Below are 72,089 nucleotides of genomic sequence, written 5' to 3'. Positions count from 1 at the left end.
ATAGAAGAATGACTTGTTTTTTCTTAAATTATTTTTAGTTTTTTTAAACTTCTTAAAGCCCTAACTTTGTGGCATGCCACATTGACAACTCTTTTTTTTTTCTTCTTTTGGGCTTGGGTAAAGCCAGGGACCGCCTTAAGCCCAAATCCGAGTTCTCTGCTAGTAAATCTGACTGACTTACTGCGACATTAATTAAAAGCTCGTGCAAGTCTTCATCTGCTTCTGCCTGCCTCCTACTCTGCTGCACCCACAGGTAGCAAGTGGCATTAAATGTTTTTTGAACTGTGTCGCGTTTGGCAACGCTCGAAAGTAAAATACGCGAGTAAATAAATAAAAAATGTTTGCCGCAGTTACTTTAGTCGCGTCAGTTGCGCACCGCAAATGAGATGCAAGGAAAAAAGATGCCGAATGGCGCTTGCCACATGCCACATGCCACATGCCGCATGCCGCATGCCTGCTAATTGCACATTGTTGCATTCAGACGTGGGTCCTGGCCCAGTTGGCGCCGCATCCTGGCGCAGCAGCATGTGTTAATATGCGGTTTTCGCCAAGTACCCAGCGCCAACTGGCAACCGCTTCAAGACGCAGCAGCAGCAGCGGTTGCAGCCGCAGCTAACGGCAAATAAAAATGTTTATTTACGCCGGGCAAATGTAAAGTTTTTTAATTTTGCATCGCTGGCAATGAAGCTAGTTGGTTTTGGCATTAAGCATTTGGCTAGGATCTCGACTGGCTCTGCTCCTGTGTTTCTCAGGCGTTGTCAGGCAGCTGGCGACTGTTTTTTAAATTCACACACGCAGCGTGCAGCGCCAGGCACGGGCGGGGTAGAGGCACGGCTAGAAGCACGGCACGCCACGCCAGACAGTTGCTGAATTAATTAGATGCCACGCACCGAGATGCGTAAAAAAAGCTCAGAAGAGCACAATGGTTGTCATGCGCATATAAATGGACAAATTTAATGGTAGAAAATGTTCGAAATTCCAAGCATCCTAAGAATTTTGATTTTCTATATAAATAATTTTCAAAATAAATATTAATAATAGAAAAATAATAGAAACTTAAGATCAATTAAAATAAAAATATTCCAGAATAAAAAGAGTTTGTGTTTAAAATTGGAATAAATCAATAGAAATCTCCTTAAATTTATTGATTACTGTTATAATTTATTGATAACTGTTATAATTGCGATATATTTGTATCGATTAACTGTATTTTGGTGTAGAAAAAACAGAGAAGGATCCTTAACTAGATTAGAATATATTCAAATTGACATCTGTTAGATAGAACCTAAAGTTATTGAAAACATCGGATTTAATCAATTGTTGGGACGCTTTCAAGCAAAATTTGTTATATCTGAGTATTCTTCATAAGATTTCTTTAAATTTTAACATCTATTTTAATCATAATTTCCACTTTGCATGCGTCTGTGTGTGTGAGGCTTAGATAAACAAAAACACAGTCGGCGACAGAGGCGCGCAGAACGATAGACAGTCAGACAGACAGACAGACGGGCAAAGCTGCAGGCAGGCGGAATGTGGAGAAGGGCTGGTGGCAGGGGCAGGGGGCAGGGGTAGGCGAGCAGTGAGCCATTATCACACATCACACATCTGCATGTGATATCCTCAAGGATATGCGACACGACACGTACCCGACTCTGATTGCTTCATGTGCGTTTGCTCGTCTTCTTCTTGTTCACTTCTTCTTTTTTGTTGTTCTTGTTAGCTTTTGCTGTGCATTCATTGTTTTGGCTTTTGTTGTGCTTGGGATTTACCGAAAATGTGAGGCATAGGGCGGAGAAAAGATGATATATGCCGCGACTCATTAACATATTATCACAACACATACACGACATGGCATATGTCATGAGTACCCGAGTACACTCGGAGAAAAAAGACCTCAATTAAATATATGTTAAGAGTGGGAACGTTTTACGTTCAATATGTGTATACAGGTTTTCTTCTCTTAACACAAAAATTAAATTTATTTAAGCAAAATATTTACTTTAAGTATGAAGTCCATTACTTCTGTCTCAAAGTTTCGCTCAGTGTAGCAAATCCGAATACATTATGCAACGCATTATGCCTAAGCTTTTGCACATTCGCCTCTAACCTACATCTTTCTTCTTCCTCTTTGCAGCTATCTAGCGTCTCGCAGCAGTTTTGAGGTGCGACACGTGACTTTTGGGGCTGAGCGCAGCTGTAGGTGTACGGGGCATGTTAAAGGACGCCGAGGAGCTGATAAAACGCTGCAAACTGACGTCGCTGCCGCTGGCGCTGCATATGAACGAGTTTGGCCGCCAGGTGGCGCCAGCGCCGCTTGCGTTGCCGCTGCTAGCAAAGCCACCAACAACGCCTCCGGGCATGGTCACGGGCACGAACGGAGCGGGCGCGGATCATCATCAGCATCATACGCATCATCAGATGCCAATGCCGCTGCCAATGCCGATGCCGGCGCCTTCGACGCACAGCCACGCCCATGCATCAATGCACACAACACCGCCCACAACGCCTCCCACGCCGCCAGCTCTGCCGCTGAACATGAGCCAATCGGCGACCACAACGGCAACCACTACGGCCACAGCAGCAGCCGCAGTGGCGGCCACAACGACGCACAGTCCACCTGCCACGCCCACAGCGGTTAGCGCCTCCCTGGCGGCCACACAGGATCATTATAGCCTGCGCTGGAACAACCATCAGAATCACATATTGCGCGCCTTCGACGCCCTGCTGCAGACCAAGACCCTGGTGGATGTGACCCTCGTCTGCGCGGAGACCTCAATACGGGCCCACAAAATGGTTCTGTCCGCCTGCTCGCCCTTCTTCCAGCGCGTCTTCGCCGAGACGCCCTGCAAGCACCCGGTGATCGTGCTGAAGGACTTTCGCGGCTGGGTCGTTCAGGCCATTGTGGACTTCATGTACCGCGGCGAGATCAGCGTGCCCCAGCAGCGCCTCCAGACTCTCATCCAGGCGGGCGAGTCGCTGCAGGTGCGCGGCCTTGTCGAGAGCTCCGTGCCGGAGCACACGCCCACGCCGGCTGCCTCGCCCGACGACTTCAACCTGCTGGACGCCTCCTCACTGCTCTCCTCCAGCTACGAGGACGAGTCGCCCTCGATGGTCAGGCCAGCATCTGGCAAGCTGATTATGCCCAGCCGGCTCTTTGGCAATCCGGCCAGCGCCATGGCGGCGCTTAGTCTGCGCCGCAAGCGGGAACAGGAGTGCGATCGGGAGCCGGAGAGCGATCAAGAGCTGGGTGGCAGTTCGCCCATGCCGCGACGCAAGCAGGCGCGTCCACGGCGACGCTCGGGCGATGTTCCACACGACTTTGCGCTCAACAAACCGGAGTCATCGGAGACGGCGGCGCTGCAAACTGTGATCAAACATGAGCTGCGGGAGGAGCAGGAGCAGGAGCCGGAACAGGAGCAGAGCGAGAAGCGTTCCACAGCGGACGAGGTCATTCCCATGGAGCAGGATGAGCAGCAGTCCCAGCAAACAAATGAGCCCGAAGATGAAGCCGAGCAGCGAGAGCCGGGCGGGCACAGGGAACCGCAGCAGGAGCGCGCGTTACCCCTCATTACGCCCGGCAGCAGCAATCATCAGGCAGAACAGGAGCTCGATGAGGAAGAGGACGAGGATCAGGAGCGGGAGCACGAGCACGAGCACGAGCGAGAGCAGGAGGAGCATGAGCACGAGCACGAGCACGTTCACGACCATGATCAAGATGCGGATGAGGACGAGGACGAGGAGCAGGACATCGAAGAGCTTATACACACGACCAACGAGCTGCGGCGACAGGCGGCAGTTGCCGCCGCCAATGCGGCTGCCATGTCGCCCTGTCCCAGCGACGGGCCCGAGGATCTGTGCACCACCAAAAAGGACAAGCAGGACACCAGCCATGCGCACTCCTCGGACGGCGAGAGCAACAACAACAACAACAACAATAACAGCAGCAAGCTGCAGGACAACAACCAACGCATCATGTTGTCCCTGAAGGACATCAGACAGCTGAACGCGAAGCCCAGCGCCACATCGACGCCCAGCCACACGCCCAACAGCAGCTGCGCGCCGGGCAACAATGGACTTTTATCCTTTCCGCCGCCAGGTATGCGTCCGCACGGCCTGCCCGATAGCCCGCCCTGCCACATGGAGGCGCTGGAGGCGCAAATGCACGCCGCGGCCGCTGCCGCCGTAGCCGCAGCAGGCGCCGGCGAGAATCCGTTTCATCACATGGAACACCAAATGGAAATGTCGCTGGCCGCGGCCGCCGCAGCGGCGGCCATGCACCAGCGTGATCCGCGCGATCTCCGGGAGAGCCGGGAGCAGGCGCTGCAGCGGGAGCACAATGCATTCGCCAGCAATCTTCTGGGGCCCATGGGACTGCCGCCCTTCGGTGGACACAACGGGGCGCCGGGTTCGGGCTGTCCGGGCCAGGCGCCGCACGAACGGCTCGAGGAGAGCATGAATCGGCTAAGCAAGGAGTTTGGTAAGGAGTTCGGCAAGGAGTTTGGCAAGGAGTTTGGCAAAGACTTTGGCAAGGACTTTTGCAAGGAGTTCGCGCCCACCTCGCCCATGAGCCTGCCTGGCCACTATAATCCACAGGACGGACAGCCGCATCCGCCGTCGCCGCTGCCCTTTCCCGGCATGTCCTCGGCGTTGACGCTAACGCCGCCGCACAGTAAGTAGAAAACGCGTTATCTTTGCGAGGTCACTGGGTTAGGCTTCACATCCTGCACATCCTGTTGCTGTCCTAAACAAATTTCGCTCCACCAAAGAGCTTGAAAAAAAAAACAAGCGGAAGTCCTAATAAACGCAGTCCCTGCAGGCAGCTCCCGTTTGCCCAGCTCCTCCTCCTCTGCCCCTGATTGGACTCCTTGACTCTGTGACTCCTTGGCGCACGTACGCTCAAGCGACTCCACTTTTAATAAGCTCGCATGTCCCTTGCCCCACAGCGTGGCAGCCACTCGGCATGCAACATGTGGCCACTGTCGTTGTCGATGTCTCTGTCTCTGTCTCTGTCCCTTCCTCTCTTCCTTCTCCCCTGCCTATCCCTGTCTCCGTTCCTGTCGCTTTGCCGGCGACATCAAAGTGGCACCGACTGCATAAGCATCCTTTTTGCTGAGCTCCTGCAGTCGTTGCCATGGCCAAAGCTGTCGCAAAGCCTTTAAACGCATTAGGGTCGCCCCCGAGTGGGTATTCACACTCTCCAACTGCTTTATTCGTATTTTTTGCGCTGTGTATAACTTAATGCGCTTTTATGGACATTTATGGAAAATATTCTGCACCAACAAGTTCCAAGGAAAGAATGCGGAAAAATCCAGATATGGGATTACATTGGGTTGACCAATATAAATAGAAGAGCTCATCTTTCAACAGTTTTCTTAGTTAAACTTCAATCGAAAACCTTCATCATTCTGCAAATAATACAATATATTGACAGCTTTCCCATGCATGTTCAACCATATCACTTGTAGATTCTCTCATGAAGTGGATAACTCCGTTTTCTGCTCAGTTTCACGCTTGTAATTCCTCCTTTCCCTACTTTTATTTAGCACATATAATTGCATATGACCCTTCTCTGCGGTTCTCGCAGTAGCTTAGCCTTTATCAACTGTAGAGTCGTTCGTAGAGGTAATTACCCCATTTGCTGTTCAACTTCAGTCTTATAAATTCTCCTTTCCCCTTTTTTTGTAGTCTATTTTCCTCACTTCCACATATATGTTCATACGACCTCTCTCTCTGCGATTCTCACACTAGTTGTGCCCAACATAACTGGAATTTCAAAGAATTTCTTCATATATTCACATTTAGATTGTTTTTGCCAAGTCACAAAGTTATGCGCTGCGGCTTAAAGCTATTACCCACTCATGCCCCTTGAAACCCCGCTAAACCACTTCCCCCATTCATTTTCATTCCTAATTAAGTCATAAACAATTTTTGCTAGTTGACAACTCATAAGATATATTGAAATGAACTGAAAACTGAAATGTGACAAACTGAGCTGCAAGTGCGCCTCTAATAATTTGACAGTTTAGTTATTGCAACCCCTCCCCCCTGCCCCCTTGCTATACCCCTGTCGGCAACTCAGCAACTTTGCCTACGACTAGGCGGCAGTTGGGCGCTGCATTTGCGGTTGGTGCAAAGTTGCAAAGTTGGAGTTGCAGTCGAAATAAATTCAATTGCGGTTTATATATGATTTTTTGTATATTTATGTCACCCGAGGCAGAAGGAGAGACACACACAACCAAAGGTGCAAAAGGGGGGTGCTGAGAAGGGGTTGCACGTTGCGTGCAGAGCGCTAGAAATTTATGTTGTGTCTTTGGCAACATGTGAAGCAATGTGTGTGTTTATGTGTGTGCTTGCAATTCTCTCAGTCGCTGCGAGTTCAAACTGTCGGCAGACGTTTAGTGAAATGACTTTTAAGTTGCCAAACAGCACACAGACAACTGCCACGCCTCCTCAACCCTACACACACACACACACAGGGTGTGTGTTGCACGTTGTGTTTGTGTTTAAAGTATGCCACACGGTGCTGCAGCGACTTAAACCTTTTGGCAAACAACTTTGGCAGCGTCGGCGGCATAAATAAAAATACAGAGTCCTGTGTGTCGAGACCTGAATCCTGATTCCTCGCAGTCCTCGTCATGCTTCTGCTCGTCCTCGTCGTCGCTTCCCTTTTCGTATAAAACTTTGCATATAAGTCGCGCGATATTCATATTAATAATATCCGTTTGGGGAGTCCAGCCCCCCTTTGGCCCCAGCGCCAAATGCAGACCTCAAACTCGGTCTCTGACAGGCGCGACGCGCACACAGGATATAAAATAAATTAAGGCACAAAAATACAAAAATATGAAAAATTGTACGAAAATACCGAGTCGCAGGAAGCGCAATACCTTTTAATGCGACAAAAATTTCAGCCAACATATCAGGGCAATGCAAAGCTATGATGGGAAGATGGTTGACTTAAGGGTAGGGGGGGGTGGGTTGTACATCATCCCAAACGAAGGGGGGTCATACGACCAGCTCGCTAACTACTGCATAAACAGGCTGCAGGCAATGAATGCCAGCCAAGGATACAAGAAAGAAGCCTCGACTTGGCAAAGAAATGCAAAAGGAAGTATTACACACAAAGCAAGTCGACTAAAATATTCTCTTACTTAAGAAGTATCTTATAATGAGAACGATATATTGTCAGCTAGAAAAAATGGAGTATAATAGAATAGAAAGAGAGAGTGAGAGAGAGAGAGAGAGAGAGAGAGAGAGAGAGAGAGAGAGAGAGTGTGAGAGAGAGAGAAAGAGAGAGAGATGTGTTGGTATCTATAAGGATCAGCGCCAACTCGAGCAGATTAAGGAGCAAAACCAAAGTCTTGAGAAAGTATAGATAAATCCAGGAATTTTCTGAATATATTTTAGATATACATACAGAGAGTTTCTTCCAATACTTTTATGAAGTTTTGAATCATTAGAGATATACAGCAAAAAGTCTTTTAATCAGTTTGTTCTTTGGATTCCTAAATGCACTCTCAAACAATCCCTTTTTGTAGTCATTACTTTGACAAGCGTCAACTCAACAAATGTATATTATTAATGTTTCATTTCATGAATCTCTTAGCTCTCAAATTTATATAAATGTTACATAACCCTTGACATAGTCCTTATACCCTTCATTGTTTACCCTACACTCACTCTCTCTGTGGGCAAACAGAAGCGTTGCAGACAGCCGCAGAAAAAGATTTACCAACGTTTTGCCGTATGAAGAATGTGATTTATTTTTTTGCGAGCCGCATTTCGGCGTGAAAATCATTGAACTAATAGCATGTGACGTGTATGCGCGTGTGTGTGTGTGTGTGTGTACAAGTCAGTGGCTGTCTTGTTCTAGAACCCTTGAGAAAAGACGTGAAAAGAAATCCGCACTAATTTCGCCAGGCAAAGCAGAGACTTGCTTTGATTCTAAGAAGGATAAGAGGAGGAGGTGGAGCATAGCGAAAGAAACGCATATTACGTATACGCAGCGTGTTGTAATGTCTTGAATACTCGAGCAGAGCGCGTCGCAAACAATGCGCGCTCGTTATTTGTGTCATTATGCAGCAGATACACAGTCTTTAGATACAGATACAAATATGTATATTTCCCCTACACGCCCTCATTTATTCATATGCGACTACAATGTGCGAGTATACGTGTGTGCGGGTGGGGGTGTGGCTGTGTGTTGTGTCTTGAGTTCGCATTCGCGTACTTATGAAATCATTCAGCACAATGTCAATGTTATGCGTTATCCCCCACTCACACACACACACACACACACACACACATAAATACACCCACCTGCTTTGGCTTTCTGTGCACATCCTTTAGATCCTTTTTCAGTGCCTTTCTCGTCGTCGCCGCCTCATCAGCGCTTCAATTGTTTCACTCATGTGAAGAAGTGCACTCGAAGCGTAAATTATTAATCGAATAATGACGTTCCATTGTTTACCATCCACATCCACTTCTGGAGCCCAGATGCACTCTCAATTGGCATAGTCTTGGGGTCTGCCCGTCTCGGAGGTACGTGTTCGTGTTCGTGTTTGTGTCTATTCCATTGTTAGTTGGGCATTCACTGAGCTGGAAAATGAGTCGCTTATGGAAACATTTGCAATTGCAATAAGTTTTATATAAAGGCAAATTGTAGGCAACTTATAAATAAGCAAGTTTTGCTCGTTTAATATTTCTTATAACAGATATCAAAGCTGATGAGCCAAAGACTTGAGCTTGATTTAAGTAACTCTTTGCTAACCTATCATCATTTCTTTTCTCTCTGCTCTACAGTGTTTGGCCTGGACTCGCCGCTTGGCCTATTTCCGCCCGGCATTGATCCTGGCAAACTCTACAATCCGCTAATGGAAATGAGCGATCCACGCGATATGCCCGGCGGTCCGCCGCCGTTTCTCAAAAAGAAAAGTAAGTAGCCATAAAAAAAAAGCCCCCTGCACATCTCGCGTAGTACGTGAAAAACAAACAGCTAATTAACCTCTGAGCGTTAACTTCGAACCCAATAAAAACAAAAGCAGAAGAAGAAAAATCATACAACGAGAAAGGTTGAAAATCCATTCAACATGATTGCCATGTCGATCACTTTGCAGTCGGTGCTGCCGTTGCCGGCGTCTCCCTGAAACCTTATACAATACCTTATACCTTATGCCGTTTCGTGCCTTACTTCACACCTGACTGATTGATCTCTCGCTGATGGTTTTTCTTTTTACTGTGTTCAGCCAAAAGTTGCTGCACTTTTGATCACGTCGCCGAGCTTGGGCAATAGCAACAAACACTTTAGTAGGTGTCTGGTCTTTAGCCTTAGATCGGCGATCGGTAAATATCAGTGGCCATAAAGTTAGACAAAAGATCAGCTGTAATCGCTGGGGTATATTAGTTATGGATCGCTATTAATATAGATCTGTTTGTGATCTGTAGGGAATATTAGCTAAAATTGCTGTGATCTTGTATAGTTTAAAGTGGACTCTAAAACTTATCCGATCCTTAGTTTAAGATTACCTAAATGAACCTAAGATCGATGATCAGCACATGTCAGTTTACCTTAAAGTAAAATACAATAATTGCTGATCATACTTAAGACCAATTAAAGTGATCTGATCAACACTTATGAAAGATCAGCTGTGATCAGTTGAGAATCGCGATCTAAGCCAAGATAAGTAAATATCAATGAAAGATCTTTATTAACTTAGAGCACATTCTTTGTATTTACAAGATCTTTTTGTAAGTGATCTATAAACCTTGATATTCTCAGAAAAAATCGACTGATCGCCGATCGCTGATCTCCCCCTTTGCCAGATTGAAACACACACCAAAAAAAAAAAAGCACACTGAATTGCAATGCGTGCTCATTTCCTTTTAGCATTCTACCCTCCATCCAGCCCTGCTCTTCACATTCAGCAGCACTCTTGATCAGTCGAGACGCGATCACTCGTGCGATCATGTGAGGCGGCAAATTTGTTTTTGTGGTTTTCCTGTGCAGCTCAACTGGGCTGGCACTTCGAAGCGTTGTTTGTTTCTTCAATGGATCAACATGTGCACCTATGCATATCGTAAACGTCGTTTTTTCTTACTCTCTCAACCTGTATAGCTCTTGATTGACAAATAGTCAGCTCCATAAACGCAGTCGTTTTTTTTTATTTCAAATGCAAGTGAAACCTCAGAAAGTTAATGAAGTTTTTCTGTGTGGGGAAATAATATATATCTATAATATATACAAAATGTGGTTCAGAAATCAATTATCTATTTCCTTGATTGTCATGTGATTGACAAATGAGTGCACAAAGAGCGAGAGAGGGAAAAGGGGGAAAAAGGAGTGAAAGGGGGCATTTGCTCGATGATTGTTAGCTTACGGTTTGAGCCATGTGAGCAACGCGTTTTGACAGCTCATTTGACAGTTGGCCTCGCGTTGATGGGTTAAGTGCTTGGCCAGCGCTTTTATGAATGAAAGATTGGCTCCGAGCTCAAGTGATCTCCGGAATGATCTCTTAAATGCAGCAGGCGCCAGGCTGCAGGGCTAAGTGAAATATAGAGGGATTTGTTGGGATTACAAACCTTTGGGCTTACGTGTTTGGAGTTCGGAGATACGAATGAATTTTGAATAATCTAAAAAGTTTGTCAATTTTGAACTAATGCGCTGGTTTGATTGAGATTTCGGGTTCGAACCGCTTCGGTTCTTGGCCAGTTTGAGCTTTGATTTTGATCTACTTGCTTTACATTTATAGCGATCTGTTGTAACTGTTGAAATCTGGCTGATCTTTCCACTTCATTTCGCACACACTTTCAACCCGATCACATTTAATTGCTTAATTTTCTCATCAATAGCCGCAGTTACAGCGAGTCGTGATCAGATGTTTGGCATGCCAAAAGCGAAATGCCACAACAAAGCTCGTATCTGAGCCGATCTTCGGGCAGCTCATCTCCGAGCCCGGAGACTCCTACGACTCATCCCGACCATGACAATCGCTGTTTAAATTACAACAATGTGAAACAGTAAATAAAACTGTGCTAAAAAGCGCAAATCTGGCGTATACCACGATATTCTTTATTGCGAATCTGGCAAACGGGTTTTGTTCAGCTCTCTTTCTTTTCTGTTTTTTTTTTTTGGCCAGCTTTGATAAGAATCAAGCACTTGGCTCAAACCGGCAACGTTGCATGGGCTATACCTCAGGCAGGGCGAGGGGGGGGGGGGGGGGGCTATCACATTTCTAGGGCCTGTGCATTCGTAGTATTCGTGTGGGTGTGATTAACTGATTTGTTCACATTCATTTGTTCATTTTTCGATTGTTTTTTTTTCTTTGCTTCTCTCAACTATCTCTCTCGCTCTCTCTCTGTCACTGTCTCTGCCCCTCTCCGCCGTCAGTTGTTTGTGTCTGAAAACGTGATTTGCGATTTGTAACAAATTCAAATTTCATTTTGTCGGTTGTGAGGTGGGGCGTGGCGGGGGTCAGAGACAAGCGGGTTGTCTGCAGACTGCAGAGGTACCTTATTAGAACCCAGCAATAACAACGTCAACAACAACAACAACTCGAGAGTCTCAACAATTGCATTTTTGCACTCGGATTCTGCCTCTTGTTCTTGTTGCAGTCAGTTCATCGGAATAAAAGGTCAGACCTACGTTTTGACCCTTGTGCAAATATAAATTGTGTCAACGGCAGAAATAACAAGCACAAAACAAATAACAATTGTGTTGTATAAGAAATTTTGCTTAAATGCGATTAGAACTAATAAGCTGGCTCTACTAAGCGCAAGGGTCCAAGTACTTCAGGCTTAGAGTGTACACAATTAAAGTTTTTACTTAAATAGAAAATAATTTAATGTTTGAATATAAAGATAATATTCAAGTTTATTTTTTGAACGTTTTTTAATTCTTGTGAATATTTCGGAGCTTGGGCAGCTTGAGGTCAAGTTATTTTCAGCTTTCTATTATTCACCTTCGACAACATGAAGTTCTTAACTTTTAAATATTATCGAAAGGTTCTTCATGAGATAATTTACTTATTGAAGATCTAAACCGAGCAAAGATTATTAATAATAAATCACAAATAAATTTTAAACCTTTATTCAAGACCTCGTGATTTTTTGCAGCGTTTAACGTGGAGTTCTTAACTTAAGATTTAAGTATCCTCAACCTTGGAATAATTATATATAAGAAAAACATGCATATAATTTCTTTTAATATTCAAATAATTTTTGCTTAGTTTTTCACTTTTAAACATTCCCTGGAAACATCTATCTACAATATTCATGGATATCAATTTATTTAAAAGCCTCGGTCTTAATACTTTTTGTCTAAAATGCTCTCATGTCATAAATATCGAGCCACATTTATTTCATTTCATTTAAAGAAAATCTAGCTATCGGCCACATTCGGCAAGAAAATTTCATATTATCAGGCAAAAGGCAAAAGAAAAGCTGCAATAAACTGTAAATTATCGCAGACTGCAAATTTGGCCACATATAAGTGCGACTGGGCCAAGAGCAGAGATTCGACATGGTCGCCCCCAAGAGCTTTATCCAGCACGTTGTTGTCTCCAACTCAAAGTTGTTGTTGTTGTTGTCGATTGGCTGATCGGGCCAGCTGAACCTGTGGCTGCAACTCTCTCGTTGTGGGGCTGGTCGATATCTTTGGATCTAAATTGAGTTTTAGCGGCGCATGTGACGAGGCTCCATGCTCGTAATTTGCATATGGAAGGTCGGGCGAGGCACTGGCTCGAGCTCAGGCTTTTGGGTATGGGAACCACCACAGCGTTCGCTTTTTGTAGGTGCCACATGCAACAACAACAACTGCAGCAACAACCAGAAAGATTGCTCTACAGAGTGTGCACGACTAAGACATATCCTAAGCCCTATACAAAAAATGTATTTTTATATAAATGTGTGTTTAATGTGCGATTATAGCACAACTTTGAGGACTAAGAGATGGAATTTAGTGATTTGGAAAAAAGTGTTCAGCTATGGGCAGAATAGCGTCAGGTTTTCGAAAAGTGAAATAATCCTGCAAAAACATGCCAAATTTAGTGTCTATATCTTTAATTCTTTGAGATAAGCTCAAAAACCTTAACCTGATAATCGATATTTATCGATTTCGAGCAACTGCAGCGACTTCTCGCACTTAGAGTCTCTGAGAACAAATCGGATATAGCTAACATAGACATAAGAACTTTGATGGGGCTTCAGTGTTCATTATACCCCTTTTGGGCACTGTAAATGCGTACAGGGTATAGCAACAGGCACAACAGGGTGTGTATGAGCTGTAGGCAACTGCAGACAATGGGCAAATCTTTCAGCGAAATTGTCTAGGCCGCATATGGGCCACGTAGATTGAAACATTAGCTGATGGTCGCCGCGAGATAACCCGATGAAGTCTACAGTGGAGCTCCGAAAGTAGCTCAGGTGCCTTTGCCACAGCACTAATCAATCTCTTCTCTCTCTCTCTCTCTCTCCTTGCAGTGCCACGTCCCAAGGGACAGCATTCGGCGCCACGCGGCGGTCCACCGCGCTCGTGGACCAACACGGAGCTAACGGAGGCACTGCAGCACGTGTGGAACAAGAAGATGACCACGTCGCAGGCCTCGCGCATCTTCGGCATACCCTACAACTCGCTCCTCATGTACGTGCGGGGCAAGTATGGCAAGAGTCTGAAGCTGGAGCAGCTGCGCAAGGACTGCATCAGCGGACCGCCCATCGAGATGCTGCAGATGGGCATCAGCGGCGGCGGAGGCAGCTCCAAGAGCGAGAAGAAGGAGCGCAAGGAAAAGGACAAGGAGAAGAATGCCAATGCCAATTCGGGCGCCAACAATGGCTCTTCCGGTGGCAACGGCAATGGTAATGGTGGTGGCGGTGGTGGTCCGCCCATGCCACATCCCAGCGATTTGGCTGGACTGGGTCCGCTCGACTTGGAGCTGGGCTTGCCGCTGGGTCCGCCCGCTGGTCCGCGCAGCGGCAGCTCCGAGCCAGATCTGCTGGGCGGACCCAATGCACTGTTCAATCCCTTCAATCCGCAAGGCTTCTATCCGGACTTTTCCGGCGGCTTTCCGGGCCTGCCGCTCAGCATGCTGAACCTGCTGCCGCCAGCGGAGCGCCACCATGCGGCGGTGGCCATGCACCATCTGGGCGTCAGCATGGACGAGGACTGCAAGTCGGTGGGCTCTAAGCAGTCCTCCTCGCTGGACGATGACTTCGCCGCCGGCCTGCCGCTGGCCCTGGAGCAGCGCCGCCACAGCGAGCTGTCCAGTAATGGGGCGACGCTGGCGCAGGCGAATGGCGGGGCGCAGGATTGAAATATGTGGCGGGATTGGGCTGCCAACCCAATGTTCTTCCCGCCCTACGAGCTGGATGCGGCTGCAGCTGCGCACTCGCACTCGCACTCGTCCCCACCCCCGCCGCCGCCACCCCCGCACCACGGCTGTCGCGACTTCAACTTCAACCCGAGCCTGTTCATGGCGCGCCGCAAGCTGAAGCGCTACCGGGCCAAGCGCGTGCACATGCAGCTCCATCCGCCGGGTGTGGCAACAGTGGCAGGGGGTGCGGGGCCATCGTCGCAGCCGCCCCCGGCACGCCCCGCGCTGCCGCCTCCGCTGCGCACATAACTCTGGCCAAGCGAAAGCATTTTCCAACTGTGAAAACCGATTGCAATATGTTTATAAATGAATTAATTAATGTAATTAAGCGAATAATTTAATGATCATTTAATTCACGCACTCAAGACAATATTTGATTTATGATTAACAATTTAGTATATATAGTTTATGTTTCATTAATTTTTGTATATTTTGCTGGTGCTTTTAGTTCCTATTCCCAATTATAATTTCGTGTTTTTTGTTTGGGTTTAATTATTATTAATTTTAAGCTAAGTAACTGAATATGACAAAGCTTACAAAGCATTTGAGGCAATACATGAAATCTTTAAACTTAAAACTGAGCACTTAACCTAATTTAAAGTATTATTAATTATTATATATTAATTATTAATTGATTATTGATTATTAATTGTATTATGTATGTATGTAAGTATGTGTAATTCAGCAAGTATATAATCAAAACGAAGTTTACGGCAAGCTATAATTAAGAGAAATCTGTAAATACGACGCAAACATAACCAAAACCAATCAGCATTAGGGGTATTCAGTTCAGTTGCTGGCCAAAACGATATACCGATATTTATCGCCGCAACTGGACACAATTAGCGAAAACAAAAGAAAAGAAATAGAAATCATTTATAACGTAACAACATAAATTAGTAGTATTGATCTATGGATATATATATATATATTAACGATGACTGTACCAAAATTTTTAATGTTATCCTATGAACCAGCGGCAATTATTTAGTTGTAGTCTAAGCGTACTCCTCTAGGCAATTTGTAACTGTATAAGTCGTATTGCATTCCGGCAAAATCCAATGCACCCAATCGAAACTCATGAGTTACATACGAGTAGTTGTTGATTGGCTCACGAATCATTTCGAATAAAAGCATACATATATATTTATAGAGGTCGCTGTGTAAGTGTAGTGCAAACATAACGGTAAACATAATGAAGGGGGCAGACAGATACCCCTCAATTAATCAGTTTTTGTATTTGAATTTGTAAATGAACCAAACGATTCTCGTTTTGGCAAGTGACTCATTTTTCCGCGCATAGTTTTAATAATTTATAAGCTCAACAAATATTTTAAATTATAATTAAACACAAGAAACAGAAAATATTGACTAAGTTATGAATATAATTAGTAAAGGTTATTAAATAAAAAGTTAAATGAGATTATTCATTAAATAGTGACTGCAGGTGGTTTAATATAAAATCCAACTAAAATATCTATGTTTTCAGAGCGATATGTATATAAAACATGCAAAGGATGTTAAATTATGAATTTGAATATGTATGTATCTAACTTTTATATTATCGTTTAGTTCGATAAGTTGTGGCGGCCTGCGATAGTTGTGTCTACAGCGAGGTGTGTGCCTCGAATATGCTGCAGTCGCGGGTGTGTATCTGTGCTAAGGCTATCGACGCCGTTCGTCAAGTGAGCAATTCGTTAAGTGAGTAGTGTGGTTCCATAGGTCTGGCACACAAACCGCAGCGCGTGTGACAAAACGAGAAAAATTGAAAAAACAGAGTTATTTTTATGAGATAATTGTAAATTTGTGAATTTTGTAGTGTTTAGTTAACGTAAGTGGCGGCATTCAATATTACACAAACTGCGCGGGAAGTGGGCATGTTGAGAACATGTATTTTTCCAAAAAAATGTTCAGTCTTCGGTAAGCGCGTGTGGTGTCTCGTCAAGTGAGCAGTTCGTTAAGTGAGTATTGCGTTATTCGTTAGGTACGTTACTCGTTAAGCAGGTACACAAACGCTCGTCGTTCAATATTTGAGTTGGATAAAATAGCTACGCTTGCAGTATATGGTATGGTAGCAATTCTAAGAATTGGTTAAGCGAGTTATTGGTTATGTCAATACACAAACTGACTTGTGCAGTGTTGTAGCAATTAGCTTATAGCTATGTGGATTTTGGCGGGCTGAAAATAATTTTAAAATTACTTGAAATCAGTTTAATAAAAATCATTTAATCTAAAATGAAATATAGCTGACTAACTGTTTATCTACCGCTCTGTATGCAAACATTGAGTTTAACCATATTGGTAAGTTCAATGATGTGTTAATATCAATTGAAAGTGAAAAAACCAGTAAAATGCTCCTCAAAGTTCACCAACTTGACATCTCTGTTTGCTTTTCAGCCATTTGACTGACTAAATAGTCTTTTGTGAGTTCACTCATAACTCACGATGCATCGCCCGGCCACAGCAATTGCCCAAATTGTCGAAGGGCTGTCAGCAAAGTGGCAATGGGCAGCCAATAAAACGGATTCGACCTGTGCCACAGCGACCTCTGCATCAAACGAGGAAAATGAACAACAGCATAGCTCTGAAAGCCGAGCTATCCATATGGGGTACGTATCTGCATCTGTATTTGCATACATGTACGTCTATCTGGCTCTCTCCATTCAACTGCATCTGCTTTGGCCAAATGACAGCAAAATGCATGCTGGCGGCAACAGCTGCGGCAAACATATCAGAAGAGTTTATCGTGTTGCTGTGGATTTTGCGGCTATAGCACGCCTGCCAGTTGCCGCAGGTGCAGGCCACCAACTCCAACTGCAAATCCAACTCCAATTCAGACCCCGAATTCCAGCACCAGCTTCAATTCCAATTGCCCGCAGTCAAATTTCATCAAACATTTGCTTAATTTGTATTGCATGCGATTTCTCATGCCACAGTTAGTTAGACGGACAGATAAACAGACAAACAGACAGACGGACAGAGGGGCAAGCGTCGGTCTGGCTGAGTCTCTTTGGCCTCATCATCATCAGGATCAACGGCTACCTCTTGCCGGGGTGTCAGTCATGGCCAGTTGCCTGGCCTTTTGCCTTTGCCGTTTGTCTTTGTTGTCGTCTGCTGCCTGTCACTGCTCATTCCTGTATTTGTATACTCATTGGAAATGAGTAAAGAGGGTATGTTGCATTAATACAAATGTTTGTAACAGACAGAAGAAGCCATATTTGACCCCATCAAATATATATATTTCTGAGTATATATAAACTAGTATCTGCTTATTCGATAACTACAGCGATTTTCTTAAAATCATGTGAGACTGAATGAGACTGAGTTAACGTCGCGCAATTGATTGTAGGGTATTTCCCAGTCGGGCACTCTCGATTGCGTATATTACTCTCTTGCCATCTGAACATTTGTATGCAAATGTTTGGCTATGGGATGCTCTGCCTCCCGGCTGGCGCTATTCTATGCATATTGTGACTCAATTGTGGCCATTGAACCCGCGACGCAGTCAGTCAACGGCTCATTAACTCAAACGCCCGCCCGCCGCATATCAGCTGCATTTTTGCACTCGCGTTTGTATTTGTTTGCGCATTTGTATTTGTACCTGTTTTGACAGCTCTTTTGGCAGATTTGTAGGTTCGAGAAATCGGTCTTGAAATTGCGTCACGCGGCGCCGTCTCAAAATTTGATGATGCTCGCTTTTCGCTGTTGGCCCCGGGGCAGCCGCTGTAAACACCTGAGCCACGTGTGTTGGTTTCTTCCGTTGAGATTTCCAAAATGTTGCCAGAGAGAAATTAGCGAGTGGCGCGTGTGTTTGCAAAGTGTGCAGTTATATTTATAGGCATGCTTAATGGGGGGACTCAAAAGTTAGATTTCCAGCTAAATATGAGTACGGTTAGAACTGGGTTCATAGGATAATAAAGTTGAGATATGATTCTTTATACACACCGAACCTGGCCAAAACTGACACGAGTTACAAGTTAGATGTCATCTCTATATATAAAACTGTTTGTCCTGACTGACTGACTGACTGAATGATTGACTGACTGATTGGTGATCAACGCACAGCCACATTGCCGTATGAGATGAAGGCGCGCGTTAAGACGTGGTTTCGGAAAATTTCACACGCATTGTGGAAAAATCGCGAAAAACGTTTGAATGAAACTTTTTTGTTTAACATCCGATCGGCCTCTTACTCATTTTCAAGATCAAAGATGTTTGTCAGAATTTATTTAAACGTTCTTGGGTGGCAAATGTGGGTGAAAGGTAAAATAAACGAAAGTTTCTTATTCGGCTTCAAGATTATCACAGCAATTAACATTGCGGTAACCGTTGATTCTAACTCTTGATTCTTTATACGATGCACTTAAAACATATTTTTGAATAGAAGGGGAGATCAAGATGGGTAGATTTCAATTTACCACTAAATTTAAATTTCTCAATAATAATCGACTTTTAAAATCTATAAATTTTAATTTAAAGCCAACTCAATTAGTAATCAGAGCTATTTATATAGCATGCACAAACTTTGGAATTATATTATACATTATTCTAAATATAAACTTGTTCGAAATGCATTCACATCTGAGATTGGCAACTGCATGTAAATTGGCCTTTGCACAGTCAATACCCATAGATACTTAAGCAGCTGACCCAATGCTAAACAATTTGCTCACGTATCCATATATTAATACCCAATCAGTGTGGCAAAAAGATACACACACACCACACACACACACAGAGAGAGGCACACAGCAGCACACCCACAAGTATCTTGCATTGATCGATAGGCAGATACAAGTGGTGGCAGCTGCCTAGAACTGGCAACTGCAACTACTTAGCATGCTATATTATTAATTAGTTGCACTAATTGCAACGTAGACACCCACACAAGCACCCACCCACCTGCCTGTTGAGCAGAGCACCTGCAATTAGCAGCATTTGCCGAGAGACGGTCACATTGCAAGACTTTGACGACAGCAACGAAATGTAGACAATGCGCGCCGGCATGTGACATGCGACCACCACACGCATTGCACCGCCCCGTCCCGTCCCGTCCCGCCCCGAATCGGACCAGCCCAAGCCGCAGCACGGCTCAGGCAGTGCCCACCTCGTAACACCAAATCGAGTGGCGCTAAAAATAACAAAGCCTAAGCCCCAAGTGCAGACACACGGCCACAGCTGGTGGTGAGGATGGCAAACAGAAACCGAAACAGACACAGAAATTGAAACAGAAATGGAAACAGAAATGGAAACTGAAATTAAAACAAGCCGTATTCAGTCCACTAAGCGAATCACTCTCTATGTTTTTCTCTCTCACTCTGTCTCTCTCTCACTCTCTCTGGCTCACGTACTCTTTCTCACGCTCTCAAAGTCCCTACAGTCAAACCTCATATACATAAAATAGGGTATTTCATCCATAGCCTTGCCCAGTAACATGGATATGGTAATTCCCATAAAGTATGAATAATATAATACTACTACTCACGCTAGAAACTACTACGAAAGCTAGAAACTTGAAATATAATTCTCATTTACATATCGAAGTTACTTATGAAAACGTGTAAGTTTTTGCAACACTTTCTTATCGGGGTTTTCATAGAAATGCTTCTCTCTCGAGAATGTTTCCTGATGTTTCATAGTTGCTGCCCTATATTTTAAACATATCTGTCCATGTCAGGAACTTCAAAACCCAAAGACATGAACTTTGGAATATATATTTTCTTATTTCACACGCAGAACGAGCTTATCGCCATCTTCTTCCACTTTCATAATACCGATAGATATCGATTATAAGCCTTGGTTTTTTTTAAGCTTAACTCGAAAATTATTAGTAGTAATAGTAGTAATAGTATCTGATGCTCTCTTTTTTGTGTGTTTATAACTTAAGCTAAACAACGCAAAAAACTTATATTCATCTTGTCTGTCTTCTTCTCTTCGATTTTCAAATAAAAAATGGTTCATCTCTTTGTTTATGTTTTTCTGTACTTCTCTAGATGGCGAATACAAACTTTTTGAACTACATATCTCTCTTAAACGACATCTCTTAAGCAGTTAACTGACAATCTTCGAAGAAATCTGTCTTTCAGTTTCGCATATAGCGAGCTACGACTGTATATCTCTCGCTGTGTATGAGCATGAGCGGCGCCTGCGTTCGGCGTGCGGCGTTCGGCGTGCAACATGCTCGGAGCGACGGGCTCGGGGTTCGCCGTTTGTCGAGTCGCCGGACTCAGCTCTCAGTTTGTGTTGTGTGGGCCGTGGATTCAGTTGCTTTTCGTATCTGCAACGAGTTGGATAGCAATTCGGTTGGCGCTGCTGCCGCTTCCACGCTGCGTATCTGTCTTGGACTGTGTATCTTTGATATTTAGTTAGAAATATTTAAACGATTGCCGAGTAAATAGTTAGTTAATGCATTCGAAATACAGCCACAGCACAGCAGTTGCATTGAGTTTTCCCTAGCTGAACAACTAAAACCAACTGCCTAGGCCGCCTTTGAATAGTCAACAAAGTATCTCGCAGATACTCGTAGCGCACTTTCAAGCCCAAATATCATAAAAAAATTCCAAGCGCGTGTGCACAATAACAAAAACAACAACATAAATATACAAAAATGCGCCAAGAAAATTAAAAAACAGCTTTACAAAATAAATTAAAACAAAATAAAGCAAAAGTCAAATAAAAATAATAGCAAAATACTCAAGAAAATACGCGACCAAAAAAATATTTGTTGTTTATTTATGTTTTGTGCGTTTGTGTGTGTCTGTGTGTAGCTCTGAAATCGACCTGCTGTGTGTGTGTTTGAGTGTGTGTGTGTGTGGCACAAAACAGCTGTTGGTGCAACAACAACAACAACAAAAACAACAACTACTACGACGACGACATCTTGAGTGCAGACGCCAAAACGAAAACAACAATAAAATTGCATATAAATTTAATTTTTTAAAAAATTAAATTTTATGCCTACGAGCTGCCGCTTTTTTAAGGTAAGCCAAAACTGACCTTCATATTTACAGTTACTCCAGAGCTTTTAGACCACAAAAACAACTGTTATAGGAACATGAAAGCCGGTTGATATCGTGCAAAAAATATATGTAAATAAACAAGTTAATAAATAAGGTGCTGGTTGCATTTGGAGGGAGTCTTGTTGATAAGACTCAACTGATTGTTCTGCCAGTCAAAGGCGATACAAGATTGAAAAACTGTGCGAGAGAGAGAGAGAGGGAAGAGAGAGAGAGGATGGGAGTGGATGAAAGAGAGAGAGAGATAGACAGAGTCTGAGAGAATGTCAGAGTGAGAGAGTAAAACCTTGATAATAGATTAGACTAAGTGTTTTCTAGCGAAAAGTGATATAACTTTATTGGATATGTAACTAATTTATAAAAATAAAAACGTCGTTTCTGACTTGATTGACTGACTGATTGATTGATGATAAGCGCACAGCCCGCACCGTACTAGCTAAGAAGCTGAATTTTTTTCCAGCAGCTATATTTGATAAAGTGAGTCTAAGAACAATTCCATCAGCTGAAATATATATTTTCTTGTGCTTTTCATTCGATTTGCCTCAAATTCATTTCAAGAGATGTGTGTAAAAAATAATTTCGACTATGTTTTACACTTTTCGAAGATAAGACTTATTTCCCTTAAGGTTATTATCATTTATTTGATAATTTTCAAAGATTTCTTTTATTTCACTTTTGCTTCAACTCGATCAACTTGGAGTTCACATAACCGTGCTAATGCATAGATATTGATTCTATTTATAGAACTACGTCTGCAGCACGTATCTTACAGTTTGTTTATATGAATTTCTTCTTATCGTCCAATCAAGTATTTGTATTTCTTCAGCCAGTGTCATTGCGACTGTGCACAGCTCTTTCGTGATTCACTTTCACTTGAAATACTCCATAAAAACTATTCCTTTGTCCTGTTTAAAGCTGTGCCCTCAGCTCATCCTCAGCCGCGCTTCAAGCATAGGGGTATTCAAGCTATTAAACGTGAATAACAAAGGAATTCGAAATCCAGTTCCTGCCATCGAGTAATTTGTGCAGTTAACGGGTCTGCGGCTAACCCACATAACTAACTAAGTTCGCAACTTGGAGGGTCTCCGCCCCTCTCTCGCGTTCTCCCTCTGTGGCTCTGGCTGGAACAGTAATAGGAACAGGAACTTTATGAATACACAACATGCACACTTTAGTTTAATACAACAACAGGAACAACAACAACAACGAGAACATCTAAAACAACAACAAGAATAGGCCATTTCTCATCGCATTGCGGGAAAAATCAATAAAAACGCACGCGACTAACGGCAAACGAGCGACCCTTGTTGCCCGCGCCACTTGCCACTTGCCACCAAACGTCCCTCAACTGTGCTCCACTCCAGTAGAGTGAGTCCTGCTCCTGAAGGATGCAGCAGCACCAGCACCAGCTGCAGCAGCAGCAGCGGCAGGCGCCAAATTGGGATTTGGCTTTTAATTAAGCGAATCACAAAACAAAAACTGAAGACAAATTAACGCGCGCCTCCTCACACAAATCGCGTTTATCAAGTGCAGTTAATGCAAGCCGGCGCCAAAGGCCCCAACCTCCCTCCCAGCCCCTACCATCCCCACCTAGAGTAACCCCTTGGCACCCAGTTGACTGCATTGAGGAGTCATTGCCATCAGCGAAAAGCAAAATTCAGTTAGCAGCAACAAAGGGCAAAAACAAAAAGGAACATTTGTGGAAAGCTTTGGGCAGCCGAAGATTAAATACCCTTCAATACCCTTGCAGATATTAAAGAGCAACATGGCAACAATCTAAACGGGAAAACATCAAGTTCCAAGAGGAAATAATATGGAAGGTAACGCAGTCTAGCTTTGTCTCTTCCTCTGTCCCATGGCACCAACTTATGCGGAAGTAGACTTTAGGATAGCTTAGGATCTGAAGAATGAATGGAAAGCTGTGGCCACATTGGTTCGGCTCTTCGTAATGATTAGGATTGGCATTCTCTCATTCAATCCGTTTCATTTAGTATATTTACAGAGCTGAACTACCCTTGGAAAGGGTATTAAATGCTGCCCAACGTTATTTTTGGCACTCGCCTCTCAGGAACTCACAAGTCCCGAGAGCAGAAACTTTGGCGCAGACGCACTACAGATTTGCCTCTCGCAACATTTTATTTGCTCTCCAATGAACATCAAGTTGACAGTGCCTGCAACCCAATACCCCGCCCACAGCCCACTCACTACCCCCTTTGCCACGGCTGCTGCAGCTTGGTTCCTGCTTCCATTGTTATTGTTGTCCTGATTTTTTGGCAAGCGAATTGTGTCGTTCGTATGTATCTTTAGGATTACCCCCAGCCACCCCCACTGCATGCCCCTACTAAGTAATAGCAGTTGCAATTGCAATTTTGGTAGGTCTTTCATTTATATAGGGGTTGAAGGAGGCCTGGGGAGGGCTTTTGCAGACAGCGACTAAAAGCGAAATGAAAATGGACATGAAAAACGAGTTTTTCATTCAACCAAAATAACATCTGCAGCTTGCATTCAGCTTTAGCCCGGCATTGGCATCAATCTGCATATACATAAATGTACACATATTGGAGTGGGAGGCGTGGCATGCGCCCCGTTTAATTGCTATTGACAGTTAAACTTTTAGCATTGAGCCACTTCTGTTTCTCCACTTTTTTTTTTTTTTTTGGCAAAAAGTGAAAGTTTTCCAGTTGGGGGAAAAAGTCGGGAACTCAAATGTAGTTATTTTTATTTATTTATTTATATTTTTTTTGAGCTATCGCAAAATGTAGATTAAGAGGGCGATTTTAATGATTGCGATGTTTGTGTGTGTTGTATGTCTGTATTGACGTTTCACTTTGCAGCTCTAGTTTCTATTGTTTTATATGGCTATTTGCCAGGTGTCTCAATGTATGCCATTCATTAGCATATTAATCTGCTTCCATTCATTTAAAGTCAATGCAAATTGTTCACTTTATGATGCATTTTTAAACAGTAAATAAGTAGCTCGAATTGAATTAACGACTATTTTGCTATTTTGCTTTTAAATAAACTTAGATAATTAAAAGAGACTAAATCTGAGTGGGGTTTATTTAAGCAAGCTGCTCAGCTATGACTCGTGGTATATGCTGTAGTAATATTCTGTGAATCTCTTGCTCATCATTTATATATTTTACTGAGTATATTTCATTTTTTGTGTAAATTATTGATTTTCTTTTTTAATCAAATGTAAATGTCTGTCTGATTGCCTATGCATTTCCTGCACTAGATATAATATATATATATTTATCAGACAGAGCCTAGTTTATTGGGTCATTTAGAGTATAAATGAAGTCAAATCTAACCCGATTGAGAAATACTATTTATAAAACACAAGCATTGAGTGCACTCTCAGCGAGCTAACAAGTGGCTGCTAGAGTTTGGTCTCATATCTGAAGTGGTTGCTCTCTCGCTATTCCATGGTGGACTCAAGTGGGTCACATTGAAATAATATTCCTGGCTTATATCTAGAGCGGATGTGTCTATCATAGAATGAGGCGCTTGCTTATGGACTTGGCAAACAGCTCTTTAATCCAACGGCAAGCAGCAAAAAGCCCACAAAAGACCAAAAGACAAAAAGACCAAAAGACCATGAGCCATGGGTGAAAATCAACAAATGCACATGGACAGCAGGGAAGGAAAGAGGAGAGAATAAATTGAGATTGCAGTGAGAAAAAGCGTGTGGGAATAAAAAGCAGAAACAACCTGGTTGGCCATAAAGCAGGAAAGTGAAAATGCAATGCAATGGCCTGTGGCTAAAGAAAAGCTTCCGCATTGTTTTCCATTGTCTTTCGCTCCCTCTCTCTCACGCTCTCTTTCTCTCTGACTCTCTTTTTCAGCATATGCCTCGATAATAACAATTAATCTGTAATTTTACACGGCTTTTGTCTCAATAAACCCATTGCCAATATGTCATTCTGTTTGCGAAGTATACAAGCTCGCATATACAATAAGATTACATACATATATGTTTGCATGCAATATATCTATATTTTCAATATTTATCACCCGACGTTGTGCTCCACGGCAAGTGCATTGAACTGCAGCTGGCAATGCAATGCTATCATCCTGGGTATTACGAGCGCAGTGTGTGCGAGTGTTTAATCACTCCCATGTTACTCGGCAAAACTTAAAACTAGACCCAAAACCCAACCAAACTGAGACAGAGAGTGGGAGAGAGGGGGCTGGGCAGGAGGGGTAGGTGATAATTGTGCCAGCGGGTCCAACTATGAACATGCAGTAGCTGGTAGCCAGTGCAGCAAGTTTTCCACTTTTATTTTCTCACATTTAAAAACATTTAACAGTTTTTCACAGTAGCTCGAGAGAAAGGGAGAGAGAGAGAGAGAGAGAGAGAGAGAGAGGGTAATAGTTGCATGTATATTATACCTGATGTTTAGTCTGTGCAACATAATGTTTCTAGCACGGCAGCAGTTGGCGTCCGAGTCTGTTAGCCAGTCAGTCATTGTACAGTGGGACCCATAGCAATTTATGTGAGCAAAAATTTTAAAATTATTATTGATTTTTTTTGTTTTTTTGTATAAACTAATTTTGAAAATATTAAATATTAATATTACATTTTATTAAAATGCACATTTCGGGCTTACTTTACTTTAATTAAGTATTAGAAATAATTGGAAATTTTAGGCAAAAAACACTTAGAAATTTAGATAAGATTTCTTGTAGGTAAACAGAAAGAAAACTGAGCTAAGATAAAGATACCATTTGATCATTTTCCATCAAGGAGTGGATTTTGTGAAGTGCCTGCAACATTTCTTAAATGGATCTACAAAGATATTTTGAAATTTGTTAAACAAAAAGTATTCTAAATTCATTTTCCCCCAATTGTCCATAGTTGCGATTGGAATTCCCAAAAAGGATCATATGCCCAATTAATCAATCGGTTCTTTAGGCACTCAGTTATTAAAGAGGAATAGTTTTGTGTATAAACTCTGACTCTGCTCTCAATAGTCAGAGCTTGTTCGTTGCCACAGTAGCTACACCCTCAAAAGTCAATTAGTTTGTAGCTCTGGCGCTTTGTGAACCCCTACATTATCTTCGTTGAGCATGCGATGCCAAGTCGCTAAGCTGGAGAAGCTCCAAAGCAGCTCTCTGGCTTTCCGATTCTCCGTCTCTGTGCATCTCCGTGTACATGTCTGTCAGGCAAATCTGCTTTAAATTTTTAATCGCCTGAAATGTTTGTGATATCGCATGGGCCATGTCTTGCCTGGAAACTGGCTTTATATGCCAAGTTACGTATACTTTCACACTCTTGTTGTGTGTGCGTGTGCATGTGCGGGTGGGTGTATCTGGGTGTAAATCTGTTGTGCAGTCAGAGCTTGGTTTGCAGTTTCGTGCCTGCAGCAATTCGCATTACATCACACACACACACGAGTATATTTACTCAATTACATTAATCGCCCTGTCGCTTGGCTTTTCATGTGCGTGTGCCTGGCCCTAGGTCGAGACTTGCCGGATAAATGCATTTCCATGTCATATGATGAAAATTTATACATGCATATTATATAAAAACTGCGTTTTATATGCTCATGTCGGGCGCTAAACGATTGGGTTAGGTCAGTACTCGCCTAACCTGACGTCAGTGCGGTCAGGAGCTTAAGCTTCAATGAGCTTTCAACTTTTGAATTATTCAAACAGTTGCAAATAGGGCTTTAAATATATCATGGCTTCAAAATTAACCTAAGCTCGTAAGAATATATAATACACACAAACAAGTATTAACACACAAAGGTAACCAATATGAAAAATTCAGCTTCTTAGCTGTAACTCGTTATGCCTGTATGAATGTTATCAATCAGTCAGACTGAAAAGTTTTATTTATATAAATTACTTGTTTTTATGGTTTAATTGCCAATCTTAAAACACATTCTTAGATTTACTAAAAGTAAGTCATCAATCAGTCAGCGAGTCTATCAATCAGGCTAAAGAGTTTTATTAATATAGATTACTTATTTTTATGGGCCATTGTCAACCTTGAAAGTATTTTCCAGATCGGTAAGTAAATAGTCATCAATCCGTCAGTCAGACATCAATCAGTCACTCAGGCCAAACGGTTGAATATACGGAAATTGCTTGTTGTATGGTTTATTTTCGAGCTTGAAACACATTCCCAGATTAAATATGAGTAAGTCATCAATCAGTTAGACAGTCAATCAGTCAGTCAGTCGGTCCAAAGAGTTTTATTTATCTACATTTTATTTCTTTTTATGGCTCTATTCCCAATCTTAAAAAGAATTTCTAGATCGATAAGTAAATAGTTATCAATCAGTCAAACATCAATCAGTAAGTATATATGTAGATTCCTTTTTTTTATGGTTTAATTTCCAATCTTGAAACTCATCCTCAGTTTTCAAATCAATCAGTCATCAATCAGTCACTCTTCATTCAGTCAGTCAGGCTTAACGGTTAAATATACGGAGATTAGTTGTATTTATGGGCTTTTTCCCAATATTGAAACGCGATCTCAGATTTACAAGTAGTTAGTCATCAATCAGGCAATCATTCAGTCAGATGGACAGAATTGTATAAAATATTTGCTTTCCTTGGCTTATTCCTAATATTGAAAAACCATTTTCTGTTTAAAAAGTGCAGACAGTCAACATCACTAGTTGCTTAGCCTCCAATTACCCATTGCCAATATTTGCTGGAAATCTAATAAGAACTCGATATCTATAAACAAACAAACATTACGTGTTTTACGAGAGATCGTGAATGAAACGTTCAAATGGAAAATATAAAAAAAGTCACATAAATCGAGTCAATAACAAATACAACACGTGCAATGGAGCGGGGGGATTACTACGTGGTGCTGAACTATGGACTGTAGGCCAGCCTGGGGCGTGATTCCAGGGGGCAAGCGTAGGTCTGGGAGGGCTGCCGGGCTGGAGGGCTGGAGTGCCTCCTCTATATACCACGCTTATGACATGTGCACACTAAAAAAGCTATAAACAATCGATTTGACATTTTCGGTCACTGCAATTGGATGCCATTTCCATTTCCACTTGCATTTCCATTTCCACAGCCACTTCCACTTCCACTTGAAGGAGCAGCTGCACACAAAATGGCGGCACGTTGCGGTTAATCGCGCGGGGTTTTGGGGGATTTGTCCCCACTTAACTTATATAAATCAGTTCGAATTTGATTTGCACGCTGAGCTCTTGTTGGCGTAGGTGATTTTCAATTAAAACGCTGAGCTCTAACTCTGGGAAACTTAATTGATTTGTACAAGTGGGCTGGCACTTTCACTACCCCACGCCTCTCCGGCAGTTGATGGATTCGATGCTAGTCGATGCCATTGGATTTCGATTCGATGCGATTCGTTTCGATTCTTTTCTCCACTTGACGCAATTTCACTTTCATTTGCCGCGTGTGGATTTAACTGTTATTTAATGAGTCGTTGCCGCTGCGTAATTACTCGATGTATGCCATAAATTGCTTTCCAATTAACATAATTTACACTTTACACACACGCGCGCACACTCTGTAGTGGGCGTCTTTGCAAATAAAAGTGAGTCATTTGCAAAATCTTCATCAATGTTTATTTGTTTTTATTTGTTTTCTTGTCGCCCTTAAAATAAACCTGAAAATTTGCATTTGACACCAATTTGGGCTTTTCGCTGAACCGTTAAATGAGATTCGTAAATGTAATTGTAATGGCAAACGATTTGTTTAACCGTTAACTGCCAATAAGTATTTCACCTGGCACACATTGCCATAGATATAGATATAGTAGCCGCCCACCTGGCCAGCTCGTTATGAGCCATCATCATCATCATCATCATCATTAATATCATCATAAGCTTGAGCTGCTCAACTGCCCAGTTTCGTGTCATTCGGCAGTAACAGTTGGAAACCCACTTCACAGAGAAGGAGAGAGAGAAAGAGTGTGAGAGAGAGTGAGTGTGAGAGAGAGAGAGAGTGGGAGTGGGGTGGGGAAGAGTGGGACAAGGCGAATTACCAGCGAAATCGCGTTGGCGATTTGCTATTCGATTTCACTGGATAGTTGGATAGTTAAGAACCTGGCCTGGTAATAGCATAATATTTAGATATAAATCGCCAGCAAATGTTGTCGGGTCAAAGACGTGCAGCGAAAACCAAAAGAAAACCAAATCTAACAGATCTTTATGGAGCTAAACATGGAAACGGTAAACAGAAGCTACGATCAGCAGATCGGTTCAGCACTTTTTCGCCAATTGTTATACATCAACTGAATTCAAGCTGACTTACAGGGTATATAAGTATAATATAAACAATAGGATAAAAAATATACTATATTCGAATAGAGAATAGGCAGCAGCAGCTAAGTAAATATTATTAAAGCACGAGTTGGAAAGTGTGAAGTTAGAAGGCTAAAACCCACAGTTCAGTAGTCTCAAAGTGGGTTTAAATGCTGCCAATAAAGATGTTTGTCAATATGTCTAGTATTCACATATGTTATATCTTTTGCATACTTTCTGTTGAAATTCTTCCTTCATTGTTTTAATAGATTATAAAAGAATTCGTGTTCGATTATTTTCTGATTATACAAAAACAATTCCTAATGTGTATTTTTGAAGTTTTCAGGAGAAATTCATCTAGTTGAGAAGAAATCCACCTTTATAAATTTCCTGTATATAGATCAATTGATTTATTGTGCCGTTTTTAATTCTTAACACTTTTTATTGACAACTTTTTAATGACGGTTTTTATCTCCTTTTGCTGCAGTTTCTACATATGTACATAAGCTCTCAAACAAGCAAAATAGATCTGAATACATTAATTGCCTTAGCTGATTGCCCAGTTTGATTTGGTTTGTGTTTGCCAAACAAAAGTCGCTGACGTCAAGATGTCGCTGGTGAAAGGCGTAAGACAAGCGGCACATGATCGACCCGGACAGAGACCCAGAGCCGGCATCATGGGCCGCTCGTTAAACCAGCTGAAAACCAGCTGAAAACCAACTGAAAACCAGCTGACCAGCTAGCAAAGAGAGGGAGACAGATAGAATGTGAAGGAGAGCTGCGAGGCACTTCCTCGTGGCATCGCCTGGCAAGCCGGCAATCAAAAATATTTCCTCGACGTCATCGTCAGGTTCTGGTTTATTGAATAATACGGGTAGTTACTGTTATGTATAATTATCGTATAGCGCGTGGCATTCGAGTCTTGTTGGGGTTTTAGAGGGTGGGCGGGTGTGCAAGTTTTGCTAAAGCAAAACAAAAATCAAGCCGTGACCGGTTCATTCTAATAAAATTGCTTAACGAATATTAATTGTTTAATACATTAAATCATCAAGCGTTTATTATTTTCATACCTATTGAAAATGAGTAAGGAAACAGGGTATATGGGCCTTGTGAAAATTTGTGCAACAGGGAGATGGAGACGTAACCGTCGCATGCGTCGGTCTCAGATACTTTAAGATCTCTTGTTTTGAGTTTTTGTACGTAAAAACATTCGAATACGATCTTCAAGTCTGAACAATTTCATTATGATCGCTTAATAAGCACAAAAGTTTTTGAAGTCTAAAAAATTCCAAAATGTGGGCCAAGGGAAAGAATTAGCACAGACTTTACGTAAAATGGACAGCTTGTAGCCAATGTTGACAAATATAGGGCATCTTCTAGTCGAGCATCTGCAACTACATGTTGCTGATTGAGTTTTTAAGATTTGTAATCGAGTATGTTGGCAACTTGTTGCACAACAAATAAATATACACTTTGTATTTGAATTCTTTGACACGGCGTTGATAAGCTTATCAACCCAATGAGGTTTATTCAACTGTCTAAACACAGAGTGTGACTAGACATCTTTATAATATGATTTGTAATCAGCTTTTTAAATTTTTTTGAAATCGCTAATTTGTTTTTAATTGTTGCCCTTGCTTGAACTCGGAACTCGCAGTGAACTGTGAAAACTGGTTTCCTCTGGCCCCGGCCATGCACATTGTGTTGCCCTTCATGACATCAGATTAGTCCAAAAAGTAGCTCTGAAAGCTATTCTTCTAATGATTTCCATTTGATTTAAGATGCAAAGGTTGCAAAGGTTGATGTCGGAGGTGGACCTTTGTTGCATATTCATGAGATTACAGCAAGAGTTGTTAATATTTATGTTTGAAGTGTTATATTCGACGTGCACGATATATTTGGAAGGCCTTGAGGAACCACAAGCTTATATATATAATAATGTTTTTCCTAGCTGAGAGAGTGACCCATTTGCGAAAAAAGGAAAGGGCAAAGTGTAAGACGTAAGTTAAGGTAAAGTTTTACCTTCAATACTCAATTTCACAAATCTTAGTGAAAATTTTGTGCGCCTTTTGGAAAATTCCAAAAAGTCCAATTTTGCATTTCTACTGTATCTGAAATCGAGAAATCCACCTTCACAGGTGAAAAATATGCGAAAAATGATTATTTATAGTTAGTGGAGAAACTCTTGACTCGAGAAAATTCAAATTATGTCTGATTGTTATTCATAATTAAACGAAATCAATCAACATCTACTTCAACCAGCTGCCAACTTATCTAATGACTATTCTATTGACTATTGTGAATAAAACCACATTCACCTCTTGTTATTGACAATCAGATGTTAACATTGTGAAATGTCAGTCATATGTGGAGCTTCCAAGCTGACCCCGAAGGCATGGCAAATCGCATGACAAATTGATTTTTATGCAGCTTTGTTTGCAAAACAAAGGTGTGGAGGGGTGTTGGGTGGCGACCATCAAATCTAACAAAAACACAAAAAAAAATAGCGCTGAGATCAAATCGAACACTTTCCTCAGCTAGTGGCATATGCAACAACAAACAAAGCAAATAAATGTAGCAACACACAACACTCGCACAACACACACTCACGCAACTGGGAAAAGTCATTTAACAATGAACTTTAGACGCAAACAACGAAATGAAAATGTGAAACCGTTAAAAGTTCAAACGCCTTCGTCGGCGTCGTGTTAACAACCCAGCCAGCCATGGCTATAAAGCGAATCCACCCCAGCCACCCTCCTTTATATCTGAACATATAAACTCACAGCCACTGTGAATATAGACGATACATGCGGCGAGACATTTGCGCCAGACAAATTAGCAACGCATGTCGGGCAATTCGTCAACGGAATTGTATCTGCGAGCTTGTATCTGCGTCGAAAAGTATCTACAAGTGCGTGCGTGTGCCCATGACCATGACAATGGAGCAGCATGTGCTTCTCACATTTTCGGTAGCTTTTTTGTCCATTGCCCCCACACCAAGAACTAAGTAGAAGTTGGCTGAAACCAGTTGCCAATCGCCTGCGCGCAGCTGCTGTGAAGTTTTCTCTGGTTTCAATCAGTACATACCGAAAGTATAAACACTCGAAGAAAAGCGCATATCTAAATTCTAATTCTAGTTCAAACCGTGAAATAAGTGTAAATGAACATAAAGTTCTTAACATCTTCAATTGTGTACAATATGTGAGTCTTATTGAGGCCTTTTTTAATTAAAAATAAAAAAGAGCTTTGATTTCCTTTGTTTTTGATATTGATTTTGTAAATCTTCTTGATATTTTCTCCAAGTGGAAGCATGCGTATCTGATGAAGTGCTATCACTTGCCACTGGAGGTTTTAATTAATTTAAGCGACAATGCGAAAATCGTTGGGTATCATTCTTTCAGTCTCCCCTCATACTCCCCCTCTATCAATCTCTCTTTGTCTAGCTGAAAAATTTAAAAGATATAAATTGATTGCTTTACTTTATCAAAGTCTGTATACGCTTTAAGATCTAGCTGTATTTTACGAACTTCAGCTTAATATTCCATAAGAAATGGAGACATTCATTTCATGACTATATTATCCCCATATAGAGCCCTCGTTTCTCATGCCATATTTACTGCTGTTCCTCGCCCCCGGGCGCTGGCTTCACCCAGACTTTCAGTAAGGGCATTAAAAACGCTGCTCAAGAAATAATCGTAAAAATTTTGCAATGTTGTTGCTCTCCGTCTGGGATTTTTGTGGGCTGATTTAATTGCTTGGCGTTTGTTTTTGATGTCAGTTGAGAGGCCATAAGAACTGACTTTGATGTGAAACGTTTTGGTTTTGGTTCAGAAGTGACGAAAGCGCCAGCTACATGTGGTATAATTTTAAAATTTGATAGAGAGTTGATACTTAACTAATTATAAGTATATTAAATAAACGATATGTGCTGCATACACATAACATGAGCATTTCAAATGGCAGCTGACTGCTAGAAAAACTAACTTAACAAGTGTCGAATAGTTTAATCTCTTAACAATATTACATGGCAACCAAATATATATAAAATTCTAAATTGTGTTCATGTTGCCTGCTGACTAGCTAGCTTTGGTAACAAAGGTAACTCCATTCATTTTTTATTCCAACTACTGAACCATTTAACTTTCCTTTTAACCATTTGAAGTTGTAATCCAATAAGTTCTGTATAAATAAGTTTATTCATAATGTCTGCTGACTTGCTAACGTTTCTAACTTTATATAAACTTTTGACGCACAATAAACAATGTTAAACCTTAACAATTTTTACGATAAGTATATTAAATTTAACTTAATGCTGATCTTTAATCAATTTGGAAAGTGCTTATGCAATTAAAAAGCGATTTATTGGCTTTAATTAAATGCAAACAGCATGAACAGCGCGTTCTGCAGACCAAATAAATTGTTGAATGCATTTTCGCATATTAATGATTAATGTTTGTATTTGTTGTTGTCGTTGTTGTTGTTGTTGTTGTCATGCAGTCAGATTATTTAGCTAGCCAAACAGTTGACTGCGCAGCCTCTGATAAGCATCATATTTACTTTTTCACACACAAATACACACAGTGTCTGATAACAGTAAAGCAAATATTGTCTGGCCAAGAGCTTGGCATTGGGAATTGGCCAGTGACACGACAACCAAAGCCAGGGCCAAGCGAAAACCCAAACACAGACCCAGGACTGCCAGCCTGCCTGTCAGACAGATCAGAAATGAACTCAATCAATTTTATGAGTCAATTGTATTATTTATTGCAAGGTGATACCCCAAGCAAAAATCAAACAAAACTATGCAAATATTAAATATTTGTACAGCTCTTGGGACAAGTCCGTGCAGGCTCTCGAATATTTTATTAGATTGCAACCAAAGTTTATTTCCTTATAGCTCAATAAATTATTTAATTTAAGCCTTAAGAGTGAAACTGAGTAAATTGGAAATTCGATTGAGAAAAGGGATAGGGAATTAGAGCTAGAGACAGTGTGAGATTTTTATGAACTATAAACATAAATAGTTGTCCTTTGATATACTGTAAAGTATATTTGCCTAAGTTAAATATGTATTCTATGTCAGGTATTCAACAAAACCATAAAGCAGATAGGTCAATTTATAAGAATACGATTTTACAAGTCTTGTAACTCAGCTAAAGCCCTTTGACCCTTGCTGTTGGTGGAAAATTGCATAAAAATGACAGGGTTTAGCCTGTCCGCCTAGATAAATGAGTCACGTTCCGAAAATGAAACTCAAAGTAAAAGATATAAAAACGCCCACAGAGTGCGTCACAGGCGACGGCGTTGAATGAGCAACCACCAACGGACTTGGATTTCGGGCTCCTAGCGCTGCAGGAGGCGCATTTGCATGTAAAACTAAAACAACAACAACAACAACAACAACTGCTGGCGGATTGTGACTCATGCTCGTTGTCAGCTCCCGATAGCAATCGGACGAACTCCGCGACGCTGCCTTAATTAAAGCGACAAATGCCGGAACGGAGAGGTGGGGCAGAGACTGGAGCAGGGAGCTGAAGCTGGGGCTGCGGCCATGGTAGGGACCTCCCCAACCAATGCAGTCCGTATATATATATGCGGCCCCTTGCGCCAGAACTGTTGTGTTTTCTTTAATTTTTCTCATTGTTTTTCCAACGCAGCTGCGTGTTAAAGTGGAAAATGAGCAGCATACGTAGGCGCGAAGCCCATGGCGAGAGTGAGAGTGAGAGCGAGAGCGAGGGGAAGAGGAACGGGGGATGGGGCTAGGTCTGGGTCTGATTGGAGCCTCCAGCCAGGCTGTTTTTATCTCCCGTCTCGCCGAGCTTAAGAAAATATTTATTTTATTTGCTCTTTGGCTCGATGCGCGTTATAATTAAGTGCGCGCCAAGGAGGTTAATTGGTATTGATTGTGTGAACAAATTTATTGTGGACAATGTTGCGCCCCCTCGCCCTAACAAGTGTTTAATAACCACTCCCAACCGATTCGTAACCATGCGATTCCAGAGCATCTTTAAGTGGCTGGCAAGTGAGCGCATCCTCCCCATTAGAAGATTCCCACGAGCGCATCAAATGCTGCCACTCGAGCTGCATAGATGAAATCCAAACATTTTAACAGAATTTCCAGAAACACGGCACTCAATTCAATTGCGAGCACTCAGACATAAATGGATTTGGAAATTTGTACCTTCGATTGCTTGTGTTTCTTCTTAAAACATATTGCATTAAATATTCAAAAATATCGACTGAAAATTACTGGCTAATTGCAGGCGTTGTCTGATATGTAAAGCTGAAATATAATTCAAGGAAGCGAAGAAAAGATGCAGAGCATAATTATTTTTGGGATACATTATTTGAAATATAGTTAGAAACTGGCCATGGACAAACACTTTATTCAGATACAAGACCTTTCCTCATTTAAAACTTTATTAAAAGTATAAATATATTTGGAATAAAGAAAGCAATGCTTGTACTTGATACTTAAAATCTTTAAAAATTGAATTGAGAACAATCCGAATTTGAATTCAATCTCTCATTCCCATCACGCACTGCACATTGCTTTGGCGTATGTCGGATTATTACCGAGACGAGTCCAAATTAAAATAATTCACGCAATTGGATGGCACGCGAATACATATAGACACAACGAACCAAACCCGTAAATGGCCGAGACACACATATGTTTCCAGCCGAGAATAATGGACAGTAATATACGTAATATGACTGGCCTGTCCAGCTGGCCATTTGAAACCAAAGCAACGACTAATCACGATAAATAAATGTCGTGTCCATAACATAAACTGACTATTTGGCATACATACGGCTGCTCGCACTATATAGACTGCATTAGCTACTCGTAATTTACAACAATTGCCCTGGATTTGACAGATATTTGTTGTGTTTATCGATTCGACTGCAAAAGTGAAAGTCCCATGAAAAGGTAATGCCATAAGCTACCCCAATCGCTTTTTGGTTACGACAGACCTAGATTATAATATAATAGATAATGAAAATTAGATTGGATATGACAGCCAGTCGCGTAGTTGAGCGAGATGGGGAACGGGTTGAGGATATAACGCACAGTTTATTAGAACTTAATGAGAATAATTACGAAAAGCTAAATAAACAAAAAGTGACAGTAATTGGACAAAATGTGATAAAAATGGAAATGTGTTAAAAAAAAAAAAATACCAATAATACTATTTCAAGATTTGAAGCAAGTTAGAATACAAGTATACGTAATAAACAAAACTACTCTGACAAGTTTTTAACTTTCTTAACAACTTATTTGTGCTCGCGAATGACAAACAAAAAGATACAGATGCATAAACTAAGAGAATAAGGAAGCTACGAACCAGTTCAACAAAAAACTGAGCTGTGGGCTGATAGTTAGAAACAATAAATAGACTGATTAACCTTGCACATAAGATACATTCATAAATATATATATATTTATATATATATATGCATGCAAACTGAACAAAAGCGAATGCTGATTTCTGTATAGTTTGACAGGCAGACTTTTTCCGCATAGGAAAGTCTATAGAACAAATTGTAAATTAATTGTGATGTTAATTGCAAGTCCCGGAATCAGGAATCGATTTTGCATACGCGCATTTGCAAGAATTGAATTGTGCGTGGAATTTCATATTTGTAAAGAAATGTAGACAAATAAAAATAAAGATTCTCATTAATTGGATACCAAATACGATTTGCGAGAATGTAATGAGAGTGTAGGGGTTGTAGGGTGTGGGTAGGTTGTAGGGGTTGGGATGGCTTGTTGGAGTCGATGATTAAACACCTTTACGTGCTATGCAAATCAATATTGTTTAAGAATCTTGGAACGCAAATCAAAAACAGCAAAACGAATGGCAAATTGTTGCCATGGCAAACCTCTAAAATGGCTGAAAGAGGGGGGTCGGGGGCTGAGAGTGTGCGAAGGGGGCGCCGCTGCTCACTAATTACCGAGCGCTAAACATTTTGACGCTCTTTCCTCGACCCAACATTTATATTAATATGTCTGTCTATACGCGGGGGTGTGTCTGTGTTGTTGTTGTTGTTTCTGATGGCACGTTTTTGCAGCACATGACCACAAATCAAGCGAGTGTGTGGGGCGAATGCAAACAAATCTCTGCGATTAATCAGTTAAGCGTTAATTGATCAACGTAAATACAACATAAATACTCAAACAATTCATACTTACTATGAGTACTCAAGCGGGAACATTCACAGCATTTGGCAAAGCTGCAAAAGCGACTTGATTGGCTGTCATTTAAAGCTGATTAAAAAATATGCCATGCTAATATTATTTACTTGTGCGCAAAGTATTTGACAGCTAATAAGAAATTAGACTTGAACAGCTCCGATGGGAATAGCCTCAAAAGAGCTATTAAATTAAAGTTAGAAGCAAATAAACTTTGACTTTTAATAACAGCAATTAAATAGCTATAATGCATATAATTATTTAATTACTGTAGAGTTCAGCGAAACTCTAAAGAAAATTACGTTTAGTAATTTCGAATTCGAATTTCCCAATAAATATGAATACCTGTAACTGAATGCAACAAAAGCGTCAATTAAATTGTTCGCCAATTTTGCACTATTTGTAATAAGCTCCGACAAGCCCAAAGGTCAAGGTCAATTGGGCTTAACGTTGCGTATACGTAATTTGCGATTACGTATTTATTGCACTCGTATAACCAATTGTTGTTATTTCTTGTTTACTGCAAAACAATCGGTGGCATTATTTATTTAAATATTTTAAATATTTCAATTGATTTGACTGACATTTTAATAATTGAATTTGCCATTTTCTACCTTATTTTTTGCAGCCCATCGCAGCCGAAGGAAATTGAAAACTGTGGTAAGTGTCAGAGCTGACATTTATTGTTGTGGAAAGCGGAAAATTGTTCATATATCATATTAATTATTGCAAAAACTTCTGACGTTCGGCTAATTTAAAGCTCGAATTGAAAGACAGCTGAAAAAATTGAGGTCGAATTTGATGATAAATGATGGCGCCTAATTAGATTATCGTTAGCTGAAGCCATTAGAAAGCTGACACGTTACAAATAATATGCCATCATTTCGCCTTTATACAATTTGATGATAGGTTAAAATAATTAAATAAAATAGTCGCGTGTGGTTATCTATATAAAGATAAACACTTTTGAGCCAAAAAACGCTTGTCAAATAAGTTTTAAAAATTATTTAGTTATCAGAAAAAGACTTTCTGACTAAAACCTCAAGTTTTTACGATAAGCACGAGTTATTTTTATGAAAAACATTTAGTGGGTATAAAGTTTAAGACTTAACCAAAGACTTAACCTACAATTTTTAAGGCCTGTGGCCAAACTTGGCATATGTCGGCTACAAAACAAATATAAGACTATGCTTCCGTTTGGGGTCTTGGGGAGTATTTACAGTTTTGCTGTTTGGCATACGGCGTATTTGTCAGGGGAGGGGGGCACCGAGCAAAGCGCGTGGCCATCCACGTGTGTTGTCTCTTGTGTGCGACATGTGGGCGGCCGAGGGGTTGGGTGGGGCTTGGATATTCATGAGAGACACCAGGTAATGGCCACAGCAAGTAAATAATAAATTATAAGCAAATACTCAAAAAGTACATGACATAGATACAAATTATTGATTAGGTTGGCGCGTAATGTCCACAAAAGTAAAATAAACTTTAAATAAGTTGAATTTAAGCCAAGCTGAAGCTGACAATGCGTACAGCTGATTAAAAAATATTTGAGTTTTTTTTATTATATTCTTACAATGAAACACCCTACTTCAATTAAGACTTCCCAATTGTATTCTATGCATTAAATTTAAAACATTGTGCTTGGGTTTTTTAGCTGCAATTATAATTACAATTACAGCTAAGCGCTGCTCTAACCAGGTTGGCATTACACAATTTCACAGCAACAACGGCCACAATTTCAACACACAAAATAGACAACAATACAAATCATCAAAATGCAATAAACATAGAGAGAGAGAGAGAGATGGCCTAGAGAGAGAGATAGATAAGGAGAGACAGAGAGAAGCATCATCGTAGCCAGCATCATTGTTTGCCCCACATCAACAGCAGCAGCAGAGGCAGCGGCAGCAACAGCAACAGCATTTACAATTTGCACAAGATACAGATACAATTGTATCTCAATGCGGCCAGTTGGCCAGGCCAGGCTAGACCAAAGCTGAAGCTGAGGCTATGGCTGTGACTGTGACTGGGGGCTCTGTGGGTCGGTAACCTTAACCCAAACTGCATATGGCAACAAAAACTGAAACTGAGACAGAGATAGCGAGAGAGAGAGAGAGAGACAGAGCCGGAGACTTCGTTTTGGTTTCGGTTCATAAACATATTGAGGTCACTTGTCTCTATTATCTGACGTTTGTTGTTGGAAAATGCTCTGGAAAATGCCAAAGCTATTAACAGTTTTCACTCTGAAAAAAAGTCAAGTTGAGTGCGCTGATTTCTGCTTTTATACATTTGCTGGCATTTGATGACTTTGATAACAGCAACAACGTCAATAGGTAAAGAGTATCTATAAGTTCTAAGAAATTGCTGCCATTGTTGCTGGCTCAAAAATCAATAACTGACAACGTTACCCGCCAAACAGGGCATGTGCCATGCTTCAAGTGCCAAGACCCAGTCCCAGCCCCTGCTCCAGACCCATTCGCAATCCTAGTGCCAGCCACGGTTCGTTAAGCACAGTGGCACAAAAGAAAATTGGCAAAGCCAAATTGCTGCAAAGGTAATTTTCGGCCGAAACAGGCAGCAAAACTGTCTCCAAATTGCAAGAATTACCTAAATAATGTATGAATATTATTTGCTCAGGCTCTGCGCAGAGTATTTAGGCAATTCTGAAGCACTTTTGCTAAGTTGTTTAAATGTTCCCATTAAAATATATATTAAATATACAGTTTTTGAACTTTGTTCATCTGCAATTTCCCAATCTTGTGCACCGAATGTTCCGAAAACCACGTTACGAAACTCTCCACTGTGAACAATTTAGCTTGCTTTATTTAAGGTTTGGCCTGTGTGTTGTATATCAATCAGTCAGTCAGTCAATCAGCATAAACATCGCGTATAAACATATACAAAATAATACATACACAAAACTAATGTAAAAATCATCAGTTTTCCTTTCATCTCAAAACTTTTATACTTGCATTCGTTTCTATCTCTCAGTTATAATTTTTTTGCAACTTTATAATATTCTCTAGAAACAGGGCTAACTGACATTCAACTGAGTGTGGGGCTCTTTTACGCACATCAGCCACAACATATGTGCCCCCCACCCCCTGAAAGTCCATCAGTTCGTGCACTTTTCCAAAGTTTTTCACCTACAGCTGCAATCTTTTGAAAGCCTTTCAAAACAGCTGCGTTCAGGTGTCAGAATATTCGCAGTTAATGCAACTGTCAGCAATACTTACTTTTCGTACTCCTGTGACTGCATTTATGTCTTGTGCTGCTGTCTCTTCTTCATCTTCTTCTTAGTCTAAGTCTTGGGGCATGTGGACGCATTGGTCGTACCGCTGTCATGTTTTTGGTGCAAGTATGGATGACATTTGACGTCGGGGCGTCAGTGTAAGCATTTTTGTGCACTTTTGAGTGGCGGCAGCTGGCGTCTATTTTAGCCAGAAGCCAAACTGAAGACTAAACAGTTGGCGGGACTTAACCGAACCCACTTCCGTCCCTCTCTCTCTCACTCTCTCGCCCTCTCTATGTGTAAACAATTACAGCAGGCAAATAGCGGAAATCACGTTTTTTATTTAAATGCTGACGTTCGAGTGGCCAATAAAGGTGACTGCGGCAAAGGCCTGAAAATGGGAAATGGTTATAGGGACTGGCACTAGGGTTGGGGTTGGGGTTGAGGTTGGGGCATTAAGATACTCAAAGCTACGCAACGAACCGCCGATGGGGCCAAACGGAGGCGGACGCAGCTGCCGCGCTTCCGACTGGCAACGGGTTGTGCCCGGGCTGTGGGTGGACAACACACAGAAGGTGTGCGGAGATTTATGACGTTGTTGGCGCTGTTGGCTAACACGTGTTCTGCCATTTAAGCTGGCCCCCTTCAGCGCCTCTCTGTTGCTATAAAAATAAGCAAAGGAACGCAATTAACCGAATCGGACACAGCTAGGGTATACCCTGTAAAGATATAAAGCTATAACAACTATGACAGTATCCTTGACGGTTATTTCTCCTGTGCTATTTTTAAGAGATTATTAGCTATAATCCATGCTCATATTGTGCTGATTGTTCTATAAGCTTTCAAGAATTTTAAAATCTACCGTGTATAGCGAATCCTGGCATAGTTATGAATTTTTTTGATACTCAGCTAGACCCTGACCAAAAGCTAGCCAAACCCAATAATCGTATAAGAAGAATGTTACAAAATAACAAAGAATTTTAAATCTTTTAATAATAATAATTGACCAGTCGGGAAATAGAACAATGCTTCGTTTAAGCTCGCAAGCGTTACACGACCCTGCAACCCACATAGCTTACAGGGTATTCAAAGCGCAGCAGGTCGCAGACATAAGTCAAGTATTGTGTTGCACTTATATTTTTGATGCGTGTTGTTGTTATTGCCACAGCCGTAAACGTGACTATTGTGAATCTGATTTTCATTGAGCCGGTTGTCATGTGGCCAGAGTGTTAATATTTTTATGGACTCGTCCGCTGTCGGGTAGCTATGTTGGCCGTATCAAATGCATTTTAATCAATATTCGCTTTTATTTGTTTTGCTTGCATTTCTCGAGAAGTTTTCTCGAAAGTTGTGCGCGCTCTGTTTGCATTTTATGGGATTGCGACGCTTTTATTAGTTTAAGTTTAAGACCAGAGACAAAAAGCAATAACAAACAGTCCAGTTCGGGCTCATAAACTCAAGGCCATAAGGGGAAACGTCAGAAAAACACGTACAATAAATATTTATATACCGCATTATGGCGACAATTTCCACAAGTTTTCGTGGCTCGCTTTGGACTGCTGCAAGTCCAAAAAACCTCAAAGCGGCACAGTTCAAGTGCATTCGATTCTTGGGAGGTGTGGCCCAGAGACAGAGCCAGACAGCCAAGACATTTATTAGCCAGCCGACAATAGAGGTTTTTTATGTGGCAGACGACTCACAAATCAGCTAAAATGTTTATAGACCTAAAAACGTTATGGCTTTCAGACATGTCTCTCAGCTTGAACTCCGCCTCTAAGTCTCTAGCGTTGTAACTCGATTGTAGCTAGAAAATGTGATTACTTTATCAGATGGATATTTGTTTATTCTTGTTAAAAAGTTATTTAATTAGATTCAGTTCTTTTTAATGCTTGATTAGTACATTTTTAGTTTTAAGCCTTTTCAAATTCAAATACCTTCCGCTTAGTCAAGTCGATAGCACCTGAGGGCGTCCTTGAAAGACCAGCCCAGGCCAGGCTGGTCTTTAAGCCAAATTTGATGTCCTTGCCATTGTCAATACGTCAGCTGCTGCCTGACTTTCTTTCCATAGCCATTCTCAACAGCATTTTCTACCATTTACGACAGCTACTTAAACAATGGCACAGAAATATGTAGGGGCGGATGGGCTGTCCTCATGATGAATGTGCTGCGCTGACAATTTGCAGTAAAGTGACATTAAAATGCATTTGCCAAATAAATAAGAGAGGCAGCTTTGGCTGAGCGCCAAGTACCCGAACCCTACCCCAACAACAACAACTGAAACCCAGTTGGAGCTCTGACGAAAGCAAAAGTACGGAGAGTATTTTTTAATGGATATCACGTAATTTGCATCTAAGCAGCAGCCGGCGGTAATTAGAAACTCACTTCACTCAGGCAACAGCCCCGCCGCCCATCTTCCGCCCCCGCCATTTACTGCCCTCTCTTAGGGCCAGCTGCTTTATTTAGAATTCACTGGAGAATTGCTTTGGCCCATGCAAATGTTTCCAATGCTCGCGTCTTATCGATGAAGTGTTTTATTCGCTTTGAACTGAAAGTTTCGCCATAATTCTGATTTTGTCTATAATTTTGTAAAATGATTTATGAGCCACAACATGCACAGTTTTCGGTTTTGGTGCGCGATTTCCGCAAATGCAGAAACTCAAGAGGAAGTTTCAACAACTTCATTTAAACTTTTGAGTTGGAATTTTGTTCGAGCGCGAAGCGTTTTTCAATTTGTGTCAAAATAAAACAAACAACTTGATGAGCTTTGGCCCCCAACCATGTTTCCTGCCTGCCTCTGCATTATTTAGATGAACTCTACAGCTGCATTTTTCTCTTTTAGTTTTCTTTCCTTTGTTCTTTTATTTTTAATCATATGTAGGTCACGGAAATGCTGTCTTGGTTCTATGAGACAAGTGATAAGCGTAGGGGATGGGAGTCAATAAATTCAGTAAGATTCTTAGAGATACTTAAATGAATTGTATAGAGTTTGGTCTAGTGAGAGTCCTCGATAAATAAATCAGTAAATTCGAGTAAAAGGTTGCTGGTTCGAATGCCAGGCATGTGTTTAAATGTAGTTTTGTCTTTGTATCTAGCATATAAATTAATTTTTATAACAATAACTAAATCAGAACTAAATATATAGCTTAATGTAAAGCCTGTTTACTTTCGGAATTTATGCGCAAATTAAATTTAAATATTTTATGCGAATAAAGTTAATTAGTTATTTTTTGCTGTTTAATAGAGCGTGCACAAACAGAAAACATTTTATCAACTATAAATTAATTATAAACATAAAATGGAAAATATAATTAATTAATGGATATGTGCTCCACGTAATAATTGATTTATTATTATTATTAGACTGTTGATGAATATTTACAGCTTAAAAGAGTTTTATTGCATACATGCGATAAATGCACATATAATTCACGGGTAATTCTGTAAGTTCTGTATGAGATTTAGCACTTGACAAGGTTAAGCAACTCTTAAACTAATTAACTGGGCATTTGGTTTGAGGGTGAGACTGCGAAAGATCAAAGTGTTAATAGTATGCAAAATATGTGACCAATTAGGAATTACAAGTGGCCCAGACATCAATTTTCAAGTCAAAACTCAAAGGCAACGCCTACGTCAAGTCGAAGAGAAATAAATAAAATCAGGCATGGAAACTGAATTGAAGTTCAGGCGAAGTGCAGTTCCAAGGCAAAATAATTGAGAGTTGACTTATATGAAACAAGAAATGAGTCGAAACGGGCGGACGACAAATGTTGCTGTTGCGGTTGGATATTTTTAGCAGCCACTGTGTATGCGAGTGTGTTTTGAAAAAGGTCTCTAACTCGAAAGTGTGGGTGTGACTGCATGTGTGTGCGAGTGTGTGTGTGTGTGTATGTGAGCATGTGCTGGCGTATGTTTTAAATTGGTTTCGCTTGCACAGATGTTGCAATATGCAAACAAGCGGAACAGCAGTCGCCAAACAGCCACAAGAAACAAGGTGCCAAGCATTCTGCCAGAGTTGACTTATGAGATACCGAAAGAGAGAGAGCGAGGGAGAGCGTGGGAGAGAGAGAGAGAGAGAGAGAGCGCGCGTCGCATGCTAAAGTGATTCACAAGTACTTTATGCTCTACAGTTTACTAGGCAACTAAATAATAAAAAAAAAAAAACAACAGCTGATAAAACATTTCTTGCTGCGCAAATACTAAAAAACAATAAACAAGAGTCTCTGATACGTGTATAAAGAAAAAAAGAAAAAAAAAGAAATAGGAAATTTGATTTACAACTTATTGCTACTGATTACTTAATTTCACTTGTTTGCGGCTTTTGTAACTGTCACTGCCCGATAATAAACCATAAGTCAGCTGCCTCTGACAAGTAAGCCTTACAGCATTGAAAGATAATATCACACAACAGCCAAAAGCCATAAGCAAAGCACCCTTCAAAGTGTGTAATGAGTGCTTATAATGTAATGCATAGCAGAAACAAACAAATATGTTTATAAGTATTACTGTCTAGCATTACATGACTTTGCCCGGCCAAAGTATTTTTCATTTTCAATTCCACTCAGTTTTCCGCCCGATCGATCTATGAGACATTACATTATTTTGTAGAGCTTTGCAAATAAGCTCAGGAGACTCAAATTTGCCACTCATAAAGGTTTGACTTCTCGAAAGGTCTGAGCTCTTTATAATTGCAAAAGAAACTCGGCGTTAAACGTTTAAGAATACGCGCACAAAGCCGAATTGAAAATGCAAATGTTTAAACGGGCGAGAAATTGTTTAGTTGGGGTCAAGTCGAAATCCTCTAGCGCAAACTTGTTAATCTCAATCTCTCGCACCACAAATCGTAAGCAAACTGGGGTAAAGTTGTATGCGACTTGGCTGTCGTGTTTGTTGCTCGCAGTCCGCATTTTCGCATTTAATTACCAATATAATCCCTTGGACACGAGTGCAATCGACATGACAGCCTTGAAAGTTTTGTTCCTTTGCCAATTTGGTTCAACAAAATAATTCGACTTGCGATGGCTCTCTGCAGCCGGCAGCTGACAGCCGACTCATGAGCCAAGATCCAAGTCGAAATGTACTAATAGAGCCCCAATTGCCAAAGTGGTTCGTCGGGGAGGGGTTGTTGCAGGGGCGTAGAGCAGCGGGGGCAGTTAGCAGCTGTGCGTTTGCTGCCTGCCAGTGTCAGTGATTCTTAACAACTGACAGCACAGCTTGGCGACATTAACAAGTGCACACACACACACACACACACTCGGACACACACACACACACACACAAACACACAGTTGAGTTACATACGAAAGTTTCGCCCTCTGTACTTGGCAACACTTTGAAAACGAGCGCCGTTTAGCAAATTGAAATGCGTGTATTGCAATGAGGCAATCATAGAGGGGGGGTCGGCAGGGAGGGGCGTTGGAAGGGCAAAAGGGGTGACGACGGGCTCCATTGGCAAGCAAATGGCGCAATTCTAATTGAAAGACGGGATAGTTCAGTTGAATTTCTTCAGCGCTTACAACACGCTAATTGCTTATGGCCATTTTTTCCATTTTATTCGTAATCAGCACAGCAACAAAAAATGAAAACAAGAACAACAATTTTGAAGAACAATTATGCACTATATAAACTATAAGCTATTATAATAGCATGGCACTCATAATTCTCAACAAGTGCATAAATTAGGCGCGTAATCAGTGCACATTTCCGTGCTACCAGTTACACCTGTAATTTTGTTTGTCATTTCTCTTGCTACATTTTTGTTGTGTTTCTATTGCCTTTGTTGTCGTTGCGATTGTTGTGCAGAGTTCAACGAAATGCATTAAACCCAACGGAGCGCATTAAAACGCATCAAAATCACTCAAATGTTAAATGAAAACTTTTCAGGAAAAACAAACCCCATTGGTAGTAATAATGCCAGCAAAAATGCCATTGCGGTCTACAACAGCCCAACGCTGCACTTTTACAAACAATTTAATACCAATTTAATTTGCCTAACTCTAAGTTTTAGCATTTGAAATTTATTATTTCATATAGAGAGCGGCAGATGAATGGGATTTAAAGATTTATGTTCTGGTATCATATATACATATAAGTGTTTAATTATATGACAAATAGTATTATTTTTGTTATTATTACATTATTACAATTAACAGTATATGATAAAGCTGTGAACTATCAACACAACCTTTAAATTAAACATTTACGTATTGGTTTCATATCAAAAATTATTTAGTTTTTTGACAAATATTATTATTAATATTATTATCATTAACTTAATTAATTTTAATATTATTATTAGTATTATTATTATCATCATCATTAGTATTATTATAATTATGACTATTACAGTAATGAGTATAAGATATATTAGTATTATTATTAGTATTGGTATTATTTTTATTATTTTAATATTATTACTTTTATTTTTTTTTAAATAATTTTTAACTATATCTTCTATGAGTATGAGACATAGCTGTAAACTATTTACATGTATTTTTAATAAAATTAAAGATTAAGGTATTGGTATCAAATAAAAATTATTTAATTATATTCTTTTATTTTTAATTTAATTTATTAATTTTGTTTAAGTATTTTTATGAATTTTATGAATATTATTTTAAATAATATTATTATTATTAGAACTATTTTTAAAATTATTATTATTATTATTATTACCATTATGACTATTGGTGTATATGAGTATAGAGCTGTGACCTATCAACATGACATATGAATAATTCCGACTACATGGGATCCGAACCAACGACTTGCACTAGCCTGTAATTCGAACCCAGATTGTGGGTTCAGTTTTCTTTTGAGTTTTCTATCCGACAATTTTATAATACCCTCCTCCCTATAATACCCTCTTTTAATAATCTTATTATTAAATTCAACCACAAAAGACTTCCTCTTGGCAGCAGCAAAGTATTTTCAGTTCACTTTGCATACATTTTTGAACAAGTCTTCCTTGTACAATGGGCTGCTCATAAATAAAGTGTGTTGTGTGTAGCACATGTCTTGAATCTTAATGTCGAATTATTGCTAATCACATTTTAATTGCCGGCAACTGTATTTGACTTCCTCCTCAGCTCAGCTTGGTTGGGCATCCTTTGGCGTCTGTTTGGCTTTTACCTATATCAGTTCTTAGTTCATAACGCTCTAATCGACTTTAGCGTGTGTTTAAAGGAATTTGTGCTTCCTCTGCCCATTAGGCATGTCAAATGCACATAAATTATATATTTATTTATTTTATTTTATTTTTTTATTCGTATTCAAGTGAATAAAGCAGCGGCAAACACTCGTTGGTAGATAAAAGCGAATATAACAACAACAAACAACTATCAAAGACTCGTATTGCAAAATCTATTATCATTCGTATCACGTTTTTTGCAAATCACGTTTTGATACACAAACAAACGAATATTTATGTGAGTGCACTTATGAGTTTGAATTTATACTCATATATATGTTGAATTATTTGTATTTTTTTTTTGCTTTATCTGCGCGGTTTTAGAGTGTGTTTATTTAACGGAATTTATGGAAGGCTGCTTTAATTGGATTTTATTTATACTTTTTCGATGTTTGCAATTTACGAACAGAAACTGTTGATTTATGGCCCCATTTCGCAGATAATATTTGTTTTAAAATATGAATAGTCAGGGGAAATCGAAAACCCAGACATAATATATCTTTAGTTAAATATGGAAATGCCTTTTTATTGATAGCCAGCTAAAATAGCTTAAGTTAGTTCTTTTATCTTGCCCCGCAAACAAAAGTCGTGCTAAGTCTGGGAAAATAACTAAAAATAGATACACCTGTGGATCGGACTGAATGAAAAGCTTAACCACTAAAACAATAAACAAAGAAATTATCAAAAATGCATGAAACGCAAAATAAATAAACTAAAAATAGCACGCAATCGTATATAAAAAGAATAAATTAAAAAGGAACAAAAGAAACGAGAAAAAACAATTAAGACGCTTTATTTATTTAGATGGGGAAAACACTTTGCTCAGTTTGGCGATTGGCCAAATTGTACGAAACGTAATTTTATAACAACAACAATCGCTTTATATAAATAAACAAGAAGAGGTGCCACAGATACAGCGACAACAACAATTATGACAACAACCATAAGTTCTTATCAAAAAATATAAATAATTAATACGTGTAATTAAGGTGAGAAGAGGATGAGCAAATTTGACGTAAACATTAAAGATTTCTTCTTAAATGTTTGATAGTTGACAAATAAATATATTCACTGCCAAATAAATAGGTATATACTTAAATATTCTGGGAAATTTGATTGCTAAATAAAGCTTACACAATAATAAAATTGTGCCAGTGCACAAAGTTTGTGTCCTTTTTTTTCAACTTTTTAAATGCATTTTAAGAGCAACTCAATTTGTAGATATTACCAAAAAATGCGACTCAGACACACCCAACACAATTTTTTATATTTGATACACACGCATGTCACACACACACGCACAACAAATAAACCTACAAATGAACGATACAAAAATTGAATACCAAATTCAATTTTTGCCATTTTTCACTTTTATTTTCAGCGTTCTCTTTCGCTCACTCGCACACGCACACTCACACGCACAGTGGGACACATATACAAATATTTACTGCATATGCGCTTTTAACACTTTTGGCAACAGCAACAGCCACAGCAAACAGTCAGGGTCATTATCCTAAACGGGCAGCGTGCTCACTCAATGTTGTTGTGGTCTTTTTTCTTTTGCCTGGCTTGTTTAGCAGTCGGCTGTCGGCCCGGTCGGCTGCCCACCAACTCTGTCCCCATTTGGCCGCATGCCCTGCACTCCTTTCTTTCCAACCATCGATCGCTGCCCTTGTCCTGCCGGTTAGCCACATGCCAAGAGCAACTGCAACAGCAGCAACAACATCAGCGATTGCTGAAATGAAATGCAACGATGCATGCAAAATGCGCAATGGGCCAATCGAAAAGACATTTTGGCAAGACCTATGCGAACTAAAAGGGGCGCTACTCTACGCGCGATCTGGGCGAAGACTTTAAGACAAATTACTGCAAAATAATATTGTTTATGAGGTGCATAAAATACACAACCATTTATTCGAATTTTAAATTTAATAAATAGTTACCATTTGCACTGTAGAATGTAGGCTGTGCATGAGAAAATACAATGTGCCTTGTACCACTTAACTGAGATTCGAACCCGCAACCTTCACACAGTATTCTTAAGTGATGTCAAGAAATTTAAATTTAAACTGTTTATGTTGATGTTTGACTTACCAATATGATCAAAGTCTGGTAGCGCAATCTCAACCACGGGGTATAGCCTGCTAAGTAACCAACTCACCCATACGCACACACACACACACACACACACACATGCACACACAATGAATAATGCGACCATAAATAGGCGTCAAAATAAAGTTTTGTATTCAATTGGTGGAATCGCTGGGTCTTTGGCTCGCTTGGTTGGTTGAATAGACTGCTAAAAACTGAGTGCATATAAAAATTAAATATATATTATGGCCAGACGTCAGGGAGGGAAATAGAGGTATAACAAGTAGGTGTCCAAGCTGATTCTGCGTGTCTGTTTTTTTAGAAATGAGAGCTGGAACTGGTTGCCTGCTCCTCTTTATTTCTTGGCCAGTGGCTGTTGATGCTGGCGGCTGGTGGCTGGTGGCTTGCTGAACCACTTTTCAGTGTCAGCCGCACACCCACGAGTCTTTCGTGCGGCGTCTTGGCCACCCATTTGCCATGGCACTAGCCCTGGCAGCACAATATAAAATATTTAAATGCATTGCATTTCCCTGGCACAGCAGGCAACAACAGCGGATCTGGCAGTGGGGCAGGGGTAGTAGGGAATTGGGGCATCAGGCATATTATTAATGGCAACGCCTTTGCCAGTGGCATTGGCCTTCAGATGGCGCTTAAGCGCAACGAAATGGCCAAAATGCAGGAAACTAAGGAAATCGCCATTTGCTTGAATTACTGAACGGGTCGGTCTATGCTTAAGAATAAATATGATTTGTATCTGACCCAAAAAGTATCTAGAAAGTGTTGGTTTATTCACAAATTTATAAAGTGTTAACGGCATGTGGAAAGTTGGACTGAAATCTAGCTGCTTGGTTGGGATACATTAAATTAGCGTAATAATGATATATGATGATATATGAGCATGAAAGTTCTATGAAAAATCTGTATATTCTGTTAAATCAATTGTATGCCTCTCTTTGTCCTTCCTTATCCTTATTCGTTGTGAAATACTTCTAAGTTCCAACAGATTTTCTTTAGAGAAAACTAAACAAGCAATATAAATATTTGTATTTATGGCCTTTGATAGTAAAAGCCTTATGACTGTTTAACGTAGAAATTTGAAAAGGCTTTGCAGTAGGTAAAGAGGAAATTGAAACACTTCTGATAAGGCGCTTATCAGTGCGGAAGGTATTCAAAATAAACGGTAATAAATATGAGACAGTTAATATGGCCGCTTATCGCCAGCTAAGCGAGCGGCCCCACACTTTTGGCCAACTAGGCGGCCATCGATTTCAACAACTCGTATTTATGGCAAGAATTCTCATATGGAAAATACTCTCTTAACACACAACTGTTTCGGTTGTTATCGTTTCAGTATTGAAACGACTGTGGTTAGCGGCGGACTCGAACAAGCAAATGTTACATCGTTCTTAGAGACGTAAAGTTCTTGGAAATCGGGTAGAGCTGTGCGGTAAATAACAGTTAAGAGATCTCCGGCCAGGTTATGTACTGCCAAGAGATGCTGCTGCTGGCGTGCCTAGTGCTGCTATTGGGTGGCCAGCCACATTTGACATCCACCACAACGACGACCACTTTGGTGGCGGCCATGACCATTGCCAATCAGGATCTGGAGCGTTACTTTCGGCCAGCCAATGCGACACTCGTGTTTGGCAGCATAGCCGATGAGCGCCTCTCCGATTTCTATAATTTCGCCTTCCTCAACTGGTCGTACGTGGACAGCGAGAATATTCCCTGCGAAATTGAATTTACGGACGAAAAGGCACGCTACGGCGAGGGCAGAGTGCTCAATGTCACGGGTCGTCTTATTCATATTAGCACCGCAGATGATATTAGCGACGACTTTGCCTGCACGCCCTATATACGTGGCACCCTGGGTATGCCCCTGCCCGAGAAGGGCGTTTCCTGGATAGCGCTGGTGCGACGCGGCCGATGCACATTCGAGGATAAGGTGAAGCATGTGTATCAGTATAACGCCGCAGGGGTTATCATCTACAATGACAAACAGGTCATGCAGCTGGAAAAGATGCAGATCAAGAACAAGAATCGTAAGTTTCATCCGCTGAGCGTTAGTCGAAGAATTCTCACCAACTTCGTTTCGATTACCAGGTAATATTGCCGCCGTGATAACCTATCAAGCGATTGGACTCGATCTGGCCATCACTGTCGATAAGGGACACAATGTAACTATTTCCATTATCGAAGGACGACGTGGCATCCGAGCTATCAGCGGCTTGAATCGGTAAGTGCATTACAAAACTTTAATCGAACATTAAAACGTGTAAAAAATATACGATTGACACATTTCAATGTGGAGACGCCGGGGTTTGAACCCGGGACTTCTCACATGCGAAGCGAGCGCTCTACCACTGAGCTACGTCCCCATGAAAACGGGTTGTGCAAATTGCTTTACTTATGCCCAGTGCACCAAATCCCCTTACACTACACTGCTTTATTTGTTATTAAGAAAAAATATTACACTGCTTGCTGGCTTGTGAAATATTTATGCATACAATCGGCAGTAATCAGGGATAAAAATAGGATGTTAAATAAAACAGAACTATTATGTTTGATTTATTCAAACTAGGGTTGTATTAAAGGGAAAATAAAAAATTGACTGGAAAAAATTATGTTAATTCCCTATGGAGACGCCGGGGTTTGAACCCGGGACTTCTCACATGCGAAGCGAGCGCTCTACCACTGAGCTACGTCCCCATTTAACTAGTACGTGCAGAACGCTTCACTTACGCCAGTTGTCACACAGCCTGTGGCAAAAGGTGCAAGTACTGATGTACTTGTATTGAAGTAAACAGCATTGCACTGCTTTACTCTGCATTAAAAAACGCAGCCCATTATTAAACTGCTTTCATGCAATAACAGAAATGTGCCTCTGTCGGAGAATTAATCGAGCCAGTCCCAGATTCCGAGTCTTGTTTATTTGAGGTGTTGTTTTGCATAAGTACACAATTATAAATTGTTGCAAAAAGGTAAAACATAGGATATACTTGTTTCAAGTACAAATGGAGACGCCGGGGTTTGAACCCGGGACTTCTCACATGCGAAGCGAGCGCTCTACCACTGAGCTACGTCCCCATATATCCCAATGAAGTCAAAAATTGCTGTTCAGCGCGAGCTCTTGAATTGGAGTCAAATTTAAAGCTTTATCGATTCAAAGTTTGCTGAAACTTGATATGTCTATATATTCCTGTAATAAATATTCATTTTATCTATTTCCAGAACCTCCGTTCTGTTTGTCTCGATATCGTTTATTGTACTCATGATTATTTCGCTGGTATGGCTTATCTTTTACTACATACAAAGATTCCGTTATATGCAAGCAAAGGATCAGCAATCGGTAAGATATCTATTTTTTTTAATACGAAATCATTTGTTTAGGTATAAATAATTAATATAACTGTCACAATTCAGCGCAATCTTTGCTCAGTGACAAAGAAGGCCATTATGAAAATACCAACCAAAACAGGCAAGATGACCGACGAAAAGGACTTGGACAGCGACTGCTGTGCCATATGCATTGAGTCCTACAAGCCTGCTGACATAATACGCATTCTGCCCTGCAAGTGAGTCAAGAATTGAATTGAATCTTGAGTAAGTTGACTGATATATGAGTCTGTTTTAGGCACGAGTTCCACAAGAACTGCATTGATCCGTGGCTGATCGAGCATCGCACCTGCCCAATGTGCAAGCTTGATGTCCTCAAGTTCTATGGTTATGTGGTGGGTGATCAAATCTATCAGACACCCAGTCCACAGCATAATGCGCCCCTCGCATTGCCACCAACAACAGCAGCTGCTGCTGCTGCTGGTGCTGCTCCAGCCGCCTCCGAGGAGGTGGTGCCCGTCATTGTTGTGGGCCTGCCGCAGCACAACATCAGTAGTTTAAATCCTAGTGCTATCAACTATCATCAGCGTAGTCCTAGCAGTAGTTACCACCAGCAACAGTCGCAGCTACAGCAGCAGTCACAGCAGCAGCAGCAGCAGCCACAAGAGGGTGGCTCTGCTGAACGCGAACGCGGCAGACGCAACTCGGCACCGGCGACAATGCCGCAAGTAATTTGCACTGCCAGTCGCCAGGTGACTGACGTATAAGTCGCCCGGTAACTGATATATTAGTAATCCTCGTATCTTTATAGTTACGTTTACGTATAAAATCACTTATATATTTAAATTTTACATTCTACGTGCTGCGTACTTACCATGTAAATATGCGTGCAGCGGTGCGCGCAACTGCTTGCGACAAGCAGTGCTAAGCAGTGCAAAGCAGTGAACGCCGTGTACTTAAAACGCTGACCAGAAGTAGAGCGAAACTAACGGTAACTCTATGGAAAAACGTTCAATAGGGAATGTATCTTAAAGCTTATTAAACCATAAGATACATCTCCAATTGGACTGTTTAACAGCTCTAATCAGCGTAGTCTGTAGACACAGAACTGAAGAAGAATGCCCACGCACATTGAAAAAGAGAAAAGAAAACATAAATATCGCAGAGTTCTAAGTTTTAAATTTAAGTTCTAAACTTAAGCGTACCAATTGTCGATAAACAAAAAACAAATTACGAAAGAAGCGCAAACAGAAATATTTACGAGTACTACAATAACTACTATTACTATAAACTATGTATAACTATGTAAATGTATTATTATAATTCATAAAACGCATAGCCGTAGTAGCTGTAATATTTAATGCAAGATAATTTGTAGCAAAATCAGCGCCTGTTTTGCTAGTCAATAATGGCAATGGCATCAAAGCCCCGCCTCATACACATACTATACATACACATACAAGCATTAAACACGCAAGAAACACTCATTCACACAGAAAAAAACACACTTAAACATAATGTCGAAGGTGCCAAAGTATTTGCTTTTAGCTTTAGTTGTTCAAATTGAATAAATATACCGCTAGTTATATTATTTATTTTAATTTTTTTCGGTTTTTCTCTTTATGATTTCGCAGTCCATTTAATGGACGAATTTTAATTCGACAAACATTATTATCCGAAAATATTTGACAAGCTGGCAACTTGGACGAGCTTTAAAGAAAGCTAATTAAACACTTAGCACAGCTGCGTTAATGCTTGATCCTTAAACGGATCACTAACTATACGAGAGCACAAATAATAATACGAGTATATGTGTGTATATAAATATGTACTTAGAAATGAGTTCCAGGGTTTCGGAAAAATTGCTTTATACCTAAGAAAACATATCTGCGATCCAATGCCAAAAAAAAAAACCAAAACAATTGCATATTATTTTTATTTATTTTTGTTTTGCCCATTTCGAACAATTTATCGCCAGGAATACTCCACAAAAACCAGAAAACTGCCCGCTAAGCATAAAACAAGTCAGAGTTAAGAAGACGTAGGGCCTTAATTAGTTGTCGATTACAATTACCAGATATGAACTCCATAAATATATATACCATATAGTTTTTGCTTACACCTTAAACAAAACGTGGACTCAAGCATATTTAAGAACCTACAAAACAGAACAAAATAAATTGATTGAATTTGAAAACGCTTCGCTTGTTTGCCATGTAGATGCCGTTGAGCTTCTAGTGCTTGTCCAATCATCAGTAGATTTGCCAAGGACCGACTCCGGAGGACCTCCTCGAGCGCTCTATTGATCAATGGATCGGCGCTTTCAATTACTTCTTTTCGTTACAGTTTTTGGGGAGTGAAGAGAGCATATTGGAGTACGAGGCGGATCGAACAGCCGGCAGTTCCAATCCCCCAGCAGCCGTTGTTCTAGCCCAGGAACCAGCGCCGGCTCAAGTCCAATCCAGCGCTTTGGTCGATCTCATACAGAGCCGCAACTTTGTAATAGATTTCCCGCGTGTCTTCGTTCTGAACAGCGGCAGCGTGGTTGGTGCTCGGGAGTCGCTGTTTCCGACCCGTCTGCCGGAGCGCTCCCAGAGTTCGCTGTCGCTGAGACAAGCGCGCGACTGGATGACCCAGATGAGCAACAAGCTAGAGGAGCAGCAGGGACTGAGGCGTTTGCGCAAGGACGAAATGCAACAGGTGAGTTACTTCTACAAGAATCGAATCCCTAACAGCTCTTGTTCTTACAGCAACTGCTGAGTGCTCGAGATTCTACACGACAACGGCGTTCACGGTCCGCGGATGGAAGCTACGCAACTGGTTGCTTTGGTCGCCAGCGGCCTTCGATAGGTCAGGGACAGCCGCTAGCGGTTTATCAACCTAAGGTTGATCCAGTACGACGCACTAGCTCTACTCATGGGCTGCAGCAGCTGACGGATGCTTCATATGCCCAGTCGCGCCAGAGGCAAAGAGAAACCTTCGACTTTGCACGCACTCGTCGCCGCTTCATGCGGCGGGAGGACGACGAGATATCTTTGCAATCCCTGCCTAGGCGAGCCGCACCCTTGCCTCCTGGAATGGTTCTACCAGCGCCCACTTTGGCTAATCCACAGCGAGAGCGTGTCGAGGCTGAAGCTATCGACTACATTACCATTCAGGTTAACGGAGAGGGCGTAGATCTTAATGAGTAATATTTAAAAGCACGTCGCATATGTAGATTTGTAAAAAGTATTCTGTTTAGTGTGTAAGTTTACTGTTGATATCTATATCTATTTACATTCCCTGTATATTAATCACAGCTGTGAAATTAAAAATCCTGCGAACGAATCAATAAAAGGCTTGCAGCAAGCCTAAGCAATTGGCATACCGAGCCAGGATCCATTGAGATTTGGTCAAGATATGACTATAAATAAAATATATTGTTCTTGAGGATTTTCAAAGGACTTTGTACGTTAGAATTACAAGGTCGAACTGCACCAAACTGCATCAAAACAACTTTTTCTTCCTATTGCGAATAACTCGGCTATAGAAAATTTTTTGTACCAAAAATAGGCAGCAACTCGGCCATATCCTTTCGCATACTTGTGTTCAACGATGTGTATGGACCAGGGCTATCAACTGTCCAAAGGACATCTAATTCATCGCGACTACAATTTCGTAAAGTGTTTTGCAGGGTATGGTGCGTTGGGATCTACATATTGGCATTTAAGGATAAAGCGGTCATCCATGGATTTGATATTTGATATTTCCTTAGCATTGTTGGTGATGACAAAATTAGTTCATTGCATACTTACAGAATGCAAATGGAAACAATGATGAAAATTCCTTGCCTACTTATAAGCAAAACGATTAATTTGCGAGATGTCAATGAGCAGAAAATGTATTGCATACTTTTGTGCCGCCCATAAATACAGAATCTGCTGCTGGCTGGATTTTTATGTATTACCACAAAATAACAGTAGTGTCTATTGATTTAATTAATCATTTATTACAAGTTTCATGTTTTTAATTGAAACATTTATGAAAAAGTTAATTTTTTTTAATTTATAATGATTACCAGATTTTTGTTTTGTTTGTTTTGGAATTTATAAATCATTTGCTTAGCATATAAAAACTGTCAACTAATTACCACTATATTTTTGGCTTTTATTATTAATAATCAGTTTATTAATTATTTCAATTCAAAACTGTAAATTGTTAACCTAATTTTGTGTATCTTTTCCTCATCCCCTTTGGTTGGGGTTTTAGTTTTAATGATTCACTCAGCGCGCAAGGCGAGCTGTACGCAACAAAAGGCAATGCCCTCTACACACCGCAGCGATCCTCTCTGGCCGACATATGAAACTCGGGCTGAATTCCATTAGGGATTTGCGCGTGCCTCGCTGACAACATGGACTTGCACAGAGCTCAGCGCTAGTGTTGCCGCGGCGGCAGACATCGAGGCAGCAGCGTTATCCGACAAATCCGCAATGCTGGGGCCCAGACACTTCGACAGCTCCAGGGAGCTCCCGAGAGTCGAGCGAAAGCAAAGACCAAGAAAAATAGAGCAAAAGTTATGAGGAAGCGACGGTTGAAGTTTGCCGCTCATAACTGCGCAGCCGATACCAAAGGCAGCTAATAAGAATTCATCAGGCACAGCCAGATCGGGATACAGTGGAGAGAAGCAAAGGGGTCGGTCGGGTAGAGGGCCTGGCACTGGGATCGAGGGTCGCCTGCACGCGCCGTAATTGCAACGCAACAGGAGGGCCGCTTGGATCTGGAACTGAAGCTGAAGCTGAAGCTGTGCTTGTAGCTGTGGCTGTGACTGTGACTGTGGCTGTGACTGTGGCTGTGACTGTGTATGTGGACCGGGGGCTGCTGAGCCGCCTCTCGGTAGGCAGCGGCCTGGCCCATGTTTATAAACTTAAAGTCTGTAATCACATTAGCCATGTAGCCAGAGAGCGCTGCTCGAGTGGAGTCCGCCTGGCTGGACTTTGGGGCCAACTGTTGCAGCTTTATCACCTGACGTAGCGCTGCATCCCAGCCCCAGTTCGAGTCTCCTCGGTCTGCGTATCCCACGATCGCGATCGATGACAGCACGTACAAATTTTTCGATTGCAACCTCATCCTGCTCCTCCCAGCTGCCTCGACCTGCTCTTCGTCTTTTGCGGCCCAGCTGGGCGTGTCCGCGGTGGGCGTTGCAGGGCACATTCAAGATAAAATGATTATATTGTAGGAAGTGCAGGCCGGCTTGGAGCTGCCTCGTGGGTAATAAAGCAAAGGAGAATCACAAATCTACATATAACCCAGCTGAGACGTGTTGATGTCTATTGAGCCGCATAAATATATCATTGCGCAAATTGGACAGCTATCCAGCTGCGGAGCGTAGTCTGAAGAGACAACCTACTGATTTCTAGATACTAAATATAATGCGTAAGTAACTTAAATAGCTGTCTAGTTGCGATCGCTTCTGGGTCGATTAACCTGTTTTACTTAGTTTAAGATACGTTAAGGTACATTATTTCCATAAGCTATCAGTTCTTAATATATTTCCCAATATCTCTGCCGGCCTTCACTTAGATAGCATACCCATCTGAATGTTAGCTGTGGTAATTGGGTAATATATTTCTATTTCCTACTTCCCTTAAGCTAAAGTTAATTAAAGATATATGCAACCCTTTGAGCTGTCTATAAATAGATTTAACCCCAAGCGATTCAGCTGATCCCTATCGATTCGTAGGGCTGTGCAACCCCAAATTGTGTCTGGTTAGCACTGGAACCCATAAATAATTAGTCGCACGACAAAAACAATGCGCCGTGCCAATGTGGCAATGTGGCAATGTGACGATGTGGCAAGTAGGAGGCATTCACGGTGAGGCGCAACAAATTGCACGATTGGCAGCTGCGACTGCGCCTCCGACTCCAACTCTGGGCCACAATGGGATTGCGAACGGCGTCGCTAATCTGCTGTAAATGGACAACATGCTGGAATCGTTGCAGCTATTGAGGAGCGAACATATGCGGCTGGCAAGGATCTTCGATCCTGGCAGTGCCAATCGGAACTAATTGCACCAACAATAAAATTGTGCTCAGTGCCAGGTCGTAAGCCTCGAATAAACTGCTGCTGCAGACGTCCAGACGATGTGTGAAGTTAAATCCAATCAATGAGCTGAAAAGAGCGGGATAGAGAAAGAGAAGTGTTAGAGAGACACAGAGAGAGAGAGAGAGAGAGCGAAAGAGAGGTACTAAACAGTTTAGTGTCATTTTCGAGAGATTTTCGTCTTTTATTTTATTTATTATAATTTATTTTAGCGTCCAAATAGCAAACACCCTGACAAAAATCGACAAGAAACAAATAAACGAAACCCCGACGAACGCGTGACAGGATGATCGCCAAAGGACCAACCAAAGGACAGCGCAAAATGGCGATTCGTTGCGCCGGCTTGTCATGTTTGCCTATCTCGCTGACTGCGACTTGGCTGAGTTCCTGTCACCATTGTCAACGTGTTCACCAATGCTCTAGCCGTCTCTTTCGCAAGGCTGCTCTAGCTCTGTCTTGCTCGCACACTGCGATCATGACTCTGCGCACGTGGGCTTGGCTCGTACTATTTGAAAACAGAGAAGCATGCTGTCATGACAATATTTACTCTTATGAATCCCAGACTAGATCAGAAGCTTGAATTTCTTATTTCAAAAATCTTTTCAGGCCTATATACTTCTATACAATATATTTTTTTGATTCTATCGGAAATATTTCAAGCCAGAAAATTTTATCTTTTGACTTAATCCAAGCCAATGTTTCTTATTCTTATATACGAGACAAAAATCTACTGGAAATTACTGGAAATAGAAAGCAAACGATGAGAGTTCTAGTCCGGTCTAACTAGAATCTAGAATGACGTATTACTATATAAGCAGTATTTATATACTTTTAGGTTGATCTTTGCTCAATGTCAAGCCCTTGAAACAGGTCGAACGACAGTCACAACTTTTTATGTTTTCACAAATTTCCAAGTAATTTTATTTGTACCTATTAACTTTTGCTGAACTACTCATGTCACAAATTAAAAGCCGACATGTCTCTCGTCCAGCCTCCACACACCGAAAGATAGGAAATCGCCTACGCTCAGTTGCCCACACGGGGGACACTCTTGATATGCTCGTATCCTTGCGGAGGACATCTTCCTTTCATAAAGCCGGTAATGGAAAATGCAAGTCCCAAAAGCAAAAGCCATATATCATCAATTAAGAGCAGTGACGTCTACATTTCCGAGCTAGTGTAATGCCCCACATGCAACGCCCACCCGCCCACCACAATACTTAGTCCAGCATCAGATACGCCCATGCATCTATATATAGTTGCCAGTTATCATGTGGCGCAATGCTTTTCGCTTTGCCATTTTGCTAAAAATGCAATTGGCATTTCCAACTCAATTTTCTTACTTTTCTGCTTTTCACTTTTCACACAAAAAGTTTCTGTTTATTTTTGGGCAGGACGTAAAATCGATAGGGACTCCCGCTTTAAAGCTGGTCAAATTCATTTGCGGCATTTTGGCATTTTATGTCGCATGTGATGCATCCGAGAAGCTAGCGCCCAGTCGGAATAGGCATCAACGTCGCTAATCCGACATCTGCATAGTCCACAGTCGCACGAGCTGCGGACAGACAGCTCAACGCCCCGATTTGCATGGGTAGCTGCCTGTGTTCGCCCGAGGGGGCAAGTGCATCAGACGCAAAAGCCAAAAGACTTCATCTGTGTAGGGTACACTTAGAGAAAAAAGCTATCGAAATTGATTTGCAGAATATTCCTTAATTAAAATAGTATCATCTATGAACTGAAAATCGCCCTCTCGAGTTATGAGGAAAAAGAAAACCACGTGGATAAAGTCATGTTTTAAGATATAGTGTTCTTAATGAAACTATAATTTTTTATTTGCTGTTTTTTCTCCAAGTGTACGAGTTGGTTGGCGGATATGGCTTGCTCTTGATCTCTTTGGCTGGCTCGTTGATGTAAGTGATTCATAGGCCAGTTGGTCGCCGATGATCACCTAGGGCCATTTTCTGTTGTTGTCTGCTGATGTTGATCATGTCGATTGCTTGCTGATATGAATATAAAAACGGGCTCATTTGTCGGCTCCACTACAAAGCAAAGTCTAACGGCAATATACTAAAACTTTCAGCTGCTTGCATTGCTGATCACCGATCCACGATCGCCGCGAACGCAACTGATATCTTGATCTTGCAAATGGCCCTATTCAGCTAGCTGAGTGTGTTTGACTCTTTCTCTGTCTGTTCTTCTTCTATAATTTTTGTTCAAGTTTAAGTGCATTCAATTTATATAAAAGTAACTTTACTGAACATGATCAGTGATCCTTTAAGTTGTCATAAAGAGAGTTTCTGAACTTAATTTAGTGGAATACAAAAAAGTATGAAATTAAAATTCTCCGCTGAATGTTTACATGGTAATTAATATACCAGCTATATTTATCTATTTGTCCACATCATATGTGATCGAATTTCTGCAAATGTATATTTTGCAGATATACAAGTGCTCGATTATCCATCTGTTATGCATTCATTTGTTTAACAATTGTTAAGATAGCCAATCGGTGTATTTATCAAGATGATTGAGACGAAGATGGAGAAAGTTTGACACGAACTTTGCCATGCAGTGGTCATAGAGATGATAAATGATCAGTTATATGTCTAGCTTCCTTCAATTTAAATAAGTTTCTTTTCTATTGCCATTGCTCGTCCCTTGACAAGGAAATAAGTCATTAAAATTCGCAACAGTCTTTTCCCTTAGATTAACGCAATGCTCAGCTCTTCCGGCTAATGCAATATGCAGCTGATTACATAGATAATTTTACAATGAGCCAAATGCGACTGCGTAGCTGTTAATAGATCGAGACTAAAACTAATGCGGCATGACCAAGCAGAGATTCGCTGCGCCTGTGTAGGCGACAGGATGGCAGGATATTTAGACGCTGGGGGTGCTAGAGACTTATTCAGTTAGATGCATATCTAAGATTGCGTACGGCCAGACGGGTACTGAAACTGGAACCGGCTATGGGTAAGCTGTAAATCCAATAAAGCCAATAAATATTGCCAAAACTGTAGCGTGCTCAGCGCTTTGTGCGTGCAAGGATCACAGGATCAAAATCGAGCTGACGGGCAGTCGAGCAGGTTGATGCCTCACACACACCGAAAAAAAAGGTGCCAGAAATTGTGCTAGTGTCCCGTTCTGGTTTTGGCACAACATGACATGACTTTTGGGCCGCGTAGGCGTTTACTCGACTTAGCAGCGGCTTCAGAGTGTAAGCCAAATTGAATCGGCTTAGGGCTCAAAGTCGAAGCCGAAGTCGCAATCGGATCAGTGTCCGCTCTCACTCGGCAGCAGGTCCTGATGAGTTCATCGCGGGCACCTTCAGTCGCCTGCTCTTGAACTTGAGCGTTTTTAAATGTGGTTACAAAGACGCTGACGCAGCTCCTGTCCGACCTGCTTTGAGTACCTGTGCCTGTGCTGCTACCTCTGCCCGTGTTATGTGCAACGGGAACAAGTGCAACACACACAACAAGGATAATCCGCTGCACGCGCAACTCACGAGGGCGTCCTTTTCTTCTCAAATAAATAAATTGTAATCTGCTTTGCTGTTTGATTTGAATCAAAATGCAGCCACGCCTACTATGCCCCGACAACCCGATACCCCGACACCTCGATGCCACGATACTTGGCTAAAACCAACTCGGAGCTAAGCTTGGCCTGCGGCTCAGCCAATACAACGTTTGACAACATGCCGTTTTCTGGCCTGGTTGATCTGGTTGATCTATATAATCGGATATTGATTTCAACTGAAATCTGCATTTGAATTTGTTGCTGTTGCGGTTAGCGCTTAAGACTGTGGCGAAATAATATTTTGGTTGATTTCTGATTTTGTGACAATTTATGGATTAACTTTGCAATCAGCTTGTGACAAGTTATTGTGAACTGGTTTTGGCAAATTGTGAATGGTCAAAGAAACGCATTCGAAATGACAGAAGACTAAAGATTAATATATAACAAATAAAATTTGATATGGCAAATATACTTGAATATAAAATGAAAAAATACTACACAAAATATTTCTTTCTTTGATGCATAAATATTTATATATTAATGGGGTTGAAATTTATTAAATTTTTGGTCAATTTTCATTTAGTCATAAAAAGTTTTTTTATTTATCAAATTGACAAGATTTAAAAATTTCAACAGCTTTAATCAATTGTCAAGTTAAATCCCGAATTAAAACATAAATTTGATTAAATAAATCCCATTAGCTATGTCTCATCAATGTCGCAATGGCTGCCATTTCACATAGTCTATATATTCTTGGCATATTTTTGTAAAGTCAGGCCTGGCAAATCATGATGGCTGCCGAAATGCAACCCCCTGTGCCAGGGCAACCTCGGTCACACCAAGCGTTTATAAGTGCCCAAAGCAAACATCCACCGAGCAGATCAAAATAAGCGTAAAAATAATCCATCTTCGCGCTAAGCAAGCTGCGATTCCCCCCCTTCCGCCCGACACACACACGCACACACGCACCACACGGCCAGGATGAGCTCCGGAGCAGCGCCAGTTTCCATTCAGGTCAGCGGCAGCTGCACTAAGTCAAAAAAAAAAGTGTCAAAAATGTTTCATTTTGGATATGTTGAAAATAATGGCAAAGTAGCGAATGGAACACAGAACGGAGAAGGAGCAGCAATGCAGCCCCGGCTGACTCCTCAGTTTGTGGACCTTTTTGCAGCCACGATTTCTGCACGCTTCACGCCAATTTTCGCGCCTATCAACGTCGACATCGACTTCGACATCGACATCGACTATATCCACAGCCCAGCCATGCCCTCATCATGTTCAATGCACGATGGTGGTGCTGCTGCTGCTGATGCTGGTGGTGGTGGTGGTCCTGTGTGCTCCTGCTTTCCCGGTGGCTTGCCCTGTCAATGCGTATGCTCTGCCAGATTTCAGTTGGCAATTGGCGACTGCCCCTCGCAGCATCCTTCCGCGTCCCTCAATGTTCCTGGGAATCGCTTTCAATGGCGCGCAATATAATTCATTTAAATGATTGGGTTGTTTGTACTAGACCTCTGTGAATGGCCCGCGCGGCGTGGAAACTCGTTTTTCCTATCGTTCACAGCGTTCTTTACATTTGGCCAGAAATTTTCCCATTTAAAATGCTATTGTGAATGTATTGGAGAAATTAAATGGCGAGGGAGAACGCGAAAGCAAATGATGTATGCCATTTTGCATATGGAATACTGAGGCTTATCAAAAACATTTTCGGTTTAATACACTACATAATTTATTTCAATCTCCTCTCGAGTCTCAAATGTTGTTGGTTGTTTTGCCTATAACTGCTGTGAGCAATAATAAGTTTTGTATAAATTTGTTTTTTTCTTATTTTAAAATATAATTTTCAAGATAATTCATATATATTAATTGCCTAGTTGAGAAGGGATATTTAAGAAGCTTATTCAAAATATAATTTGTTCGCTATTGTTGGTAATGCATGACATCTTAGTCTTAATGATAGGTGTATATATCTTGAAAAAGAGTCTACAGTAAAATGTTTTTGCAAGAGGTTTTCTTTATGATCGGGGTTTTGTATGGCGCATTCAATGAAAGAGCGTTTACAAAAAACGTTTGATTCAAATGGAAGAAATTACAAACAATTGTAATAATAACAAACGTCGTGTGCTGCAATCAAAAGGCAAAAGAAAACTTTAAGCACAGCTAGTCCGGACTGTATACTCTGTATTCGGTGCACGGTAGACGGTATTGGGTGCCCAGTACTGGGTGTACAATACTTACAATTACAATGTCAGATGGCGAGGCGGCAAAAGATCAAAGCGCTGCCACAAAAGCTGAGCTGAGAGCAGCGAGTGAAAAGAAAAATCACACAAATTTAACTGGCAACAATAACAATAAAAATAAAAATAATAAAATATAAGCCAAAGAAAAAATAATAATGTACAGAAAATGGCAAAGCAAAGAGCAACAACAACCCGAACAACAACAACAACAACAACAACCCGAACAACAACTGCGACTTTCCCAAGCCATATGCAAATATATCATAGCGGCTAGTTACCCTGATGGATGGTACAGCCAAATGGGCCATGAGTCATAGTCGGAGCTTGGTTTTCAGTTGGAAAAAAATAAAATAAAATAAAAACGTGGAGCAGGTACGACACCAAAGTTACGGTTTGATCACAAGTTGAGCGTAAAATATGCTAAAGATCAGCGAGTGTCAGTGCCAGTGTGTGTGTGTGCCGCAAAATGAGCGTAAAATGATCAAAGAATCTTCGCGCGCTATGCCAATCCACAGAGCAGTTACCAGTCAGCCAGTCATCCAGTCTACAGTCTGCCCACTGGGGATCCTCTGTTTCACCCCGATCTGCAGCTCACCTGGCTGATCGCATATTGCACGGCTAGCTACGTGTGCGCATTTTGCAAAATAACATTCAATTTGTGCAACCTGATCAAGCAATTTCATCAACCGATCGCGTCCAGCGATCTCTACCCCAAAACAGGCTTTAATAAATAATCAAAGTACGATCATTGTTGCAATAAAAGAATATTGTAGCCACATTCTTTTCTTCCCCCAAAAAGGAAAAGAAACCAAAAACAAAATCGTAGCCCTTCTTTTCTGGCAGATTTTACGCTCGCTTAAACTGCCGATCACCGATCACCGATCACTGATCACTGATCAACGATCGCTGATCACCGATCGAGGCTCAAAGCAGTTCGCCGACGGTGGTGCCACCATCAGCGATCAAATTACATGTTGCCACTTTGATGATTTCTGCAATTGGCCACAACAACAACAGCAACAACAGCAACAACAACAACAGCAAACAACAACAACAATAACTATGTTGCCGATCTGCTGTGGCAGACAAGTTGGCTGCCGTCTTCTAGCCAAGTGCCAGTCGCAACGGCGCACAGCTGCAGCTTTGTAGAGTCGTTTCTTGGCTGAGGGTTCGCTTATTGAATTATAATGCAGCAAGTATTTGGTTGCACGTTGCAACTACGTCATCGCTGCCACGGACCAGACTCGTTGGTGCCGCAGCTTGCCGCGGGCGTTGCGCCCAGCCGCTTGTTAAGGCCGGCGATATAAAGACATTGGCAAACAGCCAAAACTCATGCTCAGCAAGTCGACGGGTTATAAATAGCTAACTCAATTATGGAACAGGCGGATTAAATGAAAATATTCCGTTAACTAAACAAATGTTCAAGCATAAATATTTGAAAGATACCAGCTTGAAAGCTATTTTATTAAAATTAAGTTTAAGGAATTTAACGTTCTAAAAATAATCTCATAAGCCAAATAAAAGTTGTAGAAATCCTGGGTTAAAAAGCTGTGTAAGGCACGCAGTTATTGAAGGCAACTAAACACAGGCAGGATTCGGGCTCGAAGCCCACGATTTCGAATCCAAGTATGGAGACCATAGTTGCCAGAGTTATTTCAAAAGTTTGATTGATAGTTAAAAGCTTCGTCCTCCAGTATTTACAATGCAAAAATATATTTGCGTGCTCGATCCCTAAACTCAGTGACTGTTAACGAATAGCACACTGCGCTACTCAAGCGATTTACTGGTAAAAAATTAACAAAAAAAAATCTGAATTATGTTTACAAAAAAACATATTCAATTACTTCAATCTAAAGTTCAATTCAAGTGTGGATGCGTCTGCTGTTGTTTTTTCGTCAACTACTTCCCCCCAATATTAATTTCAGGGAAAAAATGAAAGTAGAATAAGAGGTGCCCATCCCGCTCTATATCCTTGCAAAGAGCAAGGTTTCTGTGTAGAATATATTCCAGCCGGAACATAAGCTAATGCTATTATCTTGACACTTCTTTCAGTATCGAGCACCTGTTGCAAAAGGTGTTTCACCCAGGTCTCACAGGTCCCTTCCGGCAGTACCAAAAAGCTCACACGGCCAACTCAAATAGCTGGTTTATCAAATTTTCAATGCGAATCGATCAAAATTCATGCGTAAATCGCCTTTGGGCGATGTTGTTTTGGCCGACCAAAGAGGAAGCGGCAAACGGACAACCCCGAAAACAGAAATGGGAACAGTCATGCGAACATGGTGTGAACTCGGTTTGTTGTTGCCATCTCTGTCGCACACGGCCAACGCGAATCGTAACGCTCCAAATTTGCGTTACGTAACGGAATTTAAAGCGTTCCTTATCAGATTGGTCTTGATGCTTTATCAACGCTCGCAACGCACCCAAAAAAAACACATGAACGCATATCTTTTATCTTCAGTCCTCAGTTGTTGGTGTTTTTTTTTTGGCTGCGCTATTTAATAAACGTAAATAATTTTTAATGAATATATGATAAATTTATATATGTTTATGTATGCGTTGTTTTGTTTTTGGCGTGCGGTTGAATTGAGCGCCGGGGTACGTGAAAAATTAGCGGAAAATTTCATCAGTTCATCATCAGCACTTGTAAATTGTCTGTGGCTGTCATATTGGGCATACATGTTTATTTACTGGCGCTCGGCGGCAATTAACGGTTGCGATTCCGATTCGACACATGCGATTTGGGCGCGAAATTGCGGCACAGGTGCCAAATGGCCTGAAAGTGTTGTGAATTTGGAATGTGGCTTGTGGTACTTTAACGAGAAATCAAATTGAAGAACAGCTCGTGACAGATTAAGAAAATGCAAGGCACATATGAATGCTCTTTATAGAGAAAACTTAAAAGAATCATATTTAGAAAAATTTTGACCAAAAAGCGGGCAGATTTTAAATAAAAATTTTTGGAAAAAATAAAATAACTTCCAGTTCCCACAATGCGTTTCTAACCACCATTTCAACCCGATCACAATTCACATTATGAACGCCTTCGCAGACACAAAAAGCGCTGGGATCGTTCATCACGGCAGAAACGGATCATCAATCAAAATGCGGCAATTTGAGACAAAGCGTCTACATATTGCCCGCCAGCTACCGGACGCCGAGTGCTCGCTATTCAGCACTCAGTTTGGGCCACACAGGAAGTTGGCTCAAATCAAGTAAAAATTCGCATGCTACCGTCTGGGCTGGCAGTCGATCTTGGCTTGGGCAACTATCAAAAACGCATAAATCACGAGCGCTCAGAGGTCGGGGAGTGGCTTTCAACAGTTTTGTTCAAAGAGCCGCAAAAGGAAGAGGCTCAGTTATTGTCAGGTCCTGCTCTCAACTTGCCACACAAATTTAATTTGTATAAAAATATCCAAGTTGGTGGCCTAGGATAAGAGAGAAGCTAAAGAAGAAGCCGCAGGGCTACTGTATGACAAAGTGGCACTCGCACTACCGAGCAGGTCCTGTGAGCGTCTAAAGACCCTAGGCAGCGATCCATTATGATTGTCACAGTTGACACACATTATCACCCTTGTAAGGGGAGAGAGATATATAGACTGAGAGAGAGAGAGAGAGAGATAGAGAGGAAGGGAGAGAGAGAGCGCGAACCTGTCGTCGTCTTGGTACGGGCAGGACCTGCCCTAGGCTAGCCAGGCAAGCAGACACTGAGGACCCAAGCGATATGAACTAATTGATGTTTTCATTTAGATACTCGCTGCACTCGGGCGAGCATCTACCCTTGGAGGAATATATGTATTCATTCTAGGTGGTAAGTGCGACGCCCGCTGTGCACACATAATTGAGGGTCCTACAGCGGTAGAGCTACCTAAGCCACCCAAGAAAGTCATAACTAGGTCCAGCAGGTCCTGGACTACTACAACTAGTTACAACATCGAGCTGCCTACACCCTCCCTGCATCCTGGCCGCATTTTGTCAATGGCTTTGTCCACTCCCGCTCTGCCCGGACTTCGGCGCGGGCCTCTCATCTTTGGCGAGCCCACAAGGCGGCTTCTTGAAAGGGGTCCGCACTGACGTTGGTGGTCGCTCATATTTTGCTCATCTCCCATTGTCAATTGCTCTATTTTGTCGCTAGACGTCGGCTCACTTTAGACAATCGGGAATTTCGTAAATTATTTTCGTATTATCGAGTCGCAAAACGTGTTGTCTCTAATTGTTTAATTGTCAGCTCATGAGTTTGGCTTTTTGTGCTCTCATCCAGTCGGGGTATGAGAACACATAGATCTATAGCTCTGGCTGGATCGTAACTAGCTGCTCTATTGTCGTCCTGTCAGTTTAGGGGACAATTTCTGTACGATATTGAAGGATTAGCTGGGGTGGGCTTGAACCTGTTGTGGCTCCTTGGACATGTCCACATTTCTGTGTGGTCCACGTTTGTCCTTTTCAGGACATTTGCCATGTCCTTAGTTTAATGGAGTATGAAGCTATTGTATTTTCCAACATATTGTACATGGGACAGGCGCTTAGTCCTCTATAGTCTCTTAAATAAGATGAGAGACTTAAATATGTTTAGCAACAGGGTATGAAAAAATAACGATATTTCGAAATTTGAACCAGTCACATACATATATTAATAAAAATAATAATAAAGAAGTAAAATAATAATAAAAATTTAATTTATAGATTTAGATGGGGCTTCTTTTGGAGCATTTAGCATAGTGGACAACGCCGGGTAATTTCTTCTAGTATATTATAAGTTTAGCAAATGGAGTTTAGTATTGTTGTTTCCAAACATAAATATCTAGACTCAAGCAATACTGTCCTTATTTAAACAACTCCGGGTAATTTCTTCTAGTATATCATAAGTTGAGAAAATTGAATTTTGTTATTTCCAGAAAATTAAAGAAAACTATATTGGTAAAATTGTTAAAAAAAATAATAGTTGATCCTTTAAACAATAAATAATATTACCAAGCTTAATGAATGCAAATGAATTCATTGAGAATTGATAAATATTAGTAATAAAAATTGCCTAGGTTATTTTCTCAGCAGATCTGGATCAGGCTTGATTTTGAATATTTATGACATTCCGGAAGAATGCATGACATTTTATCTAAATTAGTTTTCCAATTAGCAGTAAATAAATTCTCAGTTATTAGAGCTATAAATATTTGACATCCATTTGTATCGGAAGGCCAAACTCATATTAAAAACAATTTTATTTTCATTCATTTTAATAATTTTATTTATTTTGATTTCAGCATTTTGGCACTTATTTTAAGAATTACTTAAATACCTTTAAAAAATCTAAACGTAACCTCTAAACTTAAACAGTCTTAAGCTCTTAACTAAAAACTCTTCAAATAGTTAAGGATTAGAAAAAAACAGGCACAGTTTAAAGAATAGAGCCAGCTAGAAGAGAAGTGAAGCTTAAAACTGGGAAACTGGAGCAAGTGCTGGGCATTTGGTTGGCCTAGAAGCCAAAGTAGGGATAGGTTGGAGCAGCTGGCATCATGGAGTTCTTGGGCTCGGCAGCGACTGACTGATGATAGCCGCCCATGTGATTGGCGTTGGCGCTGGGAAAGAAGGAGCCGGCAAAGTTGTAGCTGTCCCAGGACGAGGGATGATGCGAGCCCGAGGCGGCAGCGGAGGCAAACTGTGAGCGCAGCTGCTCAGCCGAGCTGGCGGCAGCTGTGGGCATGGAGTACGTAGCAGCGGAGGCTCCAGCCGAGGCGGAATAACCAGAGCTGGCTGTGCCCATCCCATAGGCGGAGTTCATAAAGCTGCTGCTGGCGACGGCAGCGTGTGTCTGCGTCTGGGGTTGGCTCTGCACGGGGCTGTGGGCGGCAGAGCTGCTGCCGCTGCTGGTGCTGGCGGGTGACATGGAGGCCGTGGAGCCACCATAGCCACCGGCATGTGCCTCATAGGCAGTAGCTCCACTGGCTGCTGGCCACGCCTGCGAGCTGTAGAGACCCATGCCCATGTTGGAGGCAGGAGCAGAACCATATGAGGCAGCTGTGGAGCTGCTGCCAAAGCTGGGAACTTGCTGTGTGTTGAGCTGCTTGCGCAGACGCGCACGCCGATTGGAGAACCAGACCTGGACGCGTGCCTCGGTCAGGCCAGTGCCCTGGGCTAGCTCCTCCCTGGTGTACACATCCGGATACTGAGTGCGCGCAAAGATGCGCTCCAGTGCATCGATCTGGTCATTGGAGAAGGTGGTGCGCGAGCGGCGCTGCTTGCGCTTCAGCTGAACGCTGGGTTCGGTGTCGTCCTCGCTCTCATCCTCGCTGCCCGCGGAGCAGGCGCCGCCACCCAGGATGCCATCAATGCTGTGTGAGCCAGTGCCATGGCCCGATCCGGAGCCCGAAGTGGTGCGCAGCAGACGCGAAATGGAGCTGACCGAGGGCGCATTCTGCTTATCGCAGATGCCGGCTTCGATGAGCTTGGCGCGTATTTCCCAGCTGAAGATGCCCGGCTGCGATTGCTTCAGCTCCTCGATCCTGGCCTCAATGTCAGGCGTGGCGACGCGCGGCTTGCTGCCGCCGATGACGCCCGGGCGAATGGAGCCTGTCTCTTGGAAGCGATTGAGT

General features: G+C 41.4%; 3 protein-coding genes and 3 non-coding genes across 6 annotated transcripts in view; 2 read left to right on the top strand and 4 right to left on the bottom strand.

Annotated features, from left to right (window-relative positions):
• The window catches only part of lov (jim lovell), a 15,135-nt gene extending 696 nt beyond the window's left edge, over window positions 1–14,439 (top strand). The window contains exons 2-4 of the mRNA XM_064680068.1: window positions 2,135–4,669; window positions 8,800–8,931; window positions 13,474–14,439. Of these exons, the coding sequence (XP_064536138.1) occupies window positions 2,212–4,669; window positions 8,800–8,931; window positions 13,474–14,303 (3,420 nt within the window). The 5' untranslated portion in view covers window positions 2,135–2,211 and the 3' untranslated portion in view covers window positions 14,304–14,439. The remainder of the gene's footprint in view (window positions 1–2,134; window positions 4,670–8,799; window positions 8,932–13,473) is intronic.
• Window positions 14,440–20,612: 6,173 nt separating this feature from the next.
• gol (goliath) lies at window positions 20,613–57,082 on the top strand. The gene is made up of 9 exons (XM_064679884.1): window positions 20,613–21,343; window positions 38,451–38,482; window positions 51,683–52,373; window positions 52,435–52,567; window positions 53,563–53,680; window positions 53,755–53,906; window positions 53,966–54,062; window positions 56,014–56,367; window positions 56,418–57,082. The coding sequence occupies exons 3-9, from the start codon at window positions 51,812–51,814 to the stop codon at window positions 56,856–56,858; spliced, it is 1,857 nt and encodes a 618-aa protein (XP_064535954.1). The 5' UTR covers window positions 20,613–21,343; window positions 38,451–38,482; window positions 51,683–51,811; the 3' UTR covers window positions 56,859–57,082.
• Window positions 52,638–52,709, bottom strand: TRNAA-CGC (transfer RNA alanine (anticodon CGC)). The gene has a single exon. It is a non-coding gene; the product is annotated as a tRNA-Ala (tRNA).
• TRNAA-CGC (transfer RNA alanine (anticodon CGC)) lies at window positions 52,969–53,040 on the bottom strand. The gene has a single exon. It is a non-coding gene; the product is annotated as a tRNA-Ala (tRNA).
• Window positions 53,347–53,418, bottom strand: TRNAA-CGC (transfer RNA alanine (anticodon CGC)). Its single transcript has one exon. It is a non-coding gene; the product is annotated as a tRNA-Ala (tRNA).
• Window positions 57,083–70,751: 13,669 nt separating the features above from the next.
• Window positions 70,752–72,089, bottom strand: part of gsb (gooseberry) — a 2,812-nt gene continuing 1,474 nt past the window's right edge. Inside the window, exon 2 of the mRNA XM_064679861.1 lies at window positions 70,752–72,089. This exon is cut by the window's right edge and continues 157 nt beyond it. Coding sequence (XP_064535931.1) covers window positions 70,973–72,089 — 1,117 coding nt within the window. The 3' untranslated portion in view covers window positions 70,752–70,972.

This window comes from Drosophila montana, unplaced genomic scaffold (assembly GCF_035044405.1).
Source record: "Drosophila montana isolate Dmon_TW-CO22-7 unplaced genomic scaffold, ASM3504440v1 contig_2081_1, whole genome shotgun sequence".
Lineage (NCBI taxonomy): Eukaryota > Metazoa > Arthropoda > Insecta > Diptera > Drosophilidae > Drosophila > Drosophila montana.
This window is presented reverse-complemented; position numbering and strand designations above follow the sequence as displayed.

Bases quoted from the DNA above. Each gene is read 5' to 3' on its own strand.
- gol (XM_064679884.1), top strand. From the start codon at position 51,812: ATGTACTGCCAAGAGATGCTGCTGCTGGCGTGCCTAGTGCTGCTATTG. The intron at 52,374-52,434 runs GTAAGTTTCATC...TTCGATTACCAG, and splicing joins GCAGATCAAGAACAAGAATC to GTAATATTGCCGCCGTGATA. The intron at 53,681-53,754 runs GTAAGATATCTA...GTCACAATTCAG, and splicing joins AAGCAAAGGATCAGCAATCG to CGCAATCTTTGCTCAGTGAC.